Source organism: Dermacentor variabilis, chromosome 5 (assembly GCF_050947875.1).
Source record: "Dermacentor variabilis isolate Ectoservices chromosome 5, ASM5094787v1, whole genome shotgun sequence".
Taxonomy (NCBI): Eukaryota; Metazoa; Arthropoda; class Arachnida; order Ixodida; family Ixodidae; genus Dermacentor; species Dermacentor variabilis.
The window spans coordinates 48,696,232-48,768,320 of NC_134572.1; the positions used below are offsets into that span (position 1 = coordinate 48,696,232).

Below are 72,089 nucleotides of genomic sequence, written 5' to 3' on the forward strand. Positions count from 1 at the left end.
ATTTTGCTGTGACAGACATAATGTTTTGTTTCCGTGCTGGTACACAGTTCCAAACCTCTTATTACAATCTTCAAACTGAACTGATGCATTGTTTGCTTTCCTTACAATCTTCCCCCATTTCGAACAAGCCATGTTCAGACAAGGATGGCGGCCGACTTAATTTCTCATTACACTTCGCATTCATCAGTTTCCTGGGCGTCTTGGAAGCATCGCGTGTCACAGAGCCCGTTCAAAAGAAAATGCCATCAATCGCATCCGCCTACTTCCTAAAAAAGGTGTCCAGCCTTTCCAGTGGCCTATACATTATGACACCAGCAAACTTCTAATACAAAGCGCGATGTGTATTTAGTGTTATGAACACACCTTCCATGTTATGTGAATGACTCTTCAGAAAGAATCACAACTGGCACAGGACACGATTCTCAAATTTATTGCGCAATAGACACATCTTCGTACAGTGCCGTTAGTCTTAACAAAGCGTATGCAAACCGGAGTGGAGCAAGAGGAAAATGAGAAGGACAGACGTGCAGGTTAGCCAATGCCTTTTCCGGCTGGCTGTACTGCATTCGATTAAGGGATGAGGTACGTAAATCATTGAAAGTTGAGAAATGTAGAGCAAGAGGTAAAGAATAAGAATAAAGATTCACCCAAAAGTGAGGACACATGCGACGTATCTTCTAAGAATGCCTCCGTGTTGGCCGGATGGCATAAAGTTCTTGAACTCGAAGTCACTGTGCAACTGTAAAGCTGTAAATGTCCATGTTTTACTAAACAAATTGACGGAGCCGTTCGCACAGTCAGCTTCGCCCTATTCTCAATATCTCAAGGACCTGTGGAAGAAAAAGAAAGGAAAATCGCTAGCCCCTTTTACGTATTCCTAATGTGAGGTCCTTGGCTGTCAGCACGCTGAAACCGTTCTGGAATTCCAGGGGCACCTGAAATAAGAGGCAGAGTAAGATTAGCCCCTACTTTTCTTTAAATAATCCCTTGCGCAGCAGCGGCTACACAGAAATTACAAAACTGAAATGTTTTAAGTAGAACATCATTTCACAATCCTATACGCTAATTTGTATATTTATGGTACCACGGTACTACGATGCAAAGAAACTTACTCATACATAACGAACAAATTGCAACCTGCAGTGCCACTTGTCGTATGAGTAAATGTGCATGTTTCACCAGTGTCTAAAACCTATTTTTTATAAAGTTCCGTGATGCGTAGTTGGGCTGCGAATGGCGAACCACACGGGTGAGACAGCATTCATGGCGCCGTATGGATGGCGTGTAGCCTGTGGCTGCCCGGCTCGAATCCTTCCTCGTCATTCACTTTTCTTACCAGATGTCCCAGTGTTACCAGACGTATGGCGACGCGTTTCGGAGTCTGCCGCGCTTGATAAATAGCGCTCGGTCGGAGCAAACGGCGGCAGCTTTTGCGAGGCTATAGGTCTGCCTGCAGGACGCAATGCTCCTCCTTGCTCTGTTATATTTCGCTGTGATGCGTATGTAGTCATCAGAGCCGCTCATACACCGCAACGCACAAGGTTCCAGAGTTGGCGCAAACACTCCAACTCACTTTTGTCTTTTCCGTCCGAACCACCTTCACGTTCCGGATGGTGTGCAGGATAGACAGCTTCACGGCTTGCAAGGCGAAGCGCATGCCGATGCAGTTGCGAGGCCCTGCTCCAAATGGCAGGTATGTGTACGGTTGTATGGACTCGACATTCTCGTCGCTGAACCTGCACGAAATTGACCAGTCGTGTTACCATCTTCAACTCAAAAATGCAAACACATGACGCCATTGGTAACTAGCACAGCTGCACTGCTCAAAGGTTGCAGTTTTCTCCGTTTACCTTTCTGGATCAAACTTCGAAGGATTGGGAAAGTACTGCGAGTCGTAGTGCATGGAGTAGACGGGGACGGCCACCAACTCGCCCTTCTTCACCTTCACTCCCGTATCTCCGAGAACGTAGTCTTCATACGGTGATCGCTCAATACTGAAATTAAGCGCGCAAAAAAGAATTGATCGCTAAGTCCGATGGACGCTAAAAACCTGGCTTTATTATTAATGTTTTTCTAATTGGTCGTCCAGCATTTATTTGAAAACAGGGCTTCGGTTCGGGGTAAAGAAAAATTCCACATTAAAGAAACATTAAAGAGAAGAAATAATTTGTGCTGTGCCAGCAGACCACATTTCTACACTACCAAAAAACCACTTCTATCGTAAGAGATCTATAGTAAGCCAGAAATGGCGCCAGAACGAAAAGCAGGTGGCGACGTCTTCTTGAAGTTCCCATACCAATTCACCGTGGTGTCATTCATTATGGCAGCGTCTCTGTAAGCCTAGTTGATTCTTCTTGTTCGTTTTTAGAAATACTGCACTGTATTTTAAAAGAGCCGAAGACAGAAATTAGCATGCTGGAAGAACTTTTACTGAGCCACAAGGGCCCAAACACGGTAATACACTATGAAATCTGCGACTTCACACTGACGTACCAGTGCAGGTGTTTTGGCGCGAAATTCAAGACATGGAAGTATTACCTTCATTTCATCCTCTAATAATTGACGCATTTCCGCGAAATTATACAAAATACAGTTCCACAGAAGTACTTGATTAGACTAAACTGATTTATTATTTTTCTTTAGCGTCCCTTTAAAGGCACCCATTTCACATTATTCCTTCCGTTGGCACATTGCCTACAGAGAATTTGATCTGCACTGAAATAGTTTAACGAATAGTCTTACCGCGTCGCTGGAGGATACATTCGAAGAGACTCGGAGACAACGCAGTCTAAGTACTTCAGTTTTGTAACGACATCCAAGCTCGGGTGTTCTCCCTGGGCACAACACAGAGCAGAACGGCATGTCTTTGAAGCCAAGTCAGAGACACTGTCACTTTCAAATTTTCCTAATCTCATTGTCAAATCTTTAGCGTTGCACTTACGTGGATGTCCAAAAATGTTACTTCAGTATTGTAGATATACTAGGCTACAGCTAGTAGGACGTCGTGTAATGGCTTCGTTTTCCACTCGCTTTATAATGTTGAACGCCACGCTGTCATGTTCCTCTTTAAACTTTAACCACTCTGAACAAGCCGTGTAGCTAGCATCGTAATAAAACCTCGACGATTAAACTACTGTCTTATAACTATTTTCTCGCTTGATGAATGGTGCGACAGCAACATTAGCGATACACCAACTGGCTCTAAAAGCTCCCCATAGCTCAGCTACACTAAATGCGCCTAATAGGTCAATAGCTACACTACGACCCTCCCAAGCATAGAGCTTCGTTTTCCTCTAACATAGCGTCTTATCTAAGAACTTTGCTCTGTTCACACATCGTATTAGGATTACATAACGCGCTTCAGACTGGCGCATACAGCTTCAGAGCTTTTTCTTTTTCTTTTTTCCTGGATGGTTATCCTGAAAGCCGCCCAGGTGAAACAATGGACTACACGCAGCGCTCTTATAGATCATTCGCATAAACTGCTGCAATTTTGAACTTTTCCCGTTGCGAACAAGCTTAAAAAGGCGGGGGATGCTGCGATATCGTCTTTAATGGGAATTATTCACGAAAGCTTCCTTAATTTCAGAAGCGTAAAACCCAAACTTTGTATCCGGTCTCTCAGTCCCTACATTACTCATGTCATTGAAGCTGAACGTAAATATAGAGAATGAACTATACTCCAGTCTCGAAGTTATGACCGAAGTCGTTCCACTTAAAATAGAAATGTGAGTTTTAGTATGGTTGATCGATTCGTTCACTGAGTTTAGCGACTCGAAGTAACACATGGAATACGAGAGGCCGCGATAGGGACGGCAGGGTGGTTTTCACAACCTGGAGATTGCCAACGTGTTTCTGAACCTAAGAACACAAGTGTTCCTGCATTCCGCACACATCGGCCGGTAACCGAACCCACGACCTGCAGAAGCTATCAGTTGTCCTTTAAGCTAGCGAAAAACTCCCGACTTTATGATACTTTAGCTAATGTATCATAATCCATTGGCGATGTCAATACGCGAAAGCGTTAGTACGCCCAATTCAATAAAAAATAAACTCGGACTGCGTACGTGAACCTTGAAACACTCGTCGACTTCCTCTCGCAGCTTCTCCTGTACGTCAGGGTGAATCGCGAGCAAGTACAGCGTGAACGAGATCACTGTTGAGGTTGTGTCCTGGCCAGCTATGAAGAACAGTACGCACTGCGCCATGGACTCGTCCTCAGTCAGGGCTGCAGGCAAACATTTACGTCGACAGTGTCAGAAAAATTGTATTGTGATTAAGCAGAAATAAATAATGAGCCATTCCACTCTGCAAAGGTGGATGACCGGTGAAGCTGTTTAGCACACGACACAGAGGTGACACATAATTTTGAACAAAGATACGTACGCATTCGATGTCTTGATCGGTGGTCATCAGGATGAAAGGTAAGCGCACACATTCTCGTATCACCTCTGTTATTATTATTATATTAATTCCATCATATTCGCGTATATTTCGGATTGTCGAGGAGCAACGCGCCTACGAAGAGCGACGGCCGCAATAGAAACGATAATGCAATCTTCGCCGGCGGGCGACCAGCACCACCGATGAAGATCGTGCACAAAACGCCAAGCTCATGCGGGACGTCGCTCTACGAAGGCGTGTTGCTCCTAGGGAGCCCAGACAATACGCGGCTTCGCCATTACGACGACAGAAGATAAATGAAATTCAAAATGGAGAAGGGCAACTTGTCTTTGTGGTTCTTTATATACATTTGCGCCGACGTCGGGACCACCACCCAGAGGATCCGGAGGAACCTAGACGTGCGCGACGTTTCGACGGCACCGCCACTACGGGAGAGCAGGAGGAAAGGAAACTTGATACGCAAGCGCTTGGAACGCCGACAAAGAGAGGGCAATGTGAACGTAGACATGGCCGACGCGGGTGGGCCTTTTGGGCTAAGATCCAATCGTCGCACGTGGCATCCACTTTCGGACACTTTCTGCACTATCACCAGGATCGGTTCAGATTGTTGTTGACGCAGAGCAAAAATGCATGCAACCGTAGCCATAAACAGCTTCGCTGTAAAACTAATTACATGTATGGTTGATTGCATAGGAGTTGTCGACTCGTCTGTACTGAAAAGCGTCTGAAAACAACAGATGTTTTGATGGTTGACGATGCTCTATTGACTATACATAATTCTAACGTGAACCTTTTTTTGCCTGAAAGAAACTGCTGCTTGCTAGCTTACCGCTTTATGTTCTGTTCATAGTGCAGAGCAAGTGCAGTTTCCGAATTCTTAAAACATGCAGGTAATAATATATAAGTGTCATTTAGTTCTCTAAAGTAAATGCATTTAATGATCCCTCGGAATAGTGATGCATAAGGCAACATTCTCATGCACACACCAGACTCCGTCACAGATAATTTTTTTTTTTTTGCAAAGTTCAAATAAGCTTGCCAAGTTTTGTGCTTGGCTTCTTTACAATACAGTGTAGTCCGTCTCTGCTAATAAATAATAAGTTAGGCCCCAGTGGACGTCGTCAAAATCTCTGACGTCGTGGCGAGCTTGCACGGGAGCATCAAGTCAGTGTCACAATCCTTATTTATGTTTTGCGTAATTTCTGGATCATCAAGCTATGCCTCGCGGTAAAAGTGGATCATATATTATTGCAGAAATGTTAATTTGCTAATACATCTCAACTTATTTTGTTCTTTAGCACCCTTTAATACCAGGTACTCAACGTCAGGTAGGAGCGGGTTGAACAACACAGATGCGAAAACCTTAAGCTGGGCGTGTCACTCACGCGCTCCAAACGAATCATGCAAACGTATATCTTTACTGGTGGTCACTATTGCTTCTCATGCAATCCTGCAGTGACCTTTCTGTCTTGTAATAGTGGTCGCAGTCTTCTTATTTGCGCGAGACCCCATATTGAAAAGGCTCGTTGTTTTCAACAGTTCAAACAAATTAAAATCGTCTTACTCTTGTTCGACGAAAACGAAGTATCTGGCTTGACATCTGACCCAAGGTTAAAGAGCTGGTTGTCCCGCTCAGTGGTACTTTCTGCCGTAGACCCAAGTTTTCCTTCCTGAGCATCCATCATCAGCTGCAAAAAGTCCTCGTGGCGCTAGTGGCCAGAAAGGAGGTAGTAGACAAGCATGAAACAACTGTTTTGTAAACGCCAAGGAATTGTCACTTACGGATTGTTTGTCCTGTCGGGCCTTGATGATGTTCTGACATATCTGCTTGAAGTACAGAAAGATGTCTGCGTTGAATGGTCGAAGTTTTAGCATTTTTGCAATGGCTGGAAATACGACTGAAATGGAGGTATAAGCATTCTGGGTCACTATATAAAGTAGGTATAAATATATCTGATTCGAGAAAGGAACAAAAGAAAAAAAAAACTACGCTGATCTCGTGCTTAAACACACTTTCACTATTTATTCCGGGTGGCTGCTAGCAAGGATTTAGAGCAAAGTAGTTCATGTTAGTAGACAGAAAAGTGTTAGAGAGGGATATATCTATAAAGAGGAAATTATGTAAACCCGCGGATCATTCATCTTCGTTTTCTTTGTTTTTCGCTACTGCTCGCCCCGTACAACTGTTTAACGCGTTTTATGGGAAGTGTCCAAAAGGTTATCTTCGCCACCAAAAGGGAATACCTCACAGAGAACAATCAACAGGATGGCAGGGCCAATCAAGTTAACGTGACTGATTTTTTTCTGCTATCTTCCTCAACTTTACACGTCGTGAGTAATAAACGCGAACTCAACTCAGACTTATTCCGGTATGTGGTTTTAATGTGGTGAGATATATATATACGTATATCTACATATAAAAAGAAGACAGGGATGTTAACCAGTCAGGACACCGGTTGGCTGCCCTACGCTGGGGGAAGTGGAATAAGAAGAATGGAGAGAGAGAGAGAGAGAGAGAGAGAGGGAACGGTGGGGGGGGGGGGCGTTAGAGACACGTGCACGGACAGCACTGCTGAGTCAAAGGTGCTCGCACATGCTGTTTGCTAAAGAACTCTATCAGCTCGAACACTTTCAGATTCTTCTTTTCTTTCTTTTTTTTTCGATGCTACCAACGTGCGCGTCCCCACCACAAAGGAGTACACGATAGCCACTCATCCTGCCTCAGCACATCAAAACAGTACCACATGAAGCGTACGCTTTGATAATGAGCGTGGTAAATCGAACTCGCGTGCACTGCTTAAGCCGTCTTTCTCATTACCTCATCGGGCTATATCCGCAATGCAGTGGCGACATTGACAATGTGAGGAAGTGTGCGCCATTGTGGAATTCAGCAAGAAGAAAAAGGAGAACTAAGAGACGCCATTTTTTCTTTTACCACCACATAAAACCAGCAGACGGTGAAGCCAAGGAAATATTCGGGGAAAATAATTGTTCCTTTAATCGTAAGGCGAGAAAAATTAGATCAAATTAAAGGGGAATTAAGTTTCTTTGTTGTTTCTTGTTGATCGCCCATTTTGTATTAGGGATGCATATCACAGTGCGTAATGTATATGTGATATATTAAGGATTACGCTCCCTGTAATGAATCCGACAATGGCGGTGACGTTATACAATAAAGAAATAGATAACATGCTACCAGTAAAAGCCAAATCAACAAATTTCGCTATGCTACTGTGGTGCCCTATCAATTAGGCTACGGCGAACACTGTCCCTCCGTCCACTTTATTGTGTATGTGTGTATGTGTGCTCTAGATCAAGCCCCGGGAGTGTCAATGAGCGCCATGCACTCATGGAAATGGAAACGGGTGTGGAAGGTCCTTTCGATTCGAGGCCCCCGCTATGAAGTGAGATAGAAAAATAAGGAGACCCGAAAGGCTGTTCTCTCGTGTTTTGCTTTTGTCAGCTTGGCTTTGGTTTATTGACCAGCTACCCGCTACTAAAGTTTAAGTTCTACATGACACCTGGTACTGAAATAATATTCCACATCAGCAACTACGCTCACGTGTGGCGCTGCAGCAAACACTCCCAGGACTGGACTTAGCAGACAGACACAAATACGTAAGAAAGTGGACGGAGAGGCAGTCGTCACCGTAGCTCGTTTTGTAGAACCCTTCACGCGTACGCGCAAGATGCAGGCTAGCCTTCCGCTGGTGGCAATTGAGTCGTCTTTTTGACCGCTTTCATCTCCCGCTTTAGATTAAAAGAACAGTTCATTTCACCAATTATTACCTGCGATTCATTGTCTGGCGGCTTTGCGTGGTGTTTGAATTCAATAACTTTATGGAGTAGTGAGCACAGCCGCTGGACCCTGTCTTAAAACTTGCTCATTAAGATACGCAACGACGCGGCTACTTCGAGGAATTAAAGCTGTTTATTGCACTTTGAAAGCTTTATGACATATTCGTGAGTCAAATTCTCACCAGTCAGAAGCATGCGTACACAACAAAATGCACGGCCAACGCCATGACGTGTTCGTAGCACAAAACTCACAGAACAAGAAAAGGCGAGGTGTGATGCGTCCAGAGAAGGCCTGCCTTGATCTGGTCACGAATTCGTTGGTCTGGTCAGAGTGAGAGTCCAGCCTTGTTGCGAAAGCGCACCTCGCAATGACATCCAAGGTGTAGTGACCAAAAAACCTAAGCAGCAGAAACAATGAACGAATTCTTAACGCCCGAAGTAAAATTGCAGAAAGACGTGCGTGTGCTGGCACGGGCTTCATTAATTTTTTTTTCTTTTCGCTGAGAGCGTGAAGACACTTACTGTTTGACATCGATGTCTTCTTGATTAGAAGCCGCCTTTTTCAGGTGTTCCGCGGTCATAACTGCGCAGTCCTCGATTAACGAATTCATCTGCGTTCGTTATAGATACCAAATATAAGGTCCCTACCCACAAGTCGTCCTGGGGCGATTAAAGCGCTTGTACGAATTAGATTCGAAACAGTTAAGAGTGTACGTATATCCAGTAAAGAAATTGTTCGCGAATGTATTTAGTTTTTTCGAGTCTTCTTAAGTTACTTCTTAAGTTTACAGCCAACGAGAACATTAGATTCCCAGTAGGAAACGTGCACAAGTACGAAGTTCCTTTACAAAAGCTGTCGTATTCTCTGTGCAGTTCCTTGTCAAGCTCCTGTGTGATTAGTTTGTTAGGCTTCGGCAATTTAAACATCTTGCCATTATCACTAAAACGCCGTTATAAGTTAACTTGCAAAACAAGTCAACCTCTCCGACTATATGCAGCCTATACGTGGCGCTGGCCTCACGGTATAATTCTAGCGGGTCAAAAGTTTTAGCGATGATTGCAGCAGTTGTAACGAATGTATATGTGTCCCGCATTTTGCTTGCCTTTCTGTAGAGACTGAACTGACGGAATCATGACGAACACATATCAAAAAAGGAATTATGGGGTTTTACGTGCCAAAACCACGTTCTGATTATGAGGCATGCCGTAGGGGGGACTCCGGAAATTTTGACCACCTGGAGTTCTTTAACGTGCACCTAAATCTAAGTAAAAGGGTGTTTTCGCATTTCGCCCCCATCGGAACGTGGCTGCCGTAGCCGGGATTCTATCCCACGACCTCGTGCTTACCAGCACAACACTATGCCCACTAAGTAACTACGGCGGGTGATGAACACCTATCCGTGTCATGACATGAAAGGAGACGCTCACGTAAAGCAGCCGTCCTTATTCAATACTCGCAAATGCGCTTCTCCACACACCTCGTCTTGCCTAACTGAGACGGCGTACCTCGGTCTTGAATCGTAATTAAGCTGTAAGCATGCGAACTTGTTTTATTCATTTTATTGTATCCGACACATTACGTATAATCTTATTTCTGCCAATCTCCTCTCTCCGCAGAGTGCGAGCCTTCAAAAAGTGCAGCTCAGATTTATCAGTGCAGTGCTACTAGCAGCGGAACGGTCATTTCGGTTAGGGAAACTAAGATGCGTCAGCAAGCCTACTTACATAGTTTTGCATATCTTACATTGCCACGTCAGCCAATCTAACCCCACCTGTAGCAACATCCGCACCGCACCATCGCCTGGAGTCTTTTGGTAAAAAAAAAAAAACTCGGCAACCTCCAGAACCTGTCAGTGGCGCACTTTTCAATCCGAGTAGTATAGTCTGTTTGTGTGTGCATACTTCAGTAAAACATATATGAAAAAAATGCCTTCTCAAAGCTGGAACTCTAGACACACTGCCACCCAAGAAATATATCATGCTGTTGCGAACTATGTGCTTTTGGTGTTACGCTTAGCTGTTGCGGTCAGCTTGAGAATTGAAGGGAGGGGGATCTGCTGAATACAAGTGAGCTGGATGTTTTAGCGTAGCTGCTACGTCAACATGTCAGAACAGAAGAAAGGAACGTGATATATCGATCAGAAAAGGTTTCAATAGGCGTATCATTAATAAACAGCGTTGGGAGTCAGCAGACGTGGTAAATGACCTTGCTCTTGTTTTTAAAACGCTAATCTCCCTTGCTATCATTAAGAACGAGTGGTGGTTTCTTCAAGGCACGTACTACACAAATATTATCACCAGAGAGTCCCTATAACTCATTTATCCTTGATCACGAAGCGACCGCGTGCGGCTATGCTAATCAAAGCGATGAGGCGGGCTAGTTGGTTGCTAGATATCGGATTCATGTTGCAGTGCGGACTTGAAAAATACTTACACAGAAGGGAACAAGTACACTGGACGAGCGCTCGTTCGGTGTACTTGTTTCCTTCTCTGCAAGTGCTTTTGAAATCTGCCCTGCAAACGTGAATGCAAGATCCAGAAATGCTGTTTTTTTTCCCTCTTGTCCGTTACTGGAAGGAAATTCAAACCTTTTGAATCATCGTTTCGGTGCAGGCACTCTGTCGAGTGTCTTGCGTTAGCTGCTGCAATAATAGTGATGCACGCCCCCATTTTTCGTTTCCTGTCACCGGGTAAGAAATGTTAAAAGACTATTGCTCAGCGCAAGACGCACTTGCATGCATCAGAACATTCTCGACTGTCGTAGCCGATTCTACCTGCAGTCTGTGTTGTCGGCGAACTTGGATCAATTAGACTGCATGCGCGACACGAATAGTGTCGTACATTCTGGCAGGTACGGGAGCACCAGTGATTATGCTGAAACCTTCGACGAGTCATGTATAAATAGTCGATGCGTCTGACTCATAGATCAGAGTTCGACGACAGCTGAGTGTGCTTGCCGCTATCGTTATGCGTTAAATGTCACTTGTTTCTTCTGGACGCAGGTTCGTCCGAAAAACGGTTAGCTTTCGTTGCTCACAGTTTTCGTCACTGTCTGCTTCTTCACCATCACGGCAACGTGAATACAGCATGTCAGAAGTAGGCCAACTCAAGCAAAGAAAAATTACCGCTGCTCTTTTTCTACGTCCCCCATAAAGGAGCCGTCAAGCGTTTTCTTCATTATTACAAATATTCATTAAGGCTAGTGGTATATATATTGAACCTCTCAATTATTTGTTGATCGTGGCTTGACTTCCACAATATTGTAGCACTCCTAGGCTCATTGTCAAAGTATGAAAAGTAAATGGCGTCTGCGAATTCGCCACGAGTGTGCCTGTAACTCCTTTTTTTTTTTGTGATATCTTGCGTTTGTTCGTAACATTAGAGAAATATACTGAGTTTTTATTTTCTTGTCTAGCTAAGCCGATTTCCTTTATTTCTAAGCCGTTCAAGAAACATTATTAAAATACTTTTCATCCCCACCACCTCTTCACAGAAGTAGCAAGTGACACCGACTTACCGCACCTTCATATTGCGCTAATACTCTACATTACCATATTTAAAGAAAGCAAGTGAATATAAATAAAAAAAGCGCTTTCGTCAACTTTACCACCGCTTTTTTTATATTTCAAAGGCTGTCATCTTTGTCTCAGTTTGCTTGACACATTCAGCAAATTAAGGTTTCCGAAAACTACCACATGATGCACTCAAGTGCGTCACGTACAATGGTTTCTTTGTATTTCTCTCTTCAACGTAATATTTTGTGCCATGTTTTAATAGCGTTAACAAAGGCCTGCTTCTCTGTTACTTGGGCTGTTTTCCAATATTCACCTAGACGACTAAGTAGACAGCTAAGCGGAGAGTGACCGTCTTAATTCTCGTTCAAGTTCTGACGGAGCAGGCAAACGAGACAGCTTCGTGAACACTATAGCGAACAACTCAGGATCGACGTCATAAACAATGCAACATCTTTGGTTGTCCAGACGAGATGGCGACTTAGCTGATTGCTTCGAAACTCGCTGAGAATGTCGCCTGCGCCCAAAAGACGTAGCCACGCCATCTTATGCGCTTAATGTAACATAGGCCGTGTTTTCCATAGGTTCGAGCTCGCAATGCGTATACATAGGGATAACATAAGCTTTTTTTTTTTTTACCCACGCGAGAGGGCTTCAAGTCGCAGAGACGTCTTGGAAGTGCGGTCCATCACTTTCTATAGAAACTGTCATCTTATATAGCATTCAGAGGAAGCAGTCTTCAATGCTGGCCAGCATTGGAGTACACGCTGGCAGTGTCAGTTCAGACGACGTCGTCATAAAACCTCGGCGTGCGCAATGTCACTACACGAGAGAGGCAACACCAATCACCTTTCGCAGCTTTCCAGTGGAGAATGCTGGACTCGCAGCTGGTCGAATCTTCCGCCACTGTTCAACAGGAGTGATGCTCATCATGTTGTCCAGCAAAGGGTCGTAAAACTTCAATATCTGGAATAGAAAAACTGACCTTGCCATCTACAGTTAAAATCGGTGGTGCGACACCTTCTCTACAAAACTGAGTACACACTGAAATGAATTCGATGGCTTCTGATAAGTGCCTATATTCCCGCATAATTTGACCTCATGAAAAGGGAAATGTATAGAGAGCGCAATTCTTACCTATTTCCCGTTCCTCCTCAACCCAACGTTTCCCTCAGCTGGGGCAGCACCGATAGCAATGTCCTGCCTATTTCGTCACTCTTATGTTGTCTTTTTTTACGCCTCGCACACATGGTGACCCTTCAATCTCGGCATCTGACAAAAGTGTCGCAATGCTTCACAGGAGCGGCGAGGGGCGGATGGGACGCGACAACGACGACACTTTCCTGTTTGCTAGTGGATTGAAGAATTGCGCGTGCGTGCTTTCGCTTGGGTAATAACCCGTGATCATGAATGATTGCCCAATGGCTTGCGTATATGGGCCCTCGCGCTGTGGTCTGTGGCGTCTCAGGCAAGGCATATTAGGGGGCCTTGAAAACCTCAGGTGAAATTGAGCGATTCACTATGCGAGGTTGTGCGCTCCCCGCTGCATGCGGCAGAATATTATTTGGCTCGCATGCTCATAGCAGCATTGTACACAGATCGCTAATGTTTTCTTACCGCGTTCGAAATGTGTTGCAATGCCCAAGCGCTATGCCCATAATCACAAAGCACTGCTTAGCTTAACATCGCATCCGGAGACCGTACAAGCGCTACTGCGTTTCTTGAGATTGACCGACCTGTGTGAGCGCCTGTGGTTGGAACGCCTTTTCTGTTACCGGTCTTCCTTTTTTTTTGCTTCTTCTTTTTCCTTTAGTTCTTTTCGCTTGTTCATTTTCTTTCTCTTCTAGCTCTTTGTCGCCTCTACAACATCTATGTCCCCCACCACAATGCAGGGTAGCAAACCGGAAACTCCCCTTTGGTTAACCTCCCTGCCTTTCTCTCTCTTCTCTCTTTCTCTCTCTCTCTCTCTTAGCTTGTGTCATTCTTACAATGCCGAAGTGAGAGCTTCTTATCTTTCTGTATGATAATTAAGTTTTCCTCGGTTATACGTCAATTTTCTTGTCAGTTCTTTTTTTACCTGTAACTGCACCTGTATGCTTCTTTTCTCGTCGCTTTGCTTCGCTGCGCGAAAGCCATGAACTTAAGAGGAAGCTTTTAGCTCCGTGCCTCCTATCTAAATACATGGAAAGGAGAAATAGTTTTTGTCTGCAACCACTGCACCGAATTCGATGAGGCTTGTTGCACTTAAAAGAAAAAGTGAAACTCTAGTGGCCGCAGGAAGCGAAATCTTATTTTACGCAATCGATCTTTTTACGGAAATTGATTAATATAAAATTTAGGAAAACTAAACTATCTAGTTTACAACTATGCACTTCAAAAATCGGAAATGGTGTCACAATTCTGTAGCCTGCAGTTATTAATACATCAAATGCGGGCAAAATTCAAATATTATACAACCCTTGGCAATATATTTATGAATACGGCTTTTGCAAAGCTCTTGCAAGCATGGTGAAAACTCTACGTAAGCGGTAGATTATTAACCCAAGCTTGTCCGTTTTAGATCTGCGACATCTGTTTTTGTTGCACAGCAACGGATTTGTAAACTTCATGTTTCTATTTCCTTCAGAGTTATACATTTTAGGAAATATATTGTAAACAATTCGCCCCCTAAATTAACATTTCCCATTCTTCAATCACTATAAATTAACTTTCCCTCTCAAGTGCAACAAATTTTATTAAAATCAGTCGAGGGGTTGTTTCAGAAAATCATTTCTGCGTTTTATATGTATTTGAAGAGACGGCATCAGAGCTGGGGCCGAGCTAAAGCTGCCTCGTAAACATTTTTTTTTTCTGAGGCATTGTTATTCATACTGCTCACCGAGAAACTTGCTTACAATCTTTCCGAAAAAATACTTACCCTTCTGTTTGGGAGTGATGGGAAATCTTTCACTAAAACCTGCTTCACCAATTCGGGCTCGGCGACAAACAGAATGAGCTTGTTCGACTCGAAGGCCCTGCAAGTAAAGACGTTAATCAAGAATAAACAACGGGACCAATGTTCGTGAGTGCCACGAACTTCTTTTCGAAGCACTCAATTTTTTACCATAGACGAGACCTGCACTGTACGAATTCAAATCTCAGCGCGTTTCCATCGGTCACTGTGTGCCTCCTTTCCAAACCAATTTTATAGGGCATTTCAACCCTTCAAGCGCACTGTGTTCCTGCAAAGCACTTGCATCTTTGAAATTTTGCTGGCACGTTGATCAGATTATTTTCTTGAAGGAGTTTCTTACAAAACTTAGAAGAATGTGCTCTAGCGCTATAGTGTCTATAGGAGCTGCAACTATGAAAGTTCAGCCAGCATTCGAATAATGGTTAATACATTGATTTGCCGAAACTTCGCACTTCTTGCTTAAAACGGCTTTCCGACTTGGCAATTGAATCACATTCAAAAATGTTTTGCGTTATAAACGAAATCATTCGGTATCATTACTTATGTGCATGGATACATAATTCCTTGCAGGTTTTAGAAAAATCCGATTGATTGATTGATTGATTGATTGATTGATTGATTGATTGATTGATTGATTGATTGATTGATTGATTGATTGATTGATTGATTGATTGATAACGTGAAAGATACCGTCCCGCGAACGTCTGAAGCCACTAGCACGAAGCTTAGGCAAATTCATGTATCTATTACCCACCTAACGATTGCAGAGGTAAAGTTACCTATAGTAATTTTTGCAGGAAACTCTACAACTACTGAAAACTTTCAATTGTACACACCGATCACAAGTTCGTGCGGCATCGTGTGGCGGGAGCGCAACAGCATAGACAGTTTCAACATAACGTAAAATTCCGGCTTTAGCGGGCGACGTAATGCCATCGTATGCTGCATGAGCACGGTGCGAATCAGTTTTTTGTTTTAGAACAGTGGTGCCGAGTGCGAGGCTAAAGCGAATGCAAACAGCTGCGACGCCACCTAGATTTAAAGGTTCGCTACGAGCAAGCAAATAAAAAACGGACCAAATATCAACTTCATCACATGCTGTATCCGTATTATCTGCACAGTACCGACGCCGGTAGCGTGGACCACCTCATAAAGATTTAGGTTGTGTTGTACGAAAACGCAAAGTGCTAGCAAAAACTGGTAATCTGTTGCCTCTGAGATTTAGGAGCGCGTGTGGCTAGAGTCCCTTGATTGACGTGCTTGCGGGTTGGGGGTAAACGTCATGGAGGGGGCTTTACGCGTGGTTTATAACGTGTGGCGCAAAATCTGGGATGCCACACACAGCTCCTGTTAAGCTTAACTCACCTAAAAATCGAAAACTAATCTTCGAAACATCCCCCAATCGTCCCTAATATTTTGCTCGAAGCATCATGACGCAGATCTAAAGCAAATACATGCATCATTTGAGATAGAATGGGCTAAAGAGTGCAGGACGCGACAGGGTAGATCCGAAGCGCATGGTAGTCAATTTTATGGAAGCCCCCATGTTCCTCCGGAGCGGACTCCTCATCCGTGAACAGTGTGTGCTGGGAAGAGTCCCAGCGTCGCAGTGTATACTGGGCATGCGCAGTTGTGTGTCTAGCAACGCTGACGCTAAGTCACTACATTGGCTGCAATACGCTATACTAAATCTTCCTGGTAACGTCGCCTTTGGCGTCACATCTATACTTTTCCGAATGCCAACCAAAGCGCTGCCGTGGATCACCCGACACCAGCTGAGCCTTTGATTCTCCCTCAGAACAGCGGTTTCCGGGGTCATCGACCATGAAAGCGAGCGTTCTTGCAAATGACCCTCCGAGGTTAATGTTTTCCAACCCGAAATGAAACCAACGTTTAACGCGTGCCTCAGTGCGTATACATGACCCGAACTACAAGTGTAAAAAATTTCCGCTGAAAATATCCGAATATGGTATCACAGAGACAATTTTAAAATTATTTGACTACTCACGGGCATTCTTGTGGCTCCCGCTGAGCTTTAATAAACACTTTGTTTTGACACCTTTAATTACCTGACCAATCTTGAAGAATAAAGTTCTTTCAAAGGCTCACGCAAATCCTGTAGCAATTTTAAGCCTCACATAACGATTAGTTCTCTTACGATGAGGCTAAGAAAACGATGAGGGTAATTACTTAGTAATCTAGGTAATCTTAGTAACCCTAATTACTTGAGAGTAATCATATTACAATGATAGTAACTAGAGGCGCCGAGAAGCGTCTAAGTAGTACAAGGTTGATTATTCAAGTGGGCTCCTTCATCGATATCACGATTTTTAAATGTCGTCAGCATTTTGTTTGAGATGTGTACGTACTTCAAAGCCGTAAAAGCCCTCCAAAACCGTACACGCAATAATTCTTTCACGCCGTTTCTTTCATTTATCTAAATGGATCGATAATGCAACTAGCCAAACTGATATTTTACCGCTACGTACCTAGATAATTTCCACACGTGTATAGCGGGCACATGTATCACTACATACGCATCACTTCACTGCAATGTCCTCGCGCATGCCCTGCAATTCTCATAAACACACAATTCTTTTTTTTCAATGAATGTGGACGTTTCCAAATTTTATTGAATTGTTCATTTATGAGTTCGTGGACAGGTACGCAATAAGCTTTCTACTTTGGTGCACAATGAAGAAAAATTACATATAAAGAGAGCATGAGCAAATTGCACATAACAATATACACATAACTTAGAAGAATAACTTCACAGTATTTTTTTTAAAGAACTGCTATCAGATGTTTCACTTTCGTTGTTAACCTTCTCGTTTTCAAGTATCCTTAATCATAGTTACTGCTTGGCTGCAAAAAAACGTAACAAACCATTTTTCTACGCTCTAGTATTCTACACTCTACGTTCTGCGCTCTAGTCTCTAGGTTATTATCAAATAATAGTTTTGCATCAAATCTATGTGCAAAGAATTCCTGCTGCATTTTGTTCATTCAGAACTACTATTTTTTTAGTCACAACTTTGAAATGCCAAAAGATGACGTGGTCTTACCCGAAGAACTTTCCATACTTACGATACCGCTCACTGTCAATTGCGTGGATGGCCTGCAAGTTAAGCAGAATTCGAGGATATTAAAACCTGAAATTGGCATCCTAATACCTCTTTGTTCATTACATGTTACGGCAAGGCTTCATGCCATATCTTCTGAACCGGCTACGTTTTCTGCGCGAAGCCCGAATTCGTGCGCTTGTCAATAAGCGCGAGGTGTATTTGCATAAACATGGGAAATAAGATTGTCATTTCTAGCCTGCAATGCCCAGAAACATAAAGCTCTCAGTGACTGTATATCGAGAAAACTGAGTACTAAACTATGACTGAACTTTGGCGGTGCCTGTCCCTCAACGAAGACAAGGAAATGAGGCACGTATTATAATTTAAAAGCTGCTAATATCATAAATGGCAACGTCATGGCTAAGGACGACATGAAAATCGCAATTATTTGTGCATTTAGAATAGCAGTATTCTTTTTTAACCTTAAAATGAATAGCACATTTTAGGTTGGAACCGTGCACTAGAGGACGAGCAGGTCTTATTAACAGTGCGTTTATTCATTCCTTTGGGTTCGAAGTAAAATCAGTGCTCAACCTTCTTCCATTTATAAAACATTTTCTTGCACTGCATTTTTTTGTATTTCGACCCAAATACCGGTGTGGCGGCTTTCTCATCATGTGCACCTAATAATCCGTCGTGCGGACTAAGCGAATTTCAAACTCAACTTCAATAGAGGGGCTACATGAGTGACAAACTAGATGGTAAAAAGCCTTGCTTGCGTTTTTCAATGAAATATCACGTGTTGAAACGAAATTCTCACATTCAGTGTGCCTTACTTTGTAGAAAAGCTTCGACGTAGGACCGAATATGAGGGAAAATGGCTCCGACGCAATGTTTTGGTTTTTCCAGTAGTTGCGATTCCGAGAAGCATATCTGCAAAATAATTGAATAAATATATCCACATGAAAATATTCCTTAATTATGCCTCCGTGTACAGACTACGTTTCAGAAACCAACTTTGTGTCACGATGACTTCTTTTTTTTTACGACAAATTATTTTTTGCACATCGTCATATATATACAAGTCACAAAAAGACAATCGAGAACTTAGATAAATTTTGTCGCCTACTGTATCACGCGTGAAATATTGCTCGGATTGTGCTAAATTTAAAAGCTATTGCGGTGCTCTCCTGTACCAAATGTATTTCTAATGAAAAAGGCTTCAGAAAAAAGAACCACTCCTGCAAAAGAATAATGATTTGACAAGGTCGAAGAGTAAGCCCGAGGTTATGAGATTTAGTTCCCATCAAATGTTACAGTTTGTACTACGAACTTCTTGCTCTGATGGTCTGAGCTTTCCTTGAGCGCGTGGAACTCAACCTTTAAGTGACGAGGTTTATTCGTGGATAGTTGCACGGATCATGGCTATAGCGTAACAAGGCAGAAAAAGAATGCTGAGAGATCGCAACAAGCGTCGCATCTAGCTCAATGGCCTCCAGGTTACGTAGGAAGGTCCTGGCGCCAGAATCAATCCGGGGCACCGCAACCCTCTGTGCAGTTTCGGGATTTGAAGCTCACAATTTAATTTTAATCATTCGAGGACTTGACCTTGCGTAATGTTCTTGTAAAGCAGAAAGTCGAATTTAAAGTTAGCGTCAATTTACTATGCTAAGTTCATCCTCCCTAGCAAAAGAAAAAGTAGCTGGGGTTCAACGTGGCTTGAACCTAGTTATACGAGTGAAAGCTCTGTTAAGCACGGCCAGACCCGGTTTTGCTTCTCTCAATATTTTATTGCACATCAAAGGCTTTATCACTGTCTTGCTGTGGCTTGACTAAGGTAAAGACTGATTTATGGCCTGTGACATAGTTGCTTGCAGTTAGAACTTGGGTTACTGTAATATTAAGACTAAGCATGGCGCCTTCAGCGAAGTGTCGACGCCATCGAGGAAGAAAAAAAAACTGAGGAGGGGCCTTACCACCTCGGCGCGCTAGGAGAAAAGGATGGAGCAAGTGACGTGATAGGTTCTCTGCTTCTTGATTTTTTCTCTTTCTTTTGTTGTAGTGGCCATGCTTTCGGGCCAAAATGGTGGCTTTGTCATGGTTCTGTGCGCTCACACGTCTTGCTCCGTAGGTTTCGTACCGTGGTAAAGGCGTCGTGTGGGCAGGTTTGCGATAGTTTCCTTGTTTTGTTAGGCTGTGTTATCTGTAACGTGCTCTCCCGGATGTTGCTGTAGCCAGGTGCGACAGGAGGAAATAAAGCTCGTGAAATGAACACGCATGCAACGCTGTACGCAATGTACCGCGCCACGGCAGTGGCAACAGGCGAAGAAATATCCGCGGGAAATTTTGCTCTCTTTGGCGGAATCATGCTAATGTGCCACCGCAGGCCTAAGCCGGTGTGTTTCAGAATCTGTACAATGAATTCCCTGCACGTTAGTGATCCCTGTTGTGGACAGCGCATGGTGCATTTGCGGTGTAATGATTGAAGTCGGGCATGAAATAGATGGTAGCTGGCGCATGCCGTCGTCCAACTTATCCACGCTGAGGACGTTGTTGAAGGGTGAGACTTGCTCTCATCGAGAACGAGGAATATGGGATTTATTTACAGTATCTACATGAGAACGTTACAGTTCATCAGTGTAGCATGACTGAAAGAGAATGCACAGCGAAGAGCCGGCAACAGCTGCTTGTAAACACTCTGTCTTCCCTAGATCCTTAGGTGAGGGAAAACGGCCGTTCAACCTTCAACCGATGGGAGCCTCCAAAGTCATCGTTGCCGACCCGCTTTTGAGGTGGAGTATTCACACGCTCACTTCCGCACAGGTTTCACTGACCATACCGAGGTGAGAGGGTTCTCGCAGACAAGGGTCTTGTCCTGAGTAGGCGCCTCTTGATTCCAGTGTTGACCCCGCAGGCAGTAGCCGCCGCGCCTGTCCATTGAATGACGACTTCTAAGGCCCGTGAGACAGCGCTGCAAAACTTCTTATTCCAGGAGTTTCCCCGCTCCAATTATACCGTGAAGGCGACGGCGACTGAACAAACTATACATGATCCGCTGACTGCGTCTAGACATCCCGGCGTCCTTCGCTTGGGAACGCGGCGTATAGTCGTCCTTACAAAGCGAGTCGCCGCAGTAGACATGGTGGTGCCGTTCGGTTGGGGACTGTCGCTTCCCCGAAGATCGCCAGCCTCCACAGGTCGAATTTAACAGCAACACGTAGAACGTTCGTAATAAGTTACAGAAATAAAGTTGCTTTGATTTATTTCTTTCTTTCTTTATTGATTGATTGATTGATTGATTGATTGATTGATTGATTGATTGATTGATTGATTGATTGATTGATTGATTGATTGATTGATTGATTGATTGATTGATTGATTGATTGATTGAAGAATGCATAATCCCGGTTTTAGAACTTCGTGTTAAGTAACAACTTGCCTTTGTGCATATTAAAACACATGTTGCTCAACAGTTTCTTGTTTCTCAGAGCGCTCTCTACAGCACTAACTCTCTTAAGCAGAGCGCATTCGAGGTTCGTACGCACCTGCAAAGGTCTACGAGAATACATGTACTGATAGAGCTTTACGCGGAATGTGTGCATATTGCTGCCCTCGGCACCGAGCGCCGGCCAGTCGACGCTTTATCCAGGAAGATTGGAAAGAAGCGGCTGTTTTAACTTAAAGGGACACTAAAGGTTACCAGAAACTCAAGTTAAAGTGGTAGAGCAATGTTCTAGAACGTCTAAGGCGTCAATATAATCGCGAACAGAGCTTTAGTAACCGAGAAATTGAGGTAAATGCATGACACGATTTGAGACCCCCCAGCGACATTCCGGTACTAGCCCGATGACGAAAGGACTCCTCATAATTTGTGTTACTAATACTCAACTACTCGTATTAAAAATATCATTTCATTCGATTATAAGACGGAAAAAAATGCTACTTGTCTACGTCTATTCGATTCTAAGAAAAAATAACATTTTGACGTTACCCTTCAGTAATATGTGTGTTCGAAAGGTTTCGTTTTCGCTCGACTCCGCGCCGCGCACGCTTTGGAGTTTCAGTAGTTTCGTTATCGCGTCGTGCTGTGAGGGTTCTGCTGGCTCGCGAAACTTTCATTTGGAACAAGCAGCGAGAATGCCACGTCCATGTGATGTCGTGGGAAGCCCTCGTTGCTTTCCCGCTCCGGAGAGCAGGTGTCGAGGCCGCCGTCGTAGTACGCAACGACGCCGGCAGTGCGAGCCCTCAGCAGCAGGTCGCGCTCGTCGGTGCTCAAATCGCTGAAGTTGAGCCTACCATCGCGAGCCAATCTGTCGGTGTCAGGGTCCATTGCGACGAGCGTCGAAGTTAGCGTCATAGAATGAAGTACCAGCTTATGGGCGTCTTGCGCTGGAGTTTGAGTTATAGTAGCGGCGCCTGGTGGCGGTGCGGGAAACGACATCTGGGTCGTGCCAGCTTGGGTCGTATTGAGCCCTGGCTGTGGCGAAGCACGTTTCTAGGCCGAGTTTTGCGTCGATTCGCACATTTTTATGCCCTGTTGCGAGTGCGAAAAGGGTCGTCGCTTCTCATAGACCACGCCGACCACGCTGCGAGCTCGCCGCAGCCTATAGTTTAACGAAAACGGACTCTCCGTGGGCCGTGGGACGTAATGTGGGACGTAATTCGTTCCCCCTTCCGCTAGCCACCATACTCCCGCTTTCGCTCTGCTGTCGGCTCTGTTTCTGGCCGCGCGTTCGCGTTTTGCGCAGAAAAGCCGTAGCGCCGTCTGCGGACGCCGTTCTACTCACCGATGGCGCAACGTCACTATGAGACCATGATGTCAGTACTCCTCGATCGGAGGGCGGGCGATTTGAACTGCGCTAGAGGTACGCGGACGCTTCAGAACGCATTTTCTCTTAAAATAAGTCTCTCCTTGGCACGAAACAAGCGTTTCGAGGTTTCTGTGATGGTATTTCAACAGTCCACGTTGACTTAATAGTAACCTTTAGTGTCCCTTTAAAGAACGAATGCCCCCAACAGCAGGCGTAGCTTATCTGTGCACGCAAAAAGCGCAGGGAAGTGAAGCTTAGCGAATGCGCTGCAACAGTGAGCAAGGCTCCACAGAACGTACGCCTGCGAACACATCAAACGGCTGTTCCATGGTCGCACGTAGGCCAGGTCTACGCGCGTATTGTTCTGCACCATGCGCCGCCTATCACAAAAATTTGGTTCCGTGCAGCTTCACTTACCGTGTGAAGAAGGCACCTGAGGCAGTCAGTGAATCTAAACGCGCAGTCAAAATTGTCGTTCTGCCTTCTCGCTGGCGCACTGTGGTAGTGATGCGCGGTCACCTGAAATTTGTTCAGTGAAGCGCGACGATTTCTCGAGTCTCAGCGAGAACACATGCTTGTGCCCATAAACTCCAGATAGATCACAAATGGGTCGGTCTGTCGTACGTGTCTCCAGTCCATTCTTGCAGTGTAGTTAGAATGCGTACATTTCTTTTTTCGTATCGCCAGACGTCTAGCTCTCAAGTCGGCTCACAAGAGTCCCAGGAAGTCCAAGCATAGAAAAGCAAGCGTAAGGGAGCGATAAAAGCGATTAAAAAAAAACACGCACGAACTGAGCAGCGGCCGGTACCTGCGGCTGGTGAGAACAGTTGGCTGGGTTCATAAAGCACGTTTATTTTCAGAAAAAAACGATAAAAGCAGCTGATTCGACCTCACACCCCACTTCTCGAAGTTCAATTTGAACTTCTTTCAACATGACTTAGGCAACGGTGATGGGATGAGACAAGGCGATTATATCCTTTTGTTTTGTGTTGCTGCCGGGGGCACGCGTATGAGCAGTCCGGTAGCGTGCAACGCGGCGTGGTTTCGCGAAAAATGTAAACAAGAGAAGAGAACCACCCGAAATGATGGCTGAGCAACGCCAACTTCCAGCTTCACTTAGCTTCACAAAGAGTGACGTCAGGGCCCCTCCTCAATTTTTTCCTTCCTCCATCGTCGACGCGCTCACGCCAGCGTGTGCTTCACCCGTGGCGAGAGTGAGCGACCAAGCACCGGTGAACCAGCAGTTAACCGGTTCTTGCAGTCACAGCAGTCACATGGTACTCAGCCGCGAGGCTCCAGTGAGCGCAGCTGCGATGCCTCTCCGCAGCGTATCACGTGACGTGACGTCACACCTTCACATTTGCGCTCCGGCTGCTGTAGGTCAAACGCGCACCGAGATTCACTTTGGGAATTGTACTTTGTGCAGAAGAGCTATCGCTCTAAAGATAAGCCACTGTGAATTTCACCACAGTTTTACGTAATCGTGTTACTTCTATTATAATGATCATCGGCCAACAGCATCGGACGTATAGGGCACGCTGTAATGCGAGCGCTGCACTGGTAGATATAATTAAGTTCATGACTGCCAGCTCTTTAGAAATGACTGTAATGGTCTGGTATGAGACAAAACAGACAGGTAACTGGCAGCCGGCATTAGCATGGACGTTGTGGCTCATGGAAGAATTCAGCTACTTGATACGAACTGGGACGTCTCAATTTTTTGTTTCTTGGAGATATCGTACTGCACAATTTAGCGGAGATGAACTTCTTCCCAACCCCCTATCGGCTTCCTCTTGTTGAAAGTTGGTTTTTTGGCATTATAATGTTGATCAGGCGAGATGAGCGCCGGCAACAATTCCGTAAGGCGGACACTGAAAGCGTTATCATCAAACCTAAACGAGAAAAATCAAACGTTGCCGAATCTTAGAAATTTAAATGCCAACGAATCACTCACCTGTACATTAAATCATTTGCTGTTTTTTTCTATACTGTGACAGGACTGCTTTGGTAAAATGTTGTGAATGGCAACATTTTAGGCTGTCAAAATGCTTACTTCTGACCTCCAAAACGACCGGACCCCCAAAAAGAATCGTTATTTCCTGACAATGCTTGAGAAGGCTCAATGATCGAGACACTTATCCGGACTCGCGCGCTCATAGAACTAATCCAATTCACTCCGTTGTTGCGTCGGTCAGATTAGTTTAAGTATCCCGCTACTTAGCGTGTAGCATTTTCTTCACTATTAGACACTCAATAAACGTAAGTACTTACAGGTAGAAAAGGACGCAGACGGTCGCTGCGAGTATAAGCCATTCCGGCAATCCCAGGAACAACGCCATGCTGCACTATAGGTACTCCAATATCGAAAAGGCAGAGAGCAATGAAGGGGGGCGTTCCCAGCTTCCTGCGCTCACCGCTTTGCTTTGATAAAGGCACCCTGTTTTGACAAACGCGCATAGATAATATCGGCTTTTGCTCCAATCCCACTTCGTGGCGCTTATGCGGGAGTGTTGGGTGCCTCAGCCCTCTCCGAGAGCTATAGCGATGTCAATATCACAACTGGAGAATGCTCGCGGCCCACTGTGTGCATATAACGCCCGATACGGCAGCTGAGAGAGAGAGAGAGGGAGGGAGGGAGGGAGGGAGAGAGAGAGGGAGGGTGTCCCGAGCCAACGAGAGTAGCACGTAGTGGGCCAACGGCTCGCTGTCAAGGTCGCCTCCAGCCCGTAGCGCAGGCATCGGCACGTGCGTTGAGCTACGGGAGAGAACGAACACCCGTCGTCGACTTTCAGGGCCCGTTGTGGCTCCGTGCCCTGAAAGCAAATAAATAAATAAATAGAAAGTATATGGACCAAGAGTTCTGCGATACAGCCAAATTTCTTAGCAACTCAGACTGTCCACCTGAAATTGAGGTTCGCAATGCGGTATCTTTTTATATATTCAGAATACCCCTAAAGGCCCTCTCGCAGGAGGGTACAACATAGTGGTGAGGGGAGGGGGGGATTCAGTAACGCATACAGATGTAACGAATGAGTAATAATTCGAGTAAATAAACGGTAATTGATAAACTATAATCACAAAATATAAATAATAATACAAGGCCAATAACATTGTCGTCGTAGTAATAATAATCAGAAGTGTACAAAAAGAGAATACGAGTCACAAGCACACAAAAATGGAGGGTAATCTGGTTCATAGAAAGCACACGCGCCATTATTGTATAAGGAATCAGAAAACAACACAACACGTGAACTTAAAAGGAAAGGGCAAATCACCGCCATAAAAATAGGAACAATAAACATAAAAGTATGGATGTTACACAAAAGCCAAGAATATTTTTAGCAGCATTTGTAGTGTAAAAAGAAAGGGGGGGGGGGGGGGCAGGCGGGACATGAAACAAGAAAGGTTTATGCACTTTCAATCATGATTAGAAGTTTCTGCAATTCATTTATGTCGGTGACGGTTCCGATGTCTGATGGCATTATTCCACACGGTTATTATGCGTGGTGTGAACGACCTGGCCTGAGTCAGTGTGCGACACGTGTAGCGTTCGATTTTAAAAGGATGATCACAGCGGAGAAAGATTGCAGGGGCTGGCCTGAAGAAGTCCTCGCGAAGTGATGCGTGATGGTAGAGCTTATGAACAAGTGATAAGCGAGCGATTTTACGGCGACATGATCTCAGTATTTTCATTGCCAAGTCTGAACTGGAGTCTTCAGCTTCAGGTACCTTCAGTAACTTGATCGCACCGAAGAAAATCTTTCTTATTTCTTTTCTTTCTCTTTTTTAGCGGAAGACCCGGTCCGCATAGTCTTGATCCCGCATACATGACCTGCCACGCTTTAATAGGAGACATACAGGCCTTTGGCTAGGGCCTCGTGTTTCGATAATTCTGCATGTCGAATCATTCCCTTCAATTCAACCGCTGCGTTCGATAGCGAAAACCTCGAAGCAGCGTTTCGATAGAAAATGTTCATAGAGCACGAGATAGCCCCATGGCCCGGGGAACTTTCCGAAGTGTATGTTGCCCTGACTTTAGGGGACTGCTTTGCTTAACTCGTAACCTTAGTGAACCGCTTGTGGAAATGGTGAGCATTACAAACTTTCACTGTTCCTCGCCGAACCATTCTCAAGCGCCCGTCAAAGCTGTTCTAAGCTGCGTGGTTATTTCAATCTAGTACAGGTTCGGCTGCAAGATTCGTGACTTACTGTATTGTGCCAAAACATTCTGCTCTGGACCGTCCGCTCTAACGCGCTGTCATGCACGATCGTATTTTTCTCGCAGAATCCGGGGTGGCCAAGGCTGTTTTTGCCACAAACGCGGTCTTAGGAAATGCTTAGGCATTTCCCTTAGGAAATGCTTAGATGGCGATAGGAGTATTTTCAGCCTTTTTCTCTAGCCAAAAATTGAGTGCTCCAAAGGACAAAAGTAGATTTGTTGGAATAGCAAAATTTTCCAATTGAAAAAGTACAAATACTAAACAGACACAAATTTTGCATACTGAATGTGTCCAATTCATGAACAAAGTAAAATACAAAAGTTCGGGGCAATCTGTTTGGCAATAAATTACTTATCTACGTCATTTGATACACCTGACGCCGTAAACAACTGGATGTCAGATCAACCCAGAAGCTTGTAAATGAAAAACAGAGAAATGTTGATCGTATCTAGTACAGCATTAGAAGGGCCACAATGAAAAATAAAACGTCATGTCAACAGATGCACTTCATAGAGTACAAGGCTCGTTCAAGGAGCGAATAAGTACTACTGCACTGCGCATAGTTCTGGGGAACTCGAACATTATTAGATTGAACAAGTAATAAAATATTTTCGTATATCGGGATAGCAAATTCGTAAGCTGTGAAAGGCGAAGAATGCTCATTGAAGACTGGAAAGCATCGCGCAGAAGTGATCACCTTCACGCGTTCCCTGAGAAAAGGCTTCGTCGGCGCAGCAATCACGCATCTACGACCGCAGAATAATTCGGAAGAGTATACGCTTGCATCAGCCATTCTCCCGTAGGCTCCAGCAAGGGTACGCACAACATGCCTTCCTAGGGTTTTCGAACGGAACAAATATTGCACAAACGTATATGAGAAAACATTGAATAGGGAATTCTCGAATATTCAAATTTTTGAACATTCTAACACCCTCTAGAGGAAAGCCTTTCTGCCATGCAGTTGTCGAATAAAGGCCCTCTCTTTCTTAACGTAATTTGCTTAGTTTCGGATGACTTTGGGTGACTTTTAGAGCTAAAAACAACTACAAGTTTGTGCGACCCAGGAGAACGAAATAAAGGTTTGATCATCAAATGAAGGCATCGCACTATAGTCGGCGTCGCACCCGCGGCGCAGGGCATGACAACGGTCGTTGCAACTTCCCCCCACGCCGAGCGCAAAACGACGCCTGAACTGCCGGACGAGCACGCCTCGTTGGTCGCGCATGTATGCGGATCAACCTCCAACGCTCGCTTGGCTGCGGCGAAGGTCGCGATCGAGAACGCGCTGAAAGCGCAGCAGAGAGAGAGATAGAGAGAAGGAGAAGGGAGGATGGAAAAAATGCCAACGGGAAAAGAAAACAGAGGACACGTGCAATGAACGGAACTCTCCAGCCCGGTCGTGACGCTGGCGGTCTTTCGCAAATGGTGCAACTCACGAGCAACCACCACGCACGCAGCTTGCGTAAAATGTTTGTTCTCTGATCGCGAGTGCGTCCGCACCTAGTGAGCTTTGTTACTGCGCTTCTACTCCGTTACATTAGCTCGTTGTTTGCGCAGCACCCGTATTGTGCTAGAGTCAAAAGTTAGCGCGGATCTTAAACCAGACAGGGAAAGCAGAACGGCGGGGGCAGGGGGCTTTTAGCGTTGTTCATAAGGTCCATGTCAGGAGCAATAAGAAATAGATGCTCCGTGCTGTTTGCCTTGTGATTTATTCCTACTGCTCTCTTTCTTCTGGAGGGAGGAGGAGGCGCCATTGCTTTCCCTTGTGCTTCTCCCTCCCGCTAAGATGAGCCTGCAGTTCTGCGCCTGTACTGTCCTGTCCTTCTTTTTGTTCGTTCTTATTCGCTGGACCCTTGCATCCGCCAACATAAACCAACTTGCGCAGAAAACAACGTTACTAAAGTTCTGGTATTGACATCAAACCTACATTTTTTTTCTATGCAACGTTTGCGCAGAGTGCGCCACATTTGCGCACTGTAACCAAAGCTTTTGCTAAGGGGATGCCTTTGAACAGCGAAACCAGTTAAACACTGTGTCAGTCCTTTCTTACTAACGTTTCTTACGACACAGGAGCAACCGGTCATGAATAAGGCCATGACCCGAATCAAGCAAGAGTGTTGTCGTCGCAGAGACGTTTGGAGAGGCGTTGTCGTTGCTAAACTTTCGGTGACAGCTGACTCCAACATTGGCCTTGAGGCGCCTATAGTAACAAGACTCAGTGACACAGGACCGCTTCTGGCAAGAGGCAGTGACGGGACGTCGTCGAGACATCAGTCAATTGAACGCTCGAAATATGCGCACGGCAGCGTCCCGGAAAGTAGGCTGACCGCAAAGCACACGCTTCTGCAGCTACATGGATGACTGACAGGGGTTGCATGTTAGCTCCAACGATTCAGTCATCGGAGGCGATTTCATCTTTATATTGGCGAGGGTGTCACATGGGGATTAGCGTCAGAACGAACTCGAGTGTGTCGCGTCTATTGTATCAGGTGCGCTGTTCTTTCTTTTTTTATTTTTTGATAAACGTCGCCTTCGCTGTCGAAATCTTTATGCCGATAGCACAGTAAAAAAGATGCAGATTGTCTCAATATCTTAAAGACTACCGGATCTCGCCGCCTTTCGAGTGCGTAATTTGGATTGAAGCGGTGGAGAGGTGTTTCTGGTTCCCGAGATAACTCCCCCTCTATTTAAAAAAAAAAAAAGGGCAGAGGAAAAAATGAAGAGAAGGAGCTGTCTCTGTGTCGATGCCCAGGCGCAATCTGAGTGAAGTTTGCCGAACCTTCGGAGAGATGATCTACTTTGCATCCGGATCCCCGTAGGGAAATCGGATCAGATTTCTTTGAAGTGACTCGGAAGGAGTTAAAATGCGTTAAAATTTTAAAAGGAAGTCCCACACAGCAGCGCTTGTACCTCGTTGTGGATATCACCAAACGAAGTCCAGATAAAACACGTTCAAAATTTGTTGTTCCGGTCATGTTAACAAATGACGGATTTCGAGGTTCTCAATGCCGTAAGGCAGCTCATAAAGCTTGCTGACTGGTTTTTCATCTGGTCTAATAATAGTATTATTATTTGGTTATAAAACGCCCGTATAAATGGAAATGTAATTGAAGAGATTGGGGGGCTGCCAAATGGCACCGCAGAGGATAGGCAAAGGGCTCGAGATCATTTTCGACTGCCCGGAATACGCCAGGGTGCACCTAAATCAATATACACGGCTTGTAATGCACCCCGCGCCGATCCGAATGCAGCCTTCGCGGTCGCGAAGTTAGCCTACGATTTAGGACTGCGCAGCAGAAGTTCCCTGGCTGTGCAATTCTCGTTTTACTCGTTGTATTTTAGTAAGGGTGATTCCTTTTTATTTCCTTTCTTTTTCGCTTTCTGCAAAAATAAAATGAAATTTCTATCTGTACGACAGAAAGCGATATCTATACTTTTTTTTTCAGACTTGAACAGGGATTTCGCCTTAAATAAACTTCTCCTTTCTCTCCTTTCGAGAGTTATCGTTAGCACCCTAATTATTGTTTTCAAGAATTTTTCCTCTCCACAAAAACCTATATCGCCTGCAAAGACGAATCCCCACGGTTAATTTTATTTCACGCTGCGGCTTACGAATTAACATTTTTGGTTTGACATATAAAGGCTAATGGGGCTTTCTTTGGTTCTTTCACCTGTTTTCGTGATTGCCAATGACCAGGCTTTCTCCAAAGCCGCCTGTACCAAGACGTGCTTTCGAGCAAACGAGCGGAGGGGAGGGGGGGGGGGTCGTCGGCAACGCCAGCTAGCCCTTTCATACACACGTGCTCTGCCACGAGAGCTTTTTTTTTTTTTTTTTTGGCGTCTGGATGTTTAGATGTCATGTTCAATGGTGGATCTGTGTCGTATTTCTCCGCTGTCATGGCTAACGGCTACATTCGTCGCGGAAGTTCCCGTTGCGTCTCCTGTCGAGATGCTCCGTCTCGTCTTGTCGGCTCTCTACAGCCTCGCTTTAAAACCAGCGCCCACAATATGTGGGGTCGGCTTCATTTTATCGCGGTCGGTCGCAGGAGTATCCGGCCTCCGTGGTGCAAACGAGTGCAAGCGCAGCTGTCGCAGCCGTTATCGCGCCATCATCATCACGCTGTCTTCGTTTCGTTGTCGTCACTGCCGTCGTCGTGACGCCGGCCAGGTCATGCTGCAGCCGTCGTAGTTGTGCCGTCATCAGTGGCACGCTGTCGTTTCGTTTACCAAAACATGCCGACAATATAATTTGCTCTGCTATCACCAAGCACCATTATTGACCTCAGCATTACATTTCCGAACTATATATTTCCAATGTATAAATTTAATTTATGTGGTCCTTATAAGTTATTGGCTTGCTTTGAGAATCATGTTCGATGGTTTATTAATTCAAACATATCACTAAGCTTTTCTTTCTTTTTTTTTTTCACCGTTACGTTTACTGGCAGATAGGCCAGAAAGCGATGCTCAACGCAATCACGTATTGCTGCCTTTGCCAACCTTTTGGCATCGAGTGAAGCCAAGGGGGCAGACGGAAGCTTGTCTCGTGGTTTCTAGTTATCTATGTTAACCCTCCGGCGCCATCGTGCCGTCCGTTATAAGCTATCCCTGAAACTACTGTAAGAGGAGCAGGTGCTCTTGAGCTAGCAATCTAACTACGACTATAAGTTAATGCAGGAGACATCTGATGACCGCTTGCAGTGGACAGAGTTCTAATAATGTTTATTCGCTATTTCGCTGTCAGCCAAAATGTAAACATACATTAGTGACTACTATGTTCAAATAGAATGCCCCTGTTCTACAAATAATAATAATGATAGTAGCTTTATTCAGATCAATGGAGAAGACTGGCATGCGACAACGTCTGGATCCTTAGCCATAGATTAGTTATGGATCCATGCAGTTGTGCAAAGAAAAGTAAACGATTCACACACGGGCACAATCATTTTTTTCATGTAAACAAACAAAAAGGAAAGAAATGCAACCAAACAAAAACCAATAAACTAAGGTGCAGGATACCGCAGGAGCGAAAAAGCCACGGCCCTTCCCGGCTCGGAAGCACTGCATTCCCCGCATGCTGACGACACAGCCATCATCAACTAAAAGCGAAAAGGCTTAGTTGCTGTCCAGACTGCTAAGTGTCGCCCATGACGGTAGCCCCCCACGGTCAGTGAGACAGCCCGTCTCCGAGACAAGACCCATGGCCTCCCTCCCACGACAACCCGCACACATACATGCTAGAGATAAGAATACATGAAACGGTTACATATAAAAGAATTGGTTAAACATTGTACCGCTTTAGCTCAAATTTGCAGAACGGTAACACGTAATTATTATTCAATCAACCCAGCAAGAATGCACACTGATATGCTATAGATACATTTGATGAACGGTATGTCGAGTAAGAACAAGGTTATACCGACATTTGCACTTACAGTACTTTACATCCATACACACATACATAGAAACAACAAGAAAGTATAACAGCAACGCTGTATCCAGTTGTTGGCATCGTTATAATTTTCGTTCGAGGCTAATCAGTTTAGATCAAAAAGACATTTTTTTTTTACCATAGTATTAAAATTAACTGACTGATTAATGTTCGCAGGAAGCGAGTTCCATATTTTGACACCTATATTATGTATGCGTCGCTTGCCGTACTGGTTGTGACATATCGGAACCAGAAATTTCTCGACAAAGGCTGAGCGACTGTTAAATGTCGATTCATTGAAGATAGTGGCAGAAAATGGCTTGTTGCATCTCGTTATCGAGCACACATAAGGCAACGCGGGTATCTCGCAGGTGCGATAAGGACATAACCTTCTTCCCAAGAAAAAGACTTCTTGACGGTGTAGTAAAGGTAGCGTAGTTGATTATCGGCAAAGTTCTCTCCTGAAGCCGTACTACAGGCTCAAAGTATGCTTTGTAGGTAAATCCCCAGGTGTGTCAATACAATAGGCTAAGTGAGAATCAACGAGACAAAAATATAAGGTTCTCAACATTTCGAAACTGAAATTACTCCGCGCCTTTGTCAGTATTAAGCATGCGGAAGAGAGCTTACCACAAAGCCTGTCGATATGAGGCTTCCAGTTCAGAGCGGAATCGAGGGTTACCCTTGAATGTAGAGCACTGAGTCGACCTTTTCTGTTTCATCACGGCCAATCGTAATGCGGTATGGCTCCTCAAAAGACTTTTTTCTTAAACGGCAGCCCAAAAATAACAAATTTAGTTTTATTTGTATTTAAGGATGCCGATTATTTTCATATAGGTGCATTCTTGCCGATGTAGCCACTCGAATAACTGCTCCTTTATATTCTTGCGGCTGAACGGATATCTTTTTGACAACTGAGACTTAATGGCCTCTTGTTATGTCCTTTTCCGGATTCCAAGGGTGATGTCCTTTGCGGTGAGCAGCCTAAACCCATTCTGGAATTCCAGTGGAACCTAACAAGCGAGAAAAAAAATACTTTTGTTAACATACGGCGACATTAAATAACCTGCCAATTGAGGCGGCGACTTACAAGTAGGATCAAGTGTGCAGGACTTCATACATAAAGCCTGTAAAATTACGCTCCCTAGCACTGTGCACAATTTTTTCGAGAGAGTCGGCAATGCCGTTCGACCTGCAGCAGATTTATATCACGCAATGACAATGACAATGCAGATTTGCAAAGAAAAGCTTGTATGCGCTATGAAAGTTAAATCGTCATGATTTACTGTGACGACTGCACAAAGCATCCAGCCATAAACCGCCCTCTTGCTTTGCGTTCGGCTGACCATGGTTGTCACTTAGCGCATGATACCGCGTTCCTTATTTCTTTCTTTCTTGTTGTTGAAAGTAATTCGCATGAAGTCTGTGCGCTGTTTGTTTGTTCACGTTTTTTTTTGTTTCTTTTTTAGCTGTGTACGACCCATCACTTGGCTTATCATGTGCTGTAAGGGGTGACATCATATTTCCCTTTAGTCGTGTGCTCAAAAGTCAGCAAGCACCCTAAAGTACGCCCCTTCTAGCATTTTTGAAAGCAACGAATCAAGACTACCATTTTGCTCTAATTTTGTGCTAATTTGGGGACCATTTGGCAGGCATTAAGTGCCATCTGATGTGTATGCGACGTACATGCATGTTTTATTCTTGTACCGTTCTTCAGCCCCCACGTTTTCTTCTTTTCTTCATTGCGATAGCAATCGTACGGACACTCGAGGCGCATTTCTGCCGTCGGCGTCACCGTGAGCTTCCGTGCAAAATTCAAGGGGGATAAAACCATCGCAGCGCGCCGTATGCTGTTATGTACGAGTGAAAGCTTGTGAGCGTGAGCCGGCGAACGGTGATGATGATGATAGTGATCTAAAGAAAGGAAAACAAGGCGAATGCGGTTCAATCTCGCGTGCGCGAGAGAGAAATGCGGCCCGGATAAGTGCCCTCTCCGGTCTCGCGCGAGGCAAGGGGTTGTGGCGAGGGAGGAGAGGCGTTCTTCTGCGTCGGATGCTGGGGTACTTCGATGCCCTCCTCGCCCGCCGCTCCGTACAGAGTGGAGACAACCACGGCGTCTAGTACGGCGTTGGCCACGCGAATCGCGGAGGCCATAGTAGACATCTTTGGCGGACGCCGTAAAGGGAAGCGTTGCCTGAGCTTGTTTCTCTTGAACGCGATTTGCGACGTGGCCAAAGTGCACGCCCGCGTGGGCCTCGTCTTCAAAGCGATCTGCAATGTTCTAAGAATGGGCGTAGTGCCGGTACCTTCGCATCTGCGCGTTCGCCGTTTCGTTCGCGTTGAAGCGAGAGATGCATGATCGTCAATTCACTTGCTGCTGCCGCGATTCCTCACTCCAGAATTTTGACAGCGAGTTTTCGCGCTCATCGAGCGAGTTGTGCTCATGTGTACCTGTGTGCGCGTGACACCTTGCTTGTTAATTTAGTTGAAAGAGGTTGGGGTGCTAGTTTATTTGAATTCATGATAGGATGTGGTAGTGTGACTGAACAAGGACGTAGAGAGAAGCAGACACACAATGACAGTGACAGTACTCGTTGAGCCGAGCTTACACATTCTATCATTGTTAATTTAGTTAGTAAGCGAATGTTTACAAGTTTATCTAGCCGAAAAAAATTACTATCTTTACTTCGCACAGCTATCTACTAATTTGCTATCGCAATCGGTGCTTCGCATTTCGGGCGGGACTGCGAATTTTCTTGTTATTTTTTTCTCACTGCTAATGTCTCCTCTTCACTCACAATTCATTTTCTATGTACCTTTACCGTTTTAATTCGGCAGGCATAGCCCCTCTCCCGACAGCAGTTGCCAGCTATCTTTATTGCTCTTCTCTGGCATTGTATTTATATGTGCAAACCAAGAAACAATAATAATTTTTATTGCCATCTTGAGTTTGGACATTAAAATATGTGGTCTGTCAAAACCACAGAGAGCCTTGAGCAGAAGGAGCCCCCAAAAACACCGGCAACAGAAAAATTGTAAAAGACATTGAACAGGATTGAAATCACTCGTCACTACCTAATGAACGAGATAGAAACAGAAAAATACTTGATAGTATAACAGAGAAATGAGGTAAGAGCTGAAAATGATAAGACAGATTAACCCGGGTCAAAGGTGACTTAACATATCCTGTAGGGCGCGCTTTGAAATCGCATTGAGCATATCGTCTAGGAGTTCATTGAGAATTTGGGGAGCGTAAACAAACCTTCTTGCTTTGCAATATATTGTAGTGCAATAATAATAATAATAATAATAATAATAATAATAATAATTTCCCTGTACTCTAGATAAGCAATCATACCTTGTCAAAAAACAAGATTCTTGACTAACACGAGCGCCAGCGCGTTTATAGGCACTGTTAGGGTTGGCGTCTGACATCACGTGGCGACAGGTCATTCACCCGACCTTCCCGGAACCGGAGCCCACGTGCGCCGGAGGAGTCATTCACCCTACCTTATCTGAACAAGAGCCCACGTGCACCGGAGGGGTCGTTCACCCGACCGGATTCGTAGCTGAGAGCATCGACCTCTCCCTCCCGTGTTTGGTACTGCAGGAGGAGGGGCCCTCTCTCCGTGCCTGTTACGTGTCATCGATGGACGCAAGATCCCGCCCACACTTGTAGAGAGCTATTTAAGGGGCTCCGAAATGTACTTTGAGATACTTCTTACTTGAGACTTCATACTTCATGCTTTTCTTATTTTGTTTCAACTACCCTTGAATAAACCGTGCAAGTTTCGCACTAGCAAATCGTCTCGCCCCTGCTTGGTCGCCATGATCTACCGGATGCCTGCAGCCCGCCGACAACGCCACGCTACCCAATAAGTAATGTCGGTCGAGCTTCGTTAGGCAGGCGTCGCTACTTCTCGGCAGCAGTACGGTACGCTACCCTGGAGTACGCAACAGCACTGCTGCGTTACACGAAAGAGGCCATATTTCCCCACAGACTATGCACTGTCTGAAGCTCTGCGTCTAAGCACCTGACGCGAGGCAATATTATCGCATTAAGATGGAGGCTCGAACTAACGCGAAGACAAGTCAACTTGTCGGTGCCTTGGGGCCAGTCCGAGGATTTCCTTCTTCGCCCACTGAAATGTAAAGTGCAAGAAAGCCCGTGTACCGTGCATTGGTTGCACGTTAAAGAACTCCAGGTGATCAAAATTATTCCGGAGTCCCTCACAACGGCGTGCCCCGTAATTAAATCGGGGTTTCGGCGCGTAGAACGCAGGAATTTATTTATTATTACTTGGCTCGTTGAATGTTGGAAAAGATGAGGTTTACTTCGTGGTACGTTTTAGTGTCTCTGCTGGGCTGCAGCCGCTTTCTCTAGCCCGTGCCGTTCGCTTTCTGCTCGCCGTGTCGCTTTAGTTCTCGACCTCCATGGCTGAAAACATTGTCACCGTTTGAACGTCCGCGCTTGCTCCGGGTTGTCCGCACGATTGGCGACGCATTGCAACTCACCAATGACACAGCAGGCAAGCAGACAATGAGCGAACCTAACGCAGCTGCTCGGAGCGCCTATAGGAATTGGCCACTTGCCATCACGCGCTTGAGTTATTCTCCCATGATAGCTATTTTTTATTGTTTTTTTTTTTTTTGAAGCCGATGTCTTCCTTGGCGAGTTGCCCCCGCTTCTTCGTATCCGGACTGTTTCTAGCCTCGTTCATGGGCCACTCCTGGAGATAGTGCAGTTCAAAAATGTGAGCCGATCCCAATGGTAGTGAAGCCTTCAAATTTAAGCCCATCTCGAAGATAATGCCGCCAAAAAAAACTCTGAACACTCCGGCGCTCCTCCTCCTCCTCTCACACGAGGCGTGGCACGATAAAGTGCCGTGTGCAGGGACTCCGCCCCGTTCTGTCGCCCCACCCCCACCCGCCCCCTAACTTCATCAAAGAGGCACTTCTTCAGTGACTTCAACTAGAGGTTGAATCGCATTCCAATTTCCTTTTTGTTACTTTGGTCTTGAAGATTGTCACATGGCGCTTTCTCCTGAGGTTCCTTTCCGTCTTTAATGTTTCCTTCTTTCCTCCTTTTAGTTCCGCAATTTTTTCGAATTTCTTATGCCCGTGTTTTATTCATCCTATAGGTGATAGCCAACTGAAGAGGCGGCTGCGCAGGTTTTAATGAAAGCGAAGGAGAGGCCGGCTCGTAGCAGCCAATGCGAGCCAGGCCAACCTCCCGCTCCTTCATTTTCCCCTGTACTTTCTTGTTCTCATTGTCGAACGGGAAACTATTCGTTAATGCGAACGAGGAAGAACAAAAGCACAGAAAAGTCAAAAGCGATCCCATTTACCTTGGTCTTTTCAGTTTGAACCAGCCTGACGCTGTGTATGGTGTGCATCACGCACAGCTTGACGGTCTGCAGGGAGAACCGCATGGCGATGCAGTTGCGTGGTCCAGCACCGAATGGAAGGTACGTGTACGGCTGGATGGAGCCGACGTTCTCCTCGTTGAATCTGGGGCGCACACGCAAGAAAGACGAAAAGCATAATCGAATGCGTCATAAGTATCAAACTGGGCACGCATAAATGGTCTATACAACTTTATAGAGTAAAAAAATTAAATTATGGGGGTTTTACGTGCCAAAACCACTTTCTGATTATAAGGCACGCCGTAGTGGAGGACTCCGGAAATTTCGACCGCCTGGGGTTCTTTAACGTGCACCTAAATCTAAGCACACGGTTGTTTCTGCATTTCGCCCCCGTCGATATGTGGCCGCCATCGCCGGGATTCGATCCCGCGACCTCGTGCTCAGCAGCCCAACACCATAGCCTCTGAACAACCAAGGCGGGTAGCTTATAGAGTACGGACACGATATTTTTGACTTGTAATATTCTTGCGCCAAATGAAGGCACGAACCATCCTAAAACTCAGAAAAAATAAATTTTAGCAAGCGCCACAAGGTCATAAATCCTTTATACTAGCACTTGTGTCTACAAACAAGGGACCGAATTCACAAAGCTTTACGTTCTTTAGTGCCCTTTGCTATTGGCTGGCCCCCTTCGCCAATGATATGTCAAGCACCAGGACTGGCTTGAATTAGCCCTACGAAGCATCACAGTGTAAGAGATGTTTTGTGAATACGGACCTATAGTTTCGGTACCCAGTAGATGAGTGCCCCATGACGTCACGGTACGTCGCTCTATTCCTGAGATCACTGTGGTATTTGCACGAGAGCACCAGGCCGAATAAACGTGCGCAGCACTATTGTCTATTTGTTGTGATCAGTATCATTGTAACTAGCCTTATTTCTACGCCAGGTTAGTAAATTTTTCTATGTGCCTTGACGTCATGCTGTCAATGGCGCCAGGCCTGGCACTATCAAATAAAACACGCTGTATGTATATCCCAAGCTTCATACTTCCTAAGTGTCACCCTCTTTCATACCAAAAGCTTCCGGTGGAGTTTCTGCAACTTAGAAAAGGCTAGTCAGTACTCTTTTAAACGCAGCCACCTGACGGAATTTTGTCTCACCTTTCCGGCTTGAAAGTGAATGGGTCAGGGAAGTACTGCGGGTCGTAGTGCATGGAGTAGACGGGAACTCGAATCAAATCGCCTTTCCTCACCATCACACCAGTATCACCCAGAACATAGTCCTCGGGAGGTGTTCGCTCGAGTCTGGAGAAGTTGAAAACAAAGAGGCATTGTGCTCGCAAGATGAGCGTCACTTTCTCGCCTGAGGCAGCAAGCACACACTTATTCATAGCATTTCCGAGCGTCATTTCTGTCCCGTTTTCAAATTGCGAAGCTAGGAGGATTTATTAAAGGATTCCAGTGAGGTGCCTGCACGCGAGGATGAACGAATGAAGTGGCACTGTGGAATTCTGCCGTGCTTTGATTCGCTTATTGTTCTTTTTTTTTTTTTTGCAAATTTGCAGCTGGGCCGTGGGAGGGGTAGAAGTCTAGCCCGCAGACTAGCTTTCATAAGGTTTAGTTCTCCATAACTTGCTTTCAAATCTAAACATCACGCGAAACGTATCGTTAGACAAGATGCAAGAAGGCACATCCGCGTATCGTTCAGTATTTTTTGCCCACACGACCCTTTCTTGCGCTGACTACATCCGTATAGACATTTCACAACAGGCCACCTAGTTCAAAGCCCGCGCCATTGAAATGTGCGCCGAAAGTATCAACGTATGCCAGCTGTTGCATAACAACCCAGTAGGAATGCTGCAGATATGATCAAACCTGTGGCGTGTTGGTGCGCAGAATGGGACCATATCAACAGAAGGACGCGATTCAAATTTGTTGATGCCGGAAGTGAAGGGAAGTGCTTCGGGCCTGTAACATGTGACCGGAATAGTTGTAAAACCATTCCCTTTCAGCGAGTGCTAAAAGCTCCACAACTTAAGCAGCATAAACGTACAAAAAAGTTACAGAAACTCTGAGAAATGTCTACTAATGCGCGAGCATTCTGTGACTCGCTGTGACTTGGTACTTTGCTTAGTTTTGCTTACTTGCTATTCCTAGCTTATGTGCGTGTGCCCATGGCCTCTCCAGCGGCAAAGAATGCTTAGGCTTTAGTGCAGAATTGTCAGGTTTTCTCGCCGCGTGGGGCCCCTTCAATGCAATCGTACCAATTGAGCCGGAACGCCGGATGCAAGTGCGCCTCGGTGGAGCGGAGCGGTCGAAAGGGAATGCCAGCCTGCCGCAGGAGCGCGTGAGGCGTTACGTGAGGGGAGAGAAAGTGTGTGATGGTGCAGAGGAAGGGGCGCATCGCCGCGATGCCATGTCGCCCCCGCTGTCGCTCTCGGAAGTCTGTGTTGTGCGCGCGTTCCTTGTCCACGCAAGCTCTCGCCTGCGTTCTCACTGCGCCTTGGCAATACCCAATGAAAACGCTCCAAGCGTCTCAACGCGCTCACTTGTCCGCGAGGTGTTCATAACTCGAAGGACGTTTAGCGTGTTCAATTGTGCATTGGGCCACCCCAAAATCTCAAGTTGGCCCTAACTGAAAATTCAAGTTGGCCCACGCCCAGATTTCAACTTGGCGTATCCTCAAATTTAAGTTGGCCTGGCCCCAGATTTCACGTTGGACCACCCTGAAATTTAACTTAGCTTGCCCCCAAATTTCAAGTTGGCCCACCCCAAAATTTCCGTTGGCTCACCAACAAATTTCAAGTTCGCCCAACCCCAAATTTCAAGTTGACCCACCCGAAAATTTTAGGTCGTCCACCCCTACTAAAAGCTTCCCCATGCATTTTCTAATAAGCCCCATGTATCTCTATAGGCGTTCTCATTCTATATATTTTTCTTGCTTTAAGTTGTTCTTTATCTATTAAAATATATCAATCATATACATTTACACTATATTAACAATAATATGCATGAAATTTGCAAATTACGCACATTTGTGCAGATACAAAGCATTACACTTTTCGCGTGACAGGCTAGGGAACTCGCCAAAGAGTGCTTACACATTAGAAAAAGAAACATATTACCGTGTCGCGGGAGGGTACATGCGAAGGGCCTCTGAGACAACACAATGCAGATACTGCAACTTCATGACAACGTCCAAGCTGGGGCGATTTCCCTGCGTATAAAAAGAAAAAAAATTAATGTCGCGTCATCGTAGACCCAAAACGGGATGCGCGATTTTCGTAATGTTTTTTGCAGCTTGAGTAATCTTGAAGTAGATTCTCGGCTACTGACCACAACCACTACGAGTAAAAAGAGGCAGCATACTGCTGAAGCATTGCGTGACGTTCTCGCCCTCCGAGACCCCTCGTTTAACCTCGAAGCGTTAATGAGTTCACGTTTACGTTAAACGTTTACGTAACGCAAGATCTCAGGAAAAGCTGATAATTTCTGCTGCCTGGATTCGGAGTCCGATATTCGAATACCCAGCATTTACTATTATACGCGAACAACATACTTTTTTGCGATTTTACGGGCTACGTTCACAAATTGTTCGTAAACTCAGCATTTTCTCAGGTGCCACTGCCCGTAAACTTTGCGAGCTCTATAGCCTTCACTGACGTGTGCTTTATTAACTTTTATGGAGACTTAGTGCTTTTTTTTTTTACTCCTTTACATTTCTTCGTCATTGTCATTTTGAAGAGGAAATGTAAAAAAAACAAAGAAAAACATCATTGTAATAAGAACATGAAACGCCGACTTCATTCTATATACGTACATGAATCCTGAAGCACTCGTCCACTTCATCCCTCAGCTTTTCCTGCGTTTCAGGATGAATAGCCAACAGGTAGAGCGTGTATGCGATCGTAGTTGAATTCGTGTCTTGACCGACCACGAAGAAAAGTACGCACTGCGCCATGACTTCGTCTTCAGTGAGCGCTGGAGAGAAAATATGGGTGTACATTGATCAAAGGACCCGACACAATCGCAGCCGCGCAGCTGGACACTCTATCGGAGCATAACGCTTGTTTAACAGCCGCGATGGACGCGTCCAAGCGGAGCGACAACGCAAGAAGCGCGGGTCCATAGAGTTTGTGGGCAAGCCAAATAGTTTAAGGTTGTCAAAATAAAGTCGTGGCCTTGCACTAAGTATATGTTGTTCTTTGTAGCCAAGATGCAGCATCTGTGTGTCAAAAAATCTTTACAAGGATCGGTAACTGGAAACAAAATAAACTATCTCTGCAGTAGTGCATTAGGGCAGACTTGCCTCAATTTGTTCGCTCAAGTTACATCAACTAATTCTTAAAAATTGACAATCGCAGTTTCAGCGCCGAGCGAGTTAAACGAAGCCTCACCGTTCAATTAACCAGCTGTAAAAACATAAATCAGTCTGGAGAGCAGTAAAGGCCGTACCCTTTTCTGATGAGAACGAGGCATCTACTTTCAACTCCGACCCGAGGTTGAAAAGTTTGTTGTCGCGTTCGGAGCCATTTTCGATTGCAGCTGAGAGCTTTCCTTCCTGGGCGTCCACCATCAACTGCAGGAAGTCTTCGCAACGCTACAGAATAAAGCACAAGGCTACAATGTTGTGGTGGTTGGTGTGAAGCCGATATCTTCGACACGGCATTAAATAACAGTATAAGACAAAATACAAAAAAAGAAAGGCACGCAAGAGACAATAGCACAGCAACCAAAATTCACGTTGTTTCACATTCGGTTCAACAATGACCTACCAAATAAACGTCTGCATGGAGCCTGTATACAGGCGAGGGCTTTCTCTTTATAAGAGCAGGCATGTTCTCATCAAACGTGCATGGCCATCGGACAAGACACTTCCCCTCAGTTTGTTGTTGTTGTTGTTGTTGTTGTTGTTGTTGTTGTTGTTGTTGTTGTTGTTGTTGTTGTTGTTGTTGTTGTTGTTGTTGTTGTTGTTGTTGTTGTTGTTGTTGTTGTTGTTGTTGTTGTTGTTGTTCAACATATGGCACGTGCTCACGAGAAGGGATTGTACATGGTTTGCAACGGAAATAAGATATTAAGTCCATACGTCCCGTTAACTTAGTTGTTCCGAGCAAGTAGTTCTTGTTCTCGTTTTCCCCCAAAACATTGCTCATACCCACCACAGGGATAACCAAAATAAGATGCTAGCTCATCCTCAGCGCTTCACTTACGGCCAACTATCTATCTACGCTATCTAGTCTATTCTATCTAATCTACGCTGCGTGTTTCTTCAGAGCCAACATTCCGACAAGAGGGCGTGTTTTCGTCAAAATGCGACTTGTCTTCGTCAGGCCTGACGACAACAATGACCTCCCTTTGTTGAAACGTTCACTCGAGGCTGATGCTTTTGTTGTTAGGTAACTGTTTATTGGTTCATGTATTGATTTTCCCTTGTACCTTTTGTCTTGTTTTCTTTCGTACTTTCCCTTTAAGTTCTGGTTGTTATTATCTGCGACATGGGGAATTGCATTAGAAACTACATTTTCTAATAACAAGCCAAGAGCTAGCACAACTGAGCTTCCAAAGTAAAGAAAACATGAAATAATAAAGAAATGGCGAAAACAGTACTTCATAATTAGCAAATAAAACCATATTTCTTTAGCCGATACTCTGAACCAATAAGGAGGGTAAGGTTCATAAGGCCTCAGACAGATAGACACGCAAAATATATTAATTCGCGCATGACATTAAAGTCAAACAACCTAAATTCCCCTACGCTAGTGCAGTGAACACGTTACAGGGTCATAGACCAAGCGAGGATGAGCCCACGAAAACGCAATTAAAAGCCCGGAAATACGATATGTATTATGCGTATATGAGCAGTTCAGTTCCTGCTTAGCTACAAGTTAACCAATTTCAAATAATTGGGACAGACGTATGGAAGATAATGTAAGTAACGGGGCCAACTGAGAGATTGTCCCTATTACCAGCACTGGATCGAGCGTATGGGAGTCAGTTATTTAGATCAATACATACTAGGCACGAAGACCTCACAAACATTAACTTACAATTTCTTGCTCTCGTCGCTTTCTGATAATGTTCTGTCCGAGTTCTTTGAAGTAGAGAAACGTGTCACGCTTGAAAGGTCGTATTTTGAATATTCTCGCAATCGCTGGCAACACAACTGAAACACACACACAAAAAAGGAAATGAGGAATGTGAAATGAGAAGCCGTGCACATAAAAAAAATAATTACAGACTTCACTCGATAAAAGGAGGAGGTAGATTAGAACACCGATTAGCAACGCTTGTTTTCATCAAGTTCAATCTCACGCACTTAGCGCCACGGTTGCGCACATCACTGGTGTGACAATTTCCAATAATATCGTACTTTGGAATCAATTGTCTCGCTCGGGCTATCACTGACTGGCCCCCGGCACGTGCTCAGGTGTATCACGGTCGCACTGATGGCGTAGCTAATCGCTACAAAATGGTAGCGCAGCGCGAACGAGGGCGAGCAAAATACCCGCGATGGATGCAAGGTTTCATCTGTGCTCTGTAACACAATATGTATTCTGTACGTGCAGTTTAACGCCTATTATCAAACAGAAAAAGATGAAAGTGCTTCAGTAAAATTAATTCTCGAACTGATCAAGCTTCAACCTGAAGCCAACTCTCGTTTGTTTCTTATGTTACTTATTTTATTTTATTCTTTTTGTCGGGGGAAGCGGGATCGCGACTCAACGTTCCGAAACTGCCGAGTGGGGTATGGTGGAAGGCGTAGCGGAGGGGCCCGGCTTATTAGGTAATTCAACAGACGCATCATTTACCTGTGGTCTAGAAGATACATTTTGCCTATAGGAGAGCATACTTGAGACTTGGAGCACGTCCCAATTTTTCGTTTTCTTCCTTTTTGTTCTCGTACGCCCGGCGCTGTTGCTCACCCAATGAATCAATGCCAATAATCTCCGCTGTCAGTTAGTTTTGTTTGTAGACAATAACAAGCATTCGTACTATTCCTTTTATATCTAAAACGTTCTCCCTTTCACTATGTGTAGCTGCTCTCGAAGAATTTCCTAACAATGTTGTTATGCTGTGTTTTAGAATTGAGAGGAGGAGGATCAATCAAATTAATCCGTCAATAAAATAGTATTTATTCGTATAACTCAACAAATAAGTACAAGACACTTGAACCAGTAGTCTAGGCACTTAGTATCTGCACTGATACAGAAAATTACATGTAGGTCATCAACCACGCACATATTTGTTCAACGAGTAGGAGCGCTGTTTGAGTGAAGAGCTATGCCGGATCTAGCTTTGCAATGGCATGCCAGCCACTGCTGCCCCCAATTGCCTCACTTTAACTTGTGCAGGGCAAGCATTGCCACGAGCTTACGTGGGGTGCAAGCATGTCGCTTATCACTAGCCCTGTTAAGAGAGATAAACAAGTGGGCCAGACGGGGAAAGGGTAGGATGCCTCCACTCTACCAAGTTTGCCCATCTTCCACTGAGCGATCCAATTTTACTATACCGCAAGCCACTTGCGGTGATTAGCTATTACCGCAATACGTGACCACTCGTTGAACAAATCTTTGTTTATTAAACTTCCGTATAAACTAGCGCTTAACGCGAGCTTGTTGGTATGCGCTGCAATGGTATTTAAGTAATAAGTTGTACCAGTAAAATGTAAGCTACGACTAGTTTTAGCCGATATTGAGCGCGGTCGTGTGAATGACGCCCACGACCCTGCACCACGTAGAGTACGCGCCATTAGACATCACAGTGCCGTCTGATAAGTCTTGGACACAGCGTCGGGTGCTACAACACGCTTCGTGGTGTCACGGGCATTTAGCGTCGCATATAACGGACAGCGTTGCTGTGTAAATCGCTTAAATGGGCTTGGAACGTTTTTTTTTTCCAGGTCACCGCTTTTGCCCGATATATCTATTCTCAGCATATCATAAAACACAGAACAAAATACCTTATGAGAACTCGCCGCCACAAACCCAAGTTATCACTGAGAGAAAATTCATAATGTAAGCAAAATGAGAGTTACCCTCTTTTTGAATTTTCGAGGCTGTTTATGTCGCATTTAACTCTCCCTTGACGTCATGTGGTAACACCAATAGCAGCATGGCATTAGTGGAAGTCATAGGGTCACCGCTGACAAGCTTGTCTTTTGATGGCGTTCTCTGGTTCCATAAATGCTGGGCATTTTACGGCCTCCGCGATGGAGTGGCCTGCGTCCCGATCTCGGAGGCTATGACATCATAATTATGGCTGCAACAGCTTCCGCGAGGTGGCCGTTGTCACGCCAAAGTGCTCATCATATGATACGTCCTTCCAATGGTTACAAAAACCTCGCTCGTGGCTGCGTGATAGTTAAAGGGATCCTAAAACGCAACGCCGTAGATTTTTTTCGCAGTACTGGCTATATCGTGCGAATGTAAATTGCGCATTACGTTTCAACCAATAATCTTAGCATCACTCCTTAACATCAAGTCCCGTCTACGAAGTACAGGATATCTTCGCATAGAGGCGATGCCATCTGTGGCGTTCAACAATGTTTACCTGGCGCTTTGCAGGACCCCATAAGTATAATAAAAAGTGGGTAGTACATCGCGCGCTTAGTGACATCTTCTACAGCTCCATAGTTCTCTAACTAGCTTGCAATGTTCGTCTACAGTATAGGTGTATGATAAATGCGCCGAGATAGTTCGATTTGTCAGATAACATTCATTGTGTTCGTCAACTGCGGATCGGTTGGTCATAATTTGTTGGCTCAGTGCAGGTTCCAATAGGCAGTTATATTAGCCATGACGAAATTAAGTCCAGTAATCTTTCTTAATATCCTGTGCAAAACGCTAAAACAGTTGTTTAGTAGCTTTCATTTAATCTATTGGGCTATCAGTTACCATCACCAAGAGTTATTGTTATTATCGGATTCATTTGCTCTGTTCTCATCAGGACGACCCGAAAGAACACGCATATGCAATTCTCACTCTCTAGTGCGTTTGCCTCCAATTTTAAAATCGGACGAATTATGAACTGGGATCCGCCCGAACACGGAATGGGAAATCTGTAATCCTTGTCGTCATCAGCCGTGGGCACATTGTGTAAAGCGCATCTGCGGTTACATTAAATTAAAACAAATCCTGGAGTTTTACGTGCCATAACGACGAGTTGATAATGTGGCACGTCATGGAGAGAGGCACCGGACTAACTCTGACCACGTGGGTTTCTTTAAAGTGCACCCGATGCATGGCACACGGGCGTTGTTCTTTTTTTTTTTTTCACGCCGAAAGAAATGCGGCCGCCGCGGCCTCGATCCCGCACTCCCGGGCTTTGTAGCGCAATGCCATAGCCACTATGTACGCAGCCCCGGCGGGTACATTTGTGGTGGCTGCGTGGCTATGACGCTCTGCGGTTGAACACGAGCTCGCAGAACCGATTCCCTGCTACAGAGGCCACATTCCGACAGAGTATGGCAAAACCACTTCCAGCCCGTGCTCTTGGTGCATGGTAAGGACTTCAATATGAGGAGATTATTGCGTTGACTCTCCCCTTCTCTCCCTCATTTCCTTCAAAATCGTGTCTCACATCTCGCGAGTTCCTTTGGCAAGTTCATTCCCAAAATTAGTCAATCATCAAAGCTTTTGAGCCATCCCATACCAAAGTAGCAAAATATTTTCGCCTTAGAATATTATCCAGAAACTTTACGCTGGAAAAAGAGAAGACGGCGACAAGATCCAGACTGATGGTTACCTTGTTTGCCATGCTGAAAATGACTCAGCATCAACATCGAGAACACTTACCCGAGGGGGCGATTGGCCATACAAGTGAGAAATTAAAATTGGTACAGCGCAACATAGAAAGGAAGAAACAAACCGAGCCGGCCAGATAAAGGAACAGCACTCTGTTCTTTTAACTGGCCGTCTTGGCTTGTTTCTTCCTATGTTGCGCTGTACCAGTTTTAGAATGCTATACCAGCTCGCCCAATCCTCAACGCTTGAGAAATTAGATTACATAAGTAAATGAAAAATTAAGATAAATAAAAAGGAATAAGAATACTTCAAAAAGCAACATAATAAACGTAGTAAATGAGAAGGTACGCAAAACTTCTCAAAAGTAGCGTTGAAAAAATATGTAAAAAAATCTCAGTGGAGTGACCGAACCCCTAGCAACGCATTCGGAATGGTGCTTCTGTAAACCTATGGAACGCATTGCGAATTTCCCTGTAGCAGCGGCCAAGCTACCAAGCCATAAATCATAATAAAGTTGGAATAGTCATTGATAATGTGAAACGACGGAGAGGGCGTTCAAGGAAAATTTTGTCTTGTCAGGGCTTTCGCTTACCTTTGTCCTCCTCTCTTGTTTCTTTCACCCCTAAAGTTTGCTACTGTTCACGGATGGACCAAGTCGCTCACAAATGCAGCCTATAAATATAGGCAGCTCACGCAATTACCAACGACCATACTCTTTTCACCAGCAATTTTTCTATGAATCGCCTCAGCCTGGCACTTGTCAATTCGCAACCATGACGTAATTTCTGGAGCCCTGCCGCGTTCTGAGGAATCCTGGCAGTGGCTTATTGCGCCACCTTTCTCGGACTCTATAGCCGCTCGCTTAGTTTAACACTTGCGGTTGGTTCGTAGGAGCTTGCACGAAAACACGTTGGCCGATAACGCTAAAACAGGTCGCCGTGTCGATGTTCGCCGTTAACAACGGCCTACTCAGACAACTCGTGCAATGGGTGATTCAGGCAATTCACTGGCTCACATAGAGGATGGGTGAAAGCAGCCACAACTCACAGAACACGAACAGGCGTGGTGTGACTACTCCGGAGAAGGACTCCCTGACCTTGGTGACGAACTCGTTTGTCTGATCGGAGTGAGAATCGAGACGCGTGCCAAAGGCACAGCGCGCAATCACGTCCAGCGCATAGTTCCCAAAGAACCTGAGCAGTATGAAAAAATATTTTAAAAAAAGGGGGGGGGGAGGTAGTACGTGCAGTTAGCGAATAATTTAATTGCATTACTTTGGAGAATGCGGCAAAGCTTTAAACACGGCTCCGTCCAGAGCGACTCCCTTCCGAACGCCAGGGGAACGACGGTGATCAATTGAATACACACACAAATGCGGCACTGGTGAGAAATCAAGCGCCGAAACTGTATGCTTCAGAGCATTACAGCACAAAGTAAAATCAATTATAATAACAAAAATAAACACGAGAAATGCCAGATGCATTATCAGACAACACTGGTACGATTGCTCCGCTAAACATAGGACTGTGTACACAATTACGCAAGTCAGGATGATAATGCGATCATAAACACAGAATCAATACAATACAAACACATTGGTTTCGATTATCTGACACAATCGGACTATATGTGTGTGACTGTATGTAAGCACCAAGGCGTCATCTATCACTAAATTGATCTTTCGGTGATGGACCCAGTTGCCTCGAGGTAATTCCTTGTCAACTTTGATGCACTTTCCAGAGTGCTTTTGTTCTGTTGTATATTTTACATAAAGAAACGCTCACAAGGAACAGGAGAACGACTTGAAAGCTTAATGCGGTAAACAATACCTAGCGTCCATTACAAATTATATGCAATATCTGAAAAAGAAAAGGAGTAAGTTGCGTCAATCAAAATATATGCCCTGAGTAATTCCTAGGCAAACCTTCGTCTAACGCACAGATGAAAAATAGAATACTGGAAGAACACAGAAGCTTAGTATTTGACGCGTATTAATAGGTATAGACCGCAAAAAAATCAAGAAATAAGAAAAAGTCACGTGCATGCAAACATTCGCAAAAACCGAGATTAAATAACTATATTTGAAAGAATAAGGCAGTGGGAATAACTCTAAGTAGCATGTATACAAGAAACACCACTTCATAATAACGGAAACATTTGCCTGCAACAAGTTTGCACTTGGCATTGCGCGATACTTCTGAATATGTATAATGGAGGCTTTTATTTCAATGCATGTTAAAGGACGTTTTAGGAATCGCTGTGGCAAATAACACAATTAAAATTTTTGAGCTGAATTGTTGGAAGAGGTGGACAGTACTTGCATAAGAAATCAGAATGCATAATCGACTACTTAACGAGGTATTACTAATGTACTTTTCTTTGGGGTGCGCATAGAAATTGAATAATTTGAGCCAGAGAGCTTGCAATCAATAGCAACTTAGTACAAATTCTGAGGATGGCACCACCTTTGAGATATGCGTTCCCAAATAGGGCGTTAAGATGCATTGCTGTTCAGTTAAAATTTGCCCTGCAATGTGTAATAGGACGCTTTGTTCAAAAACATAAATTTAAACAAGGCGCCCTGACGCGATTCTGGCGGCGCTTATATCAAAAGTGGTGCTAATTTCAAAAATTGTTTCAAGTGACTGTGTCTTGAGACCTCGTTGGCATCAATAAGCAATTAACCATGCATGCTATAACTTAGTTAGACAAAAGATAATCAGTTATGGGTTGTTAATGAATCAAATGTGGATTTCGATTTCTTGTACAATTAATATCCTCTTTCTGTTAGCTATAAATATGCACGTGGCGCATTGACATTTATTAAGGAATGATGAATCTTCTTCGCACTGCTCGCATCTACTTACTGCTTGATGTCAATATCCTCTTCGTTCATTGCCGCCTTCTTCAGGTGTTCCGTTGTCACAATGGCACAGTCCTCGATCAAGGAATTCATCTGCGATTGTTATGGAAGAGAACTTTCAGACTCTAAAGTTGTTTGTACTCACAATTTTATCACAGTTCATAAGTTAAAGTGCTTAGTTTACAACCAATAGCCGGGGACAGTGCTTAATGGAGGCAACAGCGTTGTCGGGAAGCAGCTGCTGATGTACTCTTTAGGAACAAATACTTCGATAAATTACACAACAAGAAATACTTGACATGCTGAGACAATATAGCGCAAAGTAAAAAAGAAGAGGATATGGGTGGCGAAAAGGCCGCGCGCAAAGGTTTCGACATGCTGCGCTTTATACTTTGTCTTGATTTTAATGCTCTCGTATGTCATGTCCCGGCCCACTCGAATTAAAAAAAAAGAAGACAGAAACAGCAAGGAAACTTTTTTTACACCGCACCTTCAGCGTGAAGTCGTGCCACTTGTTTCACGCCACGCAATGGCAGTGTCGTATACTCAGAGCTACAGTGAATACTACCTCAACTACTCCACTGTGGATGCCACCTCAACTATAGCTACACCTTGAATTTAGTTTCGCGTTGTAATTTGCAGGTAAGAAACCTGGTGCGGAAAACGTGGCGGCCACACCACGTCGAAGATGCGCGGAAATACGTGCCACAAAATCGGCGCTTTTCGCTCTAAAATCTAATTGCGTGTGCTTTTAAGCTGTTGATATAAGCACTCATCATTACGCTGGTCGTCACATAGGATACGAAAAATCATGGTAGTATTGTGTGTTTCAGCGGCTCTAGCTGTGTCATGAGGTGCCGCACACTGGCATCGGTGTGGTTATGGTGTTCTGCTGCTGAGTGCGAGGTTGCGGGTTCGATACTCGGCCGCGGCGGCCGCATTTGGATGGGGATAAAAATGAATGAAATCTCGTGCACTTAGGTGCACATTAAAGTACGCCGTGTAGCTAGAATTAATCCGGAGTCAACATCTACGACGTCTGTCGTAACCCTAGTATGGCTGTGGACGTAAAAACACCACGAATCAATCCAATCCACTCAATAAATCCATCGATCAGTCAATAAATCTTATGTCGCAGATGTAGTTATAAAATATGCGCTTCCTGATCGACTTTCGGCCCCATTCTCAAGCTAGAGCAATGAAAGGCGACCCCAAGATTACACTACACCCGAATTCGGTGCCCATGTCCCGACGCCAGCCATCGTTATCTTGGATATGTTAAGGCGACACCTAGGAAGACTTCGCATGCACTCCAGCACCCTAGTCAAAACAAGAACGACGAGCCTTCACCGGCCAGTCGCAGATCAGGCTTTTACTTGCTGCAAACACATGTTGACGGCAATGATCGATTCCGTCCATTATCGATGTCAGAATATGACGCTGCTCGCACGTAGAGCAGGAAATGTTCAAGGAAGTGAGCTTTGCAGAAATTTAGGTCGGTTCCTCGATAGATCGACATGACTGACTACGAATTAGCGCTGACGTCAGCGTGTGCGCCTTCTTTTACCGTGCAACCACCTCTTTGCATACAAGCTCGCTTTAACGAGGCACTTTCGATCAATAAGTCTTCGTTCTCATAGCGCGAGGTTTAGAGTCAATCAGCGTGTACTCGTCGGTTGTTTGATAACTTCAAGAAACCTCCTTACAAAAGTGCTTAATTCGCATTCATCCTGGTATTGTATTGCGTCACAAAAAAAAAACTTTCTGCCTCCACCACTCTGCCCTATATCTAAGCGAAGTGAGAATTATCTCCGCTTTCATGTTACGTAGGTTATACATTAAAATGGTGCGTGCAGAGAAGTCATTGTACCACAGTTCTTACATGTGTACAACCGTGTGTGCGGCGCTTCTTCTTCTGTCCTCTTAAATTCCTAACTCATTTGCCTAACAAAACGCAAATTAACAGCGTCACTAAGACGACCCCAAAATCGACAATACAAGCACTGTTACTTCCGCATCTTCTCTGTATAGTTATTTCTTGGAACTGTTCTAGGAAAATGGATCTGTACCAATGATATCTCAATTCGATATATCAGAATTATACCTATGTGGCGAGAAATTTATGTTTAATGTGGCACGCTGTCACGATCGAAGTGCTTCCTCGGGAGTAGTGACAATAAATCTTATTGGCAGTGCCGTAACTCTGCCGCTTAGTCCGGCCACAGTTACATGCCTTCCGCAGCTTTCCGGTGGAAAATGCCGGACTCGCAGCTGGTCGAATCCTGCGCCACTGGTCCACAGCCACAACGCTCATCATGTTGTCCAGCAGAGGGTCGAAAAATACGAACGTCTGCGAAAAGTGAATGAACCCTGGTTACTGGTTACTATACCACTGACATCCTGTGTTGATCGAACAAGCACAATCAAAGGGGCGTTAAAGGCACTAAATATGCTGAGCCAGATAAAGTATTATTTAAAAATACGTTTTCGTTATATCTGCGGTAATTGCTTAAATCCTAGACAAGAAAATGAAAGTCAAACGTTTCTTTCTTTCTCTGTCAATATTGTGCCGAAATCCCCGCTCAAATACATCAGTGTGACCTTGCGGATTTCAGAGTATCGTTTCGTGTTTCGGCCATCATGGCTCAGTAAAAGCTCTTGAAATTTGCCAAGTCCACTCTTTGGCTGTTTTCCGAATTAAACGTAGTTCCTGTTTACCGATAAAAAGATTAGCTACACTCGAGCTGATATCAAAATCCATGACGTCACAGAGAATTGGTGCCGCAACTTGAAAGCGGCGGCTCCACCCGTGTTTTTTCTTTTATCTTTTCTGACTTATCAAGCCCTGTCTTATGGTAATGGCGGCTTTTGTAATGTTGTAGAAGGCTTATTTAATAATACAGCTTAAAATATTTTTCTCTTTTATGGCCCTTTAAGGGATGCGGTAGGTTGTTAACTGCGACAATGAGCCGCCAGGCTCTGCACATTCATGCGTATGTGTAACTCTAAGAATGGGGGTAAATGTGCTGAGTGTCGTTATAAAACAGCAGAGCAATATTGTCTCTCCTTAGGGCAGACAGGGCTTGTGCTCGAGTTTGCACAACATGTTAATGCCCTCGTTCTTAGAGGACTTTCCAAGAGCACTCGCAGCGCCGGCACGTTAACTGAGAAACTTCGGGGGCGTCAATTTCTCCGCCAGTCGGGGTCGGGACGCGAAGCCATCGATCCGCAAGAACATCTCGGCATACGCCACTGTGTGAACTGCGAACTACCATTTGAGTATAGTATCATCATGCGTCGCCTTTTCTCGCGCTGTCGTTTTTATAACGTATTGTTATCAACTGATCATATCTTGTTATGCTGAAGTTCATAACTAAATCGCCAATCTATGTTTGCTCTTACGACACCCTGTGTACACTACTCCCCAACCGGTGGGTCGAGGCGGAACCTTCCACTGTCTCTTTTGCGGAATGGCCCGTTCAGTTGATACATAGTTCTTCGAGGGAGCGAAAAATGTTTCCGTTCCGAGTTAGAAAGCTCGTACGCTGCGCAGTTGGCCACAAAAGTTTAGGAGTCGAGAGTTCTGTACAGTAAGTCTGAATTTCTGCTGTCGAGGAATGGCGCATCAAATGTTGTGTATCACTGTGAAGGTCCAGAGCGCTGCTGCATACTAAAGGTCTATATCATCTATGTGCGCAGACTGGTGCGAAAATTCTGCGTTTTCGAAAATCCCATGTTTAATTATCTTTTCCCGCCGACTAGGCATTGCGAGAATGTCAGGTTTTCTGCACGTACATACTCGTGTTGACGCGTGTACTCATTTGTTCTTTTTCCGGAGACTGCGGCTCATCCGCTAACAACTTAACGTTATCGCTCAACGCAAGGCGCGCACGGATGATTTGGAACTTACTCGAACGTTATCGTTGCTTCTATCTGGCGTGTATATTCTCACCGAACCGGTCCGTATGTGCAACACGAATTGTGTGGAATGTTCTTTTTTTTAAGGTACGCGGACAGCAGCGATTAGCCTGGAACTTTCGTCTAGTCATGCATAAAGGTCGAAGCGCCTTCACCCGCCGATCAGATTTCGATGATCGCCGGCTGTGGTCGCCGCTGTCATTGTAATTCGAGTGCCACTTGCTTTTGTGGGCACAGGTTCGCCCAATAGAAACTTTGTTTCGGGATTCACAGCTGTGTTACTGTTTTCATCACCATCACCACAGCGCGATAATACATACTCTTCGGTTTGAGAGGTGCGGGAAATCCTTCACCAGAACTTGCTTCACCAGCTCAGGTTCGGCGACGAACAGAACGGCTCTTCCAGTCTCAAAGCCACTATGGATGCAAAGGAAATTTGCAGAGTGCGATAAAACCAGAGAGTTAACTTTATTTCGAAATGCAAGGATAGCTTTAACCTCGGAAAGGCCGAACAGCATATCACATCAAATAAAATGAAAACAGCTTATTCACATTTATTTTTGGCCATGGAAAGTATGCTGGTACGAATAAAACAATGAAATATTGTTTGACCCGACTTTGGTTACTTCAACGCCTGGATCTCACGTACCTTCATTTGAATGTAATCCGTGCATTCTTATGTGCCCTGATTTTAGTCTAGCACTTTGTGTTTACTTTAATGCACCTATGTAACAGAACTTTGTGTCTTCATGATTTGGAGCTGACGTTCAGTTTTAATGCATAAAAGTTAATTCCTTTTTTTTAAATCTCTGTGCAAAAAGTAGTAGCCAGCGCACATTAAAGGCGGCAACATCTCATGAGCACCATATATAAAAATTATATAAAAATTAATCAGTGCAGGCATTAATTACTTCCTAATTAATTTGTTGAACTATCCACAACTGAAAGCTCCCTCCGCCGACAGCTTTCATTTAAGTTTTTTATTATTATTGATGCCCTGCTGCAAATCATCCCGAATAAAAAAAGAAAAAGAAAACTCCTATGATATCAAAAGCGCTGGTATGGGCCACATAGGGTTTGCGGTGCTTCAATCAGAGATTCTGGGCATCAGATTTAGCGTATCACAAAATTATACTTTGTGGGGTTAACCCCACAACTTGTGAACCCGCCGCGGTAGCTCCCTGGCTGTGGCATTTCGCCACTGATCCCGAGATATTTTTTTTTCATTCATTCATTTTAATTTCTTTCTCATTGTTACAAGAATTGTACAAATAACTGTTACGGCTTCAATCCGGCAGCGGAGGCTGCATTCAGAATGAGCGCAGAGTGTAAAAACGCTCGTCTACTTAGACTTTGGTGCACGTTAAAGGACGCGAGGTATTTAAAATTAGTCCGTGACAATGAGAGCGCAGCCTCCATCGACAGCCTCTGCGCGCGATGGCAGCCCGCGCTGCTCAGCTCAAACCTGGAAGACCAACTCTGGGCGGTCCATCGGGCCAAGGAAGACGCCGAGAGGCAAGAACTCTTGGCCGTAACCTCGGCGGGTGCCCCAGCCCACTAACTCGCCGGACGCGAATCGGTCTGATTCGAAATAAAGTTTGCTCACTCACTCACTTCCCAACTATGGCGTCCAGCATAATCATATCTTGGTTTGGGCACGTAAATTGCGCCACAATTTAATGGCATTCTTATATTTAACGTCACTTTGTGTATTTTCAAAATCAATTATTGCTTTTAGATTTTCTTAAAAACATATAAACCATGTCCGCAGTTTTCACTGATTCGATTCGTATTTACTAATGAGCAACTAAAATGCTTTCGACATAAACAACGCACTTACCCGAAAAACCTTCCATATTTCTTGTACCTTTCAGCATCGATCTCATGAAAAGGCTGAAATCGGAAACATGGAGGACATAAATTTATTTTGCCGTCGACAATAGCCGCATAAATCAGAGGACTGTGAAAAGAAGTAAATAACAAAGCCAGCGGCAACCTCCATAGCTTCTTTCTGGGATTTATTTCTGCCGCTGAAGCCAAATTCACCTTATTGGACGAGGTTTTCAGCACACAAGTGAAAACAATGATTTATGATGTAGCATACGGTGGACATCGTTCGTAGGATGGGCTGGCATCTATGAAGTGTATTACAGTACAGTACAAAAAAAGGTCAGAACCATATAAGCTACAGCAAGGCGATAACGAATAAAAAGTTTTCCTTGCAAAACCACTTCTAAAATGCTTGGACAATTGTGCATCTTCGACAATGCGGTCCACGCATCTTACTGCTCATAATGTTGCAGCAGACTTCCTGATGTTGTTCGGTAAGCTTTTATTACAAAAATATTGATTTCAACGAGCTCATCTAATACCGAATTAACAGTTGCCAACGACTAATTAAGTACACTCCAAGATATTGCAAGTGGATGTGTCTAAAGCTACCTAACTAAAGTTTGAAGAGATTTCGAATGGTCAGACCGCATTTTAACCAAGTGAAGGGGTTGGAAATTTACATTTTCTGATCGGTTTCACAATTTCTTACAATTGTGTGTGCAGAATATGTTCAATACGCCTGCACCCGGCAAAAGAAAGCTGTTGTGTATGGTAAAACGTACAGGTATCATAGCCAGTCGATGAGATATGAAAAGTTCAAATACGGGCAGACACAGTAAATGCACTTTACCTGTTGAACTTAACATTTAGCTAGTGTATCGGTAAATATATTATTACCAATTATTTCCCTTGTGAAGGTAAATAAAAAGTCTCACTTGCAGACTTTACCACTGAACGTGCGTATTCTCAGTAAGTTTTCTTTCTGCGCAGTCTATAAACAATTAGCGTGCGATCCCATGACAGGATTTGTAGTATGTCTGTGGTCTGTTGTAGCCGGCTTTGACTGCAAAGCTCAACACCTAACACATCACAAACATTATATAATTACTGTTTGCTCTCTATAGCCTTACGTAGTATTCGGAGTACTGAAATAGCTTAATGACAAAATTTGAAGCACCACCATGCAAGTTCAGAAACGATGTAGCTGATGAGCCGCTGCCGAATCTATAACTCGCTAGCAATGCTTGTTGTAGAGCTTCGACGCTTGTAGCGCATTCTAATTATAACAGTCAGTGTGGCAAATCTGTTCTGCTAACGCCCGCGAGGTCAATTAAGGTCTATGCAAGAAAAAATTGTAGTCCACCAAACTGTAGCATACTGCTACACACGAGACCCTTACGGATCTCTCAGCAAGAAACCTTCGCCGTTGAAGAAAACTTCGTCCTGGTATGGGGGATAAAACCCGACACCAAAGCCCAAGGGTTCCCTTTGCATAATTATGCTACAGTTAAGTGGATGATAACTGTCCCTTTAATAGCAGCCAGTGTTATCAAAGTTGTTGTGCAAAAATGAGCACGAGGTCTTGCTAGGATCTGTGCTGTAACCTTCACTGATAGTGTCAGGGATTAGCGCTATAGATACTGGAAGTATCGAAGGTCGGCCAGCCACGCTTTGTCACCAACAGTTGCGGCAACTCGGCAACCACATGACGCGCCTTATTCGCAATCTCGCATGCAAGGTCGAAACGAAGAGTATAGAATCGCACAAAACACGTAGACATACGCTATCACGTCAAACTGTAGCTAGACAAGCACGCCAGTAACGTTCACTGTGCTGTGAAATGACGATGACGTAGAAAGATACGTAGAAAGAACAATTTCCATTTAAAGCGCTGAAGTCGCTACAGAGTTTTGTCTTGCAACATACTTTGAAAAGAACCTTCAAACTCGGACCAAATAGCAAGGCGAATGGCTCGGAAAGAATTCTTTGGTTTTTCCACCAGTTGCGACTCCGGGAAGCATACCTGGAACGACACAAAAGGCAAGAAGTTTAGTCGCGGGTTATGAACATGAATGTAAACTCGAACAAATCAAACGATCAAGAACCTGTATTCGCGGTTCCGCGCTGCCAATCAAGCGGAGACAAATGGCGCTAACGCTGGAACACTCATCCTGGGAGCTGCAGCATGCTCAGCGACCAGCTGCACAGCAATCTTAAATCCCATACTCACACGTAAGGTATGCTCTTAGCGTTCTTTCTTTTTCGCAGTTATTTTGCGTCCTTGATTGAGCCCGAGCTCGTGCTATGCATAACGTGCCAAACTGTCAGTTTTTTATTGAAACGAAATTAAAAGAAAGAGACGTAGTCACCTTACAATGCTGACGGCTACTCCTTTTCGTATGGCGGAAAGAATAATATAAAGAATAGATGCAAGAAAATGAAAAGAAACCATGTCATAGGGTCGGAAATCAACAGCTTTTTTTTTTCTTTTTTTCTTTGCTCTGTACATTTTTATTTTACGGCGAAGCCATTAGCCTCTCATTGGTCGGCGCTTTTCGTGTCATCGTCCGCGGGCAAAAATATGGGCCGATCCCAGAGGTAATGAAATACCGGGCCGATCCACGCGGATGTGAAGCCAAACACTTAGCAAAGTGAAGCGAAAAGGGCATACATTCTTTGGAATCACACATACTACAGAACTGCATTCGCATCAATAAAGAACAAGTACAAAGCAAGCATCCCGACCAGTTGTCTGTTTATTGTCACAATACAACAATGACGATGCGGGAGGCGTCGTAATGGAGGGCCTCAATAATTTTGACCAAGCGTGATTACTTACGTTGCGCGAAAATCTCAGTAGATGAGCGTTCTTGCATTCTTTATAACGTCGCAGGAATGTGAACGCCCTAGAGTGGAATCAAACAATTAACCGTAGATAGGCTGCTGTTTTTTCTGCTTTTTTGTGTGAGAGCTTAAGTGGAATTGAATGCCGTCGTTAAAATAACGTGATGACATGTACATTGTTGTAAAACCTCGGTAGGAAGTCACCCCGTCAAACTGTTGTACGTAGCTGCTTTTATGTGGCAGCGGCTTCCATTATTGGAAGTACACGTAACTGGACTTGATTTGACTTGATCTCACGTTTAGGAGCGGGAGGCCATAGGTACTGACTCACCGCGACGTGGGCGTCGATATGTCATGCCGCAGTTGCCCTAGTAATCATGGTATGAAAACTTGCCTACCGATAGCTTTACGTGGCCAAGTAACATTTCACACACCATAATTAATGAGTCGCCACAAGGTGCACTTCTGGTACTCACAGATACAGAAGAATGCAGACCGTTACAGCGAGGATAATCCATTCCGGAAAGCCGAGAAGCAGTTCTGCCCTAGGTATAACCATTGGGACACTCTAAGAAGCACTGGCAGGTATGCTTTGATTTCCCCTCTTGCCCCTTAGGTCTCATCCAGAGTCTGACACAAGAACTTTGTGTGGGCCCTCGTCTATACAGTTTTAAGGACTATGAGACGTTGATCTAGTTATCTTCACTGAGTGCCTGGCGTATTGTCACCTGTTTACTGTTCATGAGCACAGGTACGCAAGATGTCCGCCAGAGACTGTGAGTGGAGCCTTGGCAGAAATATTGACACGTGTACTTGTTTATCGTTTTCAACCGCTTTTCATCGTCCAATAAATGCTATCGCTCAGCGCGGGACGCGCACGCATCTATCGGAAATTTCTCGAATGCTATCGATGTTTCCACCCTTTGTCTATTGTGACTCAAGCTTGTGTAATCTGATTGCATGTGTGACGCGAATTGTGTATTTTCTGGAAGACACACGGCCAGCAGCGATTATTCTGGGACAGTCCGTGACCCTTGTATAAGAACCGTCGTGCTTGACCGGCAGATCACAGTCAAGGTCGATCCGAACAGGTCGCGAAGCTCCGGTCGAAAAGCGGTTCAGAACAACTTGTCACCGACATCAGCAAGGGTGGTTATGGGAGCAGCGATAGAAGCGCGACTATGTTTGGAGGGAAGAAACATTGTGAAAGAAAAAAAATGATTGTTAATTAAAGCGAGACACAGTTAGATTCATTAGACGAAAATAAAATTTCTTAACAATTTTATATATGCGTGACCAGTAAAGAAAAGACAAATCTATTTTATTTTATCATTGTCAATAAATACCTTTTTAAGCGCCCATCGTAGGGCGGTTGACGCCGGTATCGCTTCCAGATCAATGTAGCTCTTGAAGTGTTCAGAAAGGCGTGGTCGCAAAGTTCACCTGTTACAATACGCCCCCCTAAGAAGTTATGCTGTTTTGCTTGTCGTCGTTTGCCTGAATTTGGTGAAGCGGGTAGCTTCATCCTTGCTCAACCTGTTCAGTCAAAAGTAGTGTGGTACAGCCGCCACCTAATTGTTTACTTTAGTTTTTTTCGTGCGACTTCACGAGTCAACGGGCTTGGCATCCGACAACAGAACTAGCACTCTGCACCTAAAGCTTTCGTGGACCTCCAAAGAAAGTATGTTCTGTTCAAAAGTGCGATGTCGACACCCGTACGGCTGAGCTTATCGTGCATCGCTCTCAGCGCTGAAAGCTCGAAACGCCCATCAAGTCGAATGGCGGAGTATTTGAAGATACAGCTCTAATGGCAGACCACCAAAACAAATTTCGCGCCTGTGAGAACAAAATGACGTCACTCCTGGTATTAATGGATATGGCGCCACATTGTTTTTCTCTTCCGCCAGAAGTGTTCCCTCTTCGTACAGATGGCGCTAAGCCTCATGAACCACTATGAACCGCTGATGAACCACCATGTTTTGAACGTATGGGCTTCTATGGAAGCTTCGCTACAGGTATATTTAGCTTGTCCGAGTTTTGATGATCGCCGACTGTGTTCGTCGCTATCGTTCTGCTTTGAGTGCAGCCTGCTATTAAGGGCACAGGTTCGCCCAATAAAACGCTAGTTTCGTCAATCACAGTTTTGTTTCCTTCTTTACCGTCACTATACTAGGTGATGATAGGATGCATTGATAACTTAAGTGCAAAGTAGAGGGCATAAACGAAACCACAGTAACAGCTGCTTTGTGAACGACATTCTTTCTACCATATTCACAAAGCGTTATAAAGACCTGTTAAGAATCTCTGTGCAGCTTCAGCGTGCCTTGGATGTCGACATAAAGCGTGGACGTCGTTGTGTCACCAACAAACTCTAGCATGCTGGCATCCAAGTTACGCGGTGTAACTTGTATACTTCTACATCTGAGAAAAGTCATTGCTCACACAAGTAACGTAGCCCAGTGGAACACGTTCATAAAGATAGGCGATGCAGGAAGCTAAGTTTAATTGGTTCTTTGGAAAAATTATGAACATCCCACGCATGTATTGTAGTCCATGTGAACCGAAGATTTCATGAAGTGAATTATTAAACGCCAAAGACTTAAATTTCAGCAACGACTTCTCTAGCGTAGTGATTACGTGCCTGTACTGCAGACCAGCGCGACTTCGAAACTCCCACAACACAGTCCATGCACGTGATCAATGTGACCGCGTACCACACTGTCTCCGTCAGCTGTCCGCGATCGCCCACTTTTAAGGAGAAAGCATTTCTAGGCTCATGGTGAAGTTTGTGTCGGCAGACCTGACCACCAGAGTGAAGAGGCAAAGAGGAAGAGGCGACTGATAAGGGAAGGAAGAGTAGGCTTTTGCCGTTCACCTCTTAAGGCAGATCGTAAGAGACCCTGTAATTTTCTTTTGTTCACGCCATCTTCAGGATCAGCCTAATTTGCTATTTCATAACCTTCAGCGCCTACTCGGCCGCCCTTACTCGGCGGGTGCGCTTCGTGCCGATTACACGTGTGAGAGATGCGAGAGGTGTCGTAGCGTAGGGCCTCAATAATTTTGACCAAGTTTGATTACTTACGCTGAGCGAAAATCTCAGTACAAGAGCGTTCTTGCATTCTTTCTAAGGTCGCAGGCAGATGAACGCTCTAGACTAGAATGAAACAATTAACCGTAGATACGCTGGTGCTTTTTCTGTTGTTTTTTTGTGTGTGTATGTGAGAGCTTAAGTGGAATCGAATGCCGTCGTTAAAATAACGTGATGACATGTACATTGTTGTAAAACCTCGGTAGGAAATCGCCCCGTCAAACTGTTGTGCGTAGCAGCTTTTATGTGGCAGTGGCTTCCATTAATAAAAGTACACGTAACTAGACTTGATTAGACTTGATCTCATGTTTAGGAGCGGGAGGCCATAGGTACTGAGTCACCGCGACGTGGGCGTCGATATGTCATGCCGCAGTTGCCCTAGTAATCATGGTATGAAAACTTGCCTACCAATAGCTTTACGTGGCCAAGTAACATTTCACACACCATAATTAATGAGTCGCCAAAAAGCGCACTTCTGGTACTCACAGATACAGAAGAATGCAGACCGTTACAGCGAGGATAATCCATTCCGGAAAGCCGAGAAGCAGCTCTGCCCTAGACATAACCATTGGGGCACTCTAAGAAGCACTGGCAGGTATGCTCTGATTTCCCCTCTTACCACTTAGGTCTGTCTTTGTGTCCTTGTGTCTATCTGGCGGAAGCACTTTGTGTGAGCACTTGTCTATAAACGTTTTCAGGACAATGACGCGTTGTTCTAATTATCTTTAGTGAGTGCCTGGCGCATTGTGACCTGGTTACTTTTCATGTGCATATGTACAGAAGATGTCCGCCAACGACTGGAAGTGGAGCCTTGGAATATATATGGATGCGTGTACTTCTTTATCTTTTTAGGGTGACCGCTTTTTAACGTCTAACAAATTTTATCGCTCAGCGCGGGACACGCACGCATATATCGGTAATTTTTCGCACATTATCGATCTTTCTACCCGTTGTCTGTTGTCACCCACGCTCGTGTAATCTGGCTGACTGTGCGACGCGAATTGTGTATTTGCTGGAAGACACACGGGCAGCAGCGATTGCTCTAGGACCTTCGATGAACCATGCGTTCTGTTGTGTATTCTTGGGCTTAGTTTTAGCCGCTCTAGCGCACACCAGATGCCCTTCCTAAAGAAAGCGAAATTGACCCTTCGTCTGGCCAGAATGAAGAGTGGAGACGGCACTACCTTGACGCAGGCAACCTTTGCCCTCGGCGATTGACGAAGAGCAGGACGTCGCTCCTGTTATGTTTACATCTTGGAGGTGGGGTGGAACTTCGACGACAAGAGGAAACGGACCGCGTGTGTGTGAGAAAGAGACGAGGAGACGCTTTTATTTATTATTATATGGTATTTAGGAGACGTTGTCGCCTTTAATTGGCGCCGGCTACTCCTTTTCACATATGGACATAGGAAACGCTCTTTATAGAGACCAAAGAGGGTGGACGTGGCGTCCTACACTGCGATCTTTTCCTTTGTACAACTGCGCTGCATAACCAGTTTTCCTTAACTATAATATAATAATATAAGTTATAATATAAGTTTTCCTTAACTTTTTCCTTCAAACTAAGTTCTGTGTTATCAATCTTTTGCACTATGTATGAAAGCCGACGCGCTTGACCGGCAGATCAGAGTATCGATGATCGCCGACTGTGCTCGTCGCTATCGTTCTCCTTTGAGTGTAGCCTGCTTTTGAGGGCACAGGTTCGCCCAATAATATGCTAGTTTCGTCAATCACAGTTTTGGTGCTTTCTTTACCGTCACTGCTACGTGACAATATCTTGCCATGATTACTGAAGTGCAAAGCAGACGGCATAAAACGAAACCACAGTAACAGTTGCTTTGTGTACGACATTCTTTCTACCGTATTCACAAAGCGTTATAAAGACCTGTTAAGGGTCTCTGGGCAGCTTCAGCGTGCCTTCGATGTTGACCTACAGCGTGCACGCCGTTGTGTCACCAACAAACGCTAGCGTCCTGACATCCAAGTGACGCGGTGCTACTTGTATTTCTGCCTCTGAGAAAAGTGATTGTTCGCACAGGTAACGTAGCCCAGTGGAACACGTTCATAAACATTTGCGATTCGGGAAGCTAAGTTTAATTGGTTCTATAGAAAAATCATGAATATCCAACGCCCTTATTGTAATCCACGTGAAACGAAGATTTCATGAGGCGATTAATTAAACGCTATACAACTGCCGAATCTCAGCAACGAGTTCTCCTGCGTAGCGATTACGTGCCTGTACTGCCAACCAGCACGACGCGGAAACTTCCACCTCGCAACCCACGCACGTGATCCATGTGACCGCAGACTACACTGTCTCGGCCAGCTCTGCGCGATCACCCAATTCACGCCATCTGCGAGATCAGTCCCAATTTGCTATTGAACTACCTTCAGGGCCTACTCGGCCGCCCTTGCTCGGCAGGTGCGCTACGTGCCCATTACACGTGCCAAAAGCCGGGAAAAGAGGCATAGGAGGCTCAGCTTTAAGAAAATAATAGAGTTATAGAATAGAGGCCATAAATGTTTTGCAGCTCCAAAGAAATAGCGTCAGCCGCACTTTGCATTCGCGACAAGGAGAGACAGCTTAACGTTTACGTCGGCAACCCCGTTTCACAAAAATAGCTCACAGACGCAAACTCGATGCAAACTTTTTGCGTCAGCGAACATAGTGGCATCCATCGAAGCGACGGCTCTCGCCTTGTACCTGATTCGACCCCAGTCTTTACTAACCTGTATCCATCAAAAGCAACGAATGTTGTTGTAAACTTTCGCTGTCGCTGATTTCATATAAAAAACAAAGGTTAACCGTATGATCGTTATTTCTTAGATTGGTAGTCGAACTTAAAGGCCGCCAGGCCTAACAAAAATACATCTCGTTAATAGGTCGGTCGAGATTGAATTCAGAGCTTAACATGGCGCAATTTATTATAAACACCGCACATTAGTACTCCGACTTTTTATTTTGGTGAAAGACATATCGAAATAGCAATTATTTTGCTGTGCTTTAGATTATTTTTACTTGAAGCTCCTGTTTTCGCTCATCGAAGTGCTGCAAGAGCACAACAAAAAGAGCGAGCACTAAACCCTCTTCCAAAGCTCGTTGCGCTCACGTGACGCAATGGCTGTGTGTGCCATATACACACGCCTGTACCTGTAAATATACGCCGATCCGCTGCATGAGTGCTGTCCTGTGTGTGAGCCACTGGGCCGCACAGCAGACGCAGCCACGGTCACCAAAGTCCGCGAGGTTTTGGCTTCAAAGCCTCGCTGTAAAAGTCTTACGGTGATGTGGAACTTGAAAGCATGCAACAAAATGCGCACTACGTTAGATTGAACATTTCACATTCGCACTATACGGGTAATCTTTTAAGTAGATGATTGCCCTAACTTTCTCTCTTCATCTGTAATATAGTTAAAGTGGGGCTTCGTGGCGAAAACGCCATAGTTTACGTAAATTGGTATTTTTCTTTACTTCAATCGGCTGCAATATTACTACTACCCGTTTCCTCATACTACCCTTTTCCTCCTGTGTCCCTTGCCCCGCTTCGCGCTGTAGCACCGTCTAAAATTTAAGACCAACTAGCCCAAACTATCACCCTTCTATGCTGTATTATTTCTGAAGGGGGGATTATTACAGCAGTTTCACCCTCCGGTTCGACTGTCCTACTTTATTGTTATTTCTACATGTTATTGTGAAACGGTGTTGATGACGGCTGATACCAGACGTTGGCGACCTTGAAAGAATGTCAGAGACAACCACTGAGCGAGTTTCTCAACGCAAATGATGTGGGTTCTCCTACTGCGCTTGTAGGGACGAGCATGGCCACGCAGGTACACGGTATTTCTCTATATGCCTAATGGGTAACGCAGCCCGCAACAGCAGGACGAGATGAGCACACCTTGTTTATCTGCGTGTCAGGCTGGCTACCCCTGCTTTGTGAGATGCCTCCAGCGACAAGAATTGCGGTGCCTGTAGGAGCTTTGCGTAAGAGAAATGGAGTCAGGGAGAAAAATACGGCCACGATATTTAAGGTGAAGTTACCGTCTGTTTATGTACCCAACGTCTGTCTCTCAGCGCAGCGAGCTGCGGCAGACGATTCCACGAAATGACACCGGCTATCGAAGGACCTCCCGATGGCATCACATGGGCTGTAGCGGTTTCTCGTTCTCTGAAGACACCCTCGGAAAGTGGTGGCACACTCGAAAAGTGGTGGGATTACATGTACGTTGCTAAGCGTACATCACCGTATCCAGTAGAAGACGACGCGTCACAATTACAACGATCCGAAGTAAATTGCTGGACATGCCATGGAGGACAGCCGCCTACTTTTGGCCACATGGTCTGGGACTGACCCAAGAGCTCTAAGATGCCCGTAGCCATCCTCCTCGTGGCAAGGAAATTTTTCTGGAGGGGCTGATCTTTCCGCCAACGCATGTTGTCAGGGTTTTGTTTACAGTCATTGTGGAACTTTGGCTTATGAACTGATTGATTTATTCTGAGACGCCGTAGTAGAGGACTCTGGATTGATTTCAACCTCCTGGACTCAATGCTCAGTACACGAGTGTACCTGCATTCAGCATCTATCAAAATGCCGCTTACATTTTGAGTTCACCTTACGGCAATCCGGAATCGGCAAGAATGTTTCTCAATATTAATAATGAATTATTTAATTCATTCACTCTTACATTCTACTATTAACATATTCGTTGTACGATCATGCAAGTGGTAACGTGCAAGCCTTCAAGTTCTTTCTGTTTTATTAACTGTATTTAAAACGTTGAAGTTCTCCTATTCAATCTTTAGTTAAGGAGGCAGCCTCTACTTGAAGAAAGGCGTTTGCCGAGAGCGGTTCTCCATCTCCTTATTTTATATTTCTGCGGGCCGTTCGACCCGCGCAAGTAGGCTGAAGTACCAGCGAGACTGCAAGTATAATACTTAATACTGCAAGTATAATATATTAATAAGGAATTATTTAATTCATTCACTCTTACATTCTACTATTAACATATTCGTTGTACGATCATGCAAGTGGTAACGTGCAAGCCTTCAAGTTCTTTCTGTTTTATTAACTGTATCTAAAACGTTGAAGTTCTTCTATTGAATCTTTAGTTAAGGAGGCAGCCTCTACTTGAAGAAAGGCGTGTGCCGAGAGCGGTTCTCCATCTCCTTATTTTATATTTCTGCGGGCCGTTCGACCCGCGCAAGTAGGCTGAAGTACCAGCGAGACTGCAAGTATAATACTCGGGCCTCGCGTGACAGCATGCATGAAATCGCCACATTATAGGTTACACATTTGGCTAACACGCTCATTCTGTCTACCAAAACTGAAAGTATAACTGCAAGGTATGGCTACTATGTGTACAAGAGAGCGTCTACTTAAGTTTTTCTCGTCTACTGATATCATACGCAGAGTTGGGATACTTCGCTTCGTCGATTTCTTTAAAGGGACCGTCAACTCGCCAGAGTGTGCTGTAAAACATTAATGAATATAAGATGACCATGACTTACACTGATAGAATCCAGCCCGCTGCTCGCGATGGAAGAAGGAATTATATTTTACATTGTAAAAAATAAATCTCAAGAACCAGTAAGCGGCACGGCCAGACGGGTAAATCTTGCTATGCCGGATGTAGTATATGAGATTACTGTACGTAAGTCGGCGGTCATTAAGTGCAGCACACTTAATGATTAAAATTGCAGTTCGTATATAATTAGACGTTTGCACTTCATTCTATGCGTATTACGAAGTAAAGAAAGTTCGCGCTAACGACTGGCACGATGCGTCCCCCTATGCATGGCGGCGTACATGCTCTCGTGCGCGCGATAGTCTACGAGTAGGTATCCTGATTTTATTTTTTAATATTTGGGGTTTTACGTGCCAAAACCACTTTCTGATTATGAGACACGCCGTAGTGGAGGACTCCGGAAATTTTGACCACCTGAGGTTCTTTAACGTGCACCTAAATCTAAGCACACGGGTGTTTTCGCATTTCGCCCCCATCGAAATGCGGCCGCCGTGGCCGGGATTCGATCCCGCGACCTCGTGCTCAGCAGCCCAACACCATAGCCACTGAGCAACCACGGCGGGTATCCTGATTTGTGTGCTCTCCCTGAAAATTCCATCGACTAGTTGTGGCGTAAAAGAGTGCAATCACTGCAATATTAGCACACTCGTTGCTGCGGCAACACTCTGAATTGTACATCACGTGTAAAAACGTCGTTTCGCTTTCGAGACCTTAACTTGGCTTGACTAAAAAAAAAACATTCTTGACTTGTTAATGACCAAACCAGTCGGACAGGAAACCACGAAAACACGTAACTATTATTGCGGAAATAATTAGACACTTCGGAAATTATAAATCGGCGGAACATCGGCTTGATAAACAAAATAATATTTTCTCACAGCTACGACCACCCTTGTTGTCTGCCCTCCTTCTAATGCCGACGTATAATCGCTATTGCGCTCACCTATCACAGTTTTCAGCATGCTTCCAGTGAACGAATACATCGTCACTGCAGATCTTAAAATTCCGATAAAAATGTCCCGCGGTATTTTCCGCGTTACCGCTTCATGATTAGACGCTGTGACCGGTAAGCTTTTCCATTGCACTAAAAAATGGGTACCACGAAAATTGGTTGTCGTTTCCTTTAACAAGTAAAATCCAATGAAGGAGGAGAAAAACGCTGCGTGAACGTGCTATACGTATTTGTCCAGCATGTATGTTATAAATGTTGCCGTTCTGACCACGGCATTTATAATCACTGCAATTAAAGAACAATTGCAGTAGTAATTGCAATAACATGCAGCAACTGAAGCACATATAGACCCCCCGCGATAAGAACACCCTGTGTGCGCTCCCCACGGCCACCGCTAATCTCTGCTACCTCGTGAGACAAAGCGAAATCTCCCGCAACAATGGCCGATAACATACACCGGAACGTTTTGTGGCACCGACCTCTTCGTTATTTTCGATATATCTACTCCCACTTGTGCTCCCAACAATAAGATATGTTTTCCAGCTACACGTGTGTCACCTGTACCTCTCCGAAAAATGGTGGACGCGAGACTGTCGCGTCGCCGCTCACAGGCGCCCGAACACGAATTGCGCTCAGAGCGTTGTCAGCACCGCGGAAATCGCTGAGAACTTCCCTCGCATTACGGAGCATTACTTGCGAGAACTATTTCGTTGGGGTCGTTCATTTATACCGGGGGAATCGTGGGTATAGTAAAGAGGCTTTCTCATTTAAGTTCTTGCGAGTTCGGACGTTCTAGCTGCAAATTAGACGAGGCGCGGTGGCACAGCTCGCGGGCAGGATCGTTAAAACCAGCAATGGCCTCCGTTGTCCCATCCGCTACCGTTCTCTCGGCGTTATTTCTTGCGCTTAGGTTTTTGCGCACGTGCGTAATCGTTTCGTATAGGTGAACTTATAGCAGAAAGCTTTTTCAAAAAGAAGGACGAAGTTTGGGCAAATATGTGTATAGCAGAAACAAAAATGCCTGTTCTGCTTGATAATACCACCACCCGCACCACCCAACAGAATCGGCTGCAGAAGCTCCTTTATACGAAGACCCTTCAGCAAGGTCCACAACCGGTGCTTGACTACCTCTGCACCAGATATATCTCCAGGGGACAAGTCAGTCCACACAGCAATTACATCGGTAGCCCCAACACTACACTAGACGCCGATTTCAGCGTATCTGAAATACATGCTGCTCTTCGCAAGCTTAACGGTCGTTCTGCTCCAGGGCCAGACGGGGTCACTAACAAAAGCCTTCGCAATCTCGATAACGAGTCCGTGTCCCATCTGACTGACTACATCAACGATTTCTGGCGCAGTGGTGCCCTTCCAACTGCCTGGAAGACTGCCAAAGTTATCCTAATCCCAAAGCCTGGCAAACCATCTAGCCTCAATAACTTAAGGCCCATCTCCCTCACTTCATGCGTAGGCAAGGTGATGTAACACGCCTTCTTAGCACGCATCAACAGTCACCTCGAGGACAACTCTCTCTATCCCCACACCATCATTGGATTTCGCCCTCACCTTTCTACTCAAGACGCTATGTTGCAGCTCAAACCTCAAGTGCTAAATGATCGTTCCCGTAACATGTAAGCCATCCTCGGACTCGACCTCACTCAAGCCTTTGATAACATTTCCCATGCAGCTATCCTTGACCAGGTCTCCAACCTCCACCTTGGAGAGCGAGCCTACAATTACATTCGTGACTTTCTCTCCACTCGCACGGCTACCCTCTCGTCCGGGGATTTATGATCAGACCAGCTTCCCCTTGGCAGCAAAGGCACCACGCAAGGTTCAGTTATCTCTCCAATGCTCTTTAACTTAGTCGTGATTGGCCTTGTCAAGCAACTGTAACAAGTCGACAATATCAACCATACCATCTACGCCGACGACATCACCATCTGGTCGTATCGAGGCAGTGATGGTCAAGTGGAATCAGCCCTCCAAACGGCGATTGACACGGTTGAAGCCTATCTCCAAGGGACCGGACTGCGCTGTTCGCCGGCTAAATCGGAGCTTCTGCTATACAAGCCCATTCAGCGGGGTCGCCCTCCCAAACACCAATCTGATCACCGACCCTGTGACGCCATCACCCTACGCCTTCAAGATGGCAGTCCTATCCCACACGTCCCTATATCCGGGTTCTCGGTCTCACCATCTCTACCAACGGCTCCAACGCATTGGCTCTCAACAAGATCTGTGCCCAATCGCAAAACATCCTACGACTTCTTAAACGTTTATCTAACCAACGAGGGGGACTCAAAGAAGAAAGCCTACTCCGACTCGTCCAATCATTTGTAATATGCCACATTACCTACGTTGCTGCGTACCTCAACTGGTACCGGGCTGAGCAAAACAAGCTCGACACCCTCATACGAGGGGTCTACAAGCAAGCACTTGGTCTCCCGCATTGCACCAGCACTGAACTCTTCAACCAACCGGGAGTTCACAACAACCTTTCCGAACTCATTGAAGCCCAGCAACGCTCTCAGCTTGAACGGCTCACCCTTACTGAAACGGGACGCTTTATTCTGTCCACGCTTGGCTTCACCTACCATCAGCAACAGGGCCCCAAAAAACCGATCCCGACCGACATCCGTAGCTGGATCTACATAGACCCTATCCCTAGAAACATGCACCCTGAATATAACAGGGCCCGGCGCCAAGCTCGGGCCGGAGCTATCATAAAAACCCTTGCCCACGTACCTGGCGTCACATTTGTTGATGCAGCCCAATACTCCCATGGCACACGATTTGTGGCCGTCGCAACACGCGATGGAGTCCTACACCACGCCTGCAGCGTCACTACCCACACTGCCGAAACGGCTGAAGAAATGGCCATCGCCCTGGCCACTTTAAATCCCACCTGTCACACCATAGTGTGTGACTCTCGCTCAGCCGTCACTAACTTCAGCAAAGGCCGTATTTCTCCCCAAGCTCTTCGCATCCTCTGCCAGGCACCACACTCTAAAGACAGCGTAATCTCCCTAACATGGATCCCAGCCCATGCGGGCCCTGTCCCCCTACACCTCCCCAATCTCAACGAGGTCACCCACTCCATTGCGCGAGGCCCAGTCAACCGCGCCGGAGTCACTGGAGATGAGTTGGACACCAGGGACAATCTGACAACTTATAACGATCTCGTTAAGGCCTTTTACCTCAGTCGCCGAACCTTCCCTCCGCCTCATCCAAAGTTCAGCCGGGCGCAGACTACCACCCTGCGTCTACTACAAACAAACACGTACCCTTCACCCGCCCGCCTCCACCTTATATTTCCAGACGTCTACACTACCCCCAACTGCCGGTGCTGTGGAATTAACCCGGCTACGCTTCCGAGTGCCCAGCACAGTACACACAGACTAACACCACGACTCTCTCGTCGAGGTTGCAATAGGCTCTGCGGAGCTCCGCCCTCGACGACCAAACCTGGGCGACCCAGCACGCCCGCGAGGCGGCGGCGAGGCAAGCCCTCGACGTCCCTTCGTGGGAGGCTTAGGCCCGGCCATCATAAAGTGCTGGTTCTACAATAAAAGTTTATTCCTCCTCCTTCCACTTTGAACATCAAGCAAAACACTTTTTTTCCTCCAGTAATCATTTTCTATAGTTATTTCACCTATTTAGCGCGAACGGCCCAATTCTCGGCCGAATACCCACGGTGGCTACGTGTCACTTGTGCAGAGGAACAACGACAACGCGTATTACCTATCGTTCTCAGGCT

General features: G+C 45.1%; 2 protein-coding genes across 2 annotated transcripts; both read right to left on the reverse strand.

Annotated features, from left to right (window-relative positions):
* Positions 1-409: 409 nt before the first annotated feature.
* Positions 410-25,111, reverse strand: LOC142582551 (cytochrome P450 3A24-like). The gene is made up of 14 exons (XM_075692401.1): positions 24,815-25,111; positions 18,569-18,665; positions 17,733-17,785; positions 14,632-14,728; positions 12,564-12,680; positions 8,725-8,813; positions 8,455-8,600; positions 6,187-6,302; positions 5,969-6,113; positions 4,068-4,228; positions 2,743-2,834; positions 1,851-1,994; positions 1,574-1,736; positions 410-935 (listed from the first exon to the last, which is right to left on the reverse strand). The coding sequence occupies exons 1-14, from the start codon at positions 24,880-24,882 to the stop codon at positions 858-860; spliced, it is 1,566 nt and encodes a 521-aa protein (XP_075548516.1). The 5' UTR covers positions 24,883-25,111; the 3' UTR covers positions 410-857.
* A 6,448-nt stretch (positions 25,112-31,559) lies between these two features.
* Positions 31,560-59,550, reverse strand: LOC142582559 (cytochrome P450 3A24-like). The gene is made up of 14 exons (XM_075692412.1): positions 59,240-59,550; positions 57,846-57,942; positions 55,927-55,979; positions 54,407-54,503; positions 52,402-52,518; positions 50,173-50,261; positions 48,353-48,498; positions 43,610-43,725; positions 42,018-42,162; positions 41,383-41,543; positions 40,688-40,779; positions 38,724-38,867; positions 37,543-37,705; positions 31,560-33,207 (listed from the first exon to the last, which is right to left on the reverse strand). The coding sequence occupies exons 1-14, from the start codon at positions 59,320-59,322 to the stop codon at positions 33,130-33,132; spliced, it is 1,581 nt and encodes a 526-aa protein (XP_075548527.1). The 5' UTR covers positions 59,323-59,550; the 3' UTR covers positions 31,560-33,129.
* Positions 59,551-72,089: the final 12,539 nt, after the last annotated feature.

Bases quoted from the DNA above. Each gene is read 5' to 3' on its own strand.
- LOC142582559 (XM_075692412.1), bottom strand. From the start codon at position 59,322: ATGGTTATACCTAGGGCAGAACTGCTTCTCGGCTTTCCGGAATGGATT. The intron at 50,262-52,401 runs GCATGTAACTGT...TAACAATCGCAG, and splicing joins CCACCGGAAAGCTGCGGAAG to ATGAATTCCTTGATCGAGGA. The intron at 40,780-41,382 runs GTACGTATATAG...TTTTATACGCAG, and splicing joins ACGAGTGCTTCAGGATTCAT to GGAAATCGCCCCAGCTTGGA.
- LOC142582551 (XM_075692401.1), bottom strand. From the start codon at position 24,882: ATGGCGTTGTTCCTGGGATTGCCGGAATGGCTTATACTCGCAGCGACC. The intron at 12,681-14,631 runs GTAAGTATTTTT...TTTCTATTCCAG, and splicing joins CATCACTCCCAAACAGAAGG to ATATTGAAGTTTTACGACCC. The intron at 6,114-6,186 runs GTAAGTGACAAT...TCTGGCCACTAG, and splicing joins CCCGACAGGACAAACAATCC to CGCCACGAGGACTTTTTGCA.